General features: G+C 41.8%; 2 protein-coding genes across 3 annotated transcripts; both read left to right on the top strand.

Moving 5' to 3' along the window:
* The first annotated feature begins 483 nt into the window (after positions 1 to 483).
* On the top strand, positions 484 to 8,567 carry pkdc (protein kinase-like domain containing). The gene is made up of 3 exons (XM_084336964.1): positions 484 to 563; positions 5,480 to 5,940; positions 7,670 to 8,567. The coding sequence occupies exons 2-3, from the start codon at positions 5,567 to 5,569 to the stop codon at positions 8,259 to 8,261; spliced, it is 966 nt and encodes a 321-aa protein (XP_084193090.1). The 5' UTR covers positions 484 to 563; positions 5,480 to 5,566; the 3' UTR covers positions 8,262 to 8,567.
* Positions 8,568 to 10,835: 2,268 nt separating this feature from the next.
* Positions 10,836 to 56,395, top strand: herpud2 (HERPUD family member 2). 2 transcript variants are annotated; one of them, XM_084336368.1, is made up of 9 exons: positions 10,836 to 10,914; positions 12,043 to 12,476; positions 16,692 to 16,769; positions 17,584 to 17,697; positions 27,227 to 27,378; positions 28,200 to 28,325; positions 40,293 to 40,640; positions 52,626 to 52,737; positions 55,406 to 56,395. In XM_084336368.1, exons 2-9 carry the CDS (start codon positions 12,330 to 12,332, stop codon positions 55,577 to 55,579), a joined length of 1,251 nt encoding a protein of 416 aa, XP_084192494.1. In that variant the 5' UTR covers positions 10,836 to 10,914; positions 12,043 to 12,329; the 3' UTR covers positions 55,580 to 56,395. The 2 variants fall into 2 exon arrangements, with proteins under 2 accessions (XP_084192494.1, XP_084192495.1); XM_084336369.1 differs by lacking the exon at positions 28,200 to 28,325.
* The last annotated feature ends 4,553 nt before the right edge of the window (positions 56,396 to 60,948 follow it).

Below are 60,948 nucleotides of genomic sequence, written 5' to 3'. Positions count from 1 at the left end.
CAGGACACCAGGGGGGCCTCTACCTGCATCGCCTCCAACTTCTCACCCAGCAGCCCAGGCCTTATGGTATCAAAAGCACTGGAGAAGTCAAAGAACATGACTCTCACAGTGCTCCCCGGCTTGTCTAGGTGAGTGTATACGGCTCGGTTCAGCAGGTAGATGACAGCATCCTCTACGCCCAGTCGGGGCTGGTATAGGCGCACTGGAGTGGGTCTAGGTGGGGTTTGATCACCGGGCAGAGTTGCTCCAGGACTAACCTCTCCATGGTCTTCAATCATGCTTTATATTATCATGTATTATATTTTACAGAGCTGGAAGTAGACCAACGTCTCCCTTTCTCCATGTTTCAGCCTATATGAGCAAAACATTTACATACATATAAAGCATGTCTGTCTTACATACAAGGTGATGAAGCTGTCTCCTCACACTAGTCATACTCCTGTCCAGCAGATGGCAGTGATCAACTCAATTATTTGATGTACACGGAAGCCGCATGTACAATGAAAACATCCTGCTGTCATTGCTCTGGCCATCGTCGTTTGTCATTTCAGTAACACAAAAACGTAAGTGTTCTACCTACATGATTTAATTTCTTAATTAGTACTATTTACTATGCATGTCAGACTTCCATCAGAGGCTGCTATTACAAAGCAAGTCCAAGTATAACATTTTCTGTGCGCGTGCGGCGGGTATCTTTCACATAGCATTCAATTAAATTCAAAGGTTTGCAAACCGAAGTACGCTAGAACATTTTATAACAATTTAATTTTGAAGGAGTGTATAAGGCTTCTGACATAAGCATATATTAATTCATGTTTATCACTGTCATCATTGAGTGTCACTTTTAATGCAAAATGGACATTGTCCTACTCCTAGATGTCTTCTGATTCTCTACATAATATTGTTGCTATTGACTATTGTGTATCAATGACACATAGTGGTATGACTATTGTGTATCAATGACACATAGTGGTATTATTTGTTTTATAACTTCCTATGTCATTAGTGTTACATTAGGTTTATAGTGATTTATGCGTGTCACCACTGCAGCTAAAGTCATGGAAAAAGAATCAGGACAATCAATGTTAAAACAGCATTTGACAGCGTCAATGATCTTAATGAAAAGTCTAAATTCTACCACTGTAGTTGAAGTGAAGGACGATATTCACCATGGCACCTTGATGACAGGCCAGCATTATGTCACAGTCTAATAACTCCAAATTATACCATGATGAATCTCATGAAAGTATCTCAGACAAATATGACTGAATGTAATTAACACATACAACCAAATAGTTTGGTTAGTTAAAAACCTTTGTACAATATTTACTGAATCGCAACAGTCATAAACATTCATTAATCCATGCTTGTTGCACCATGTAGCTTATCTCCAATTTAGCTAATATTTTTGTTTTTACTTGAAAGTTTACCTGGTTCTCTGTTCTGAGTAGGTACTCCAAAGTAGCCTAGGCCTATATCATCAGAAATACATGGGTGTCAATCTGAAAATCATGAATGAATGAATGAAAACTTTATTTAACAGATTGCAGAATGGGTACAATACAGTACGGCTCAATACACACAATTGTTAAGGGGATGCAGACCAGAGAAAGACGTTTGTCTTGTTTACATCAGGGTCCCCCATTTTCAATTCATATTGACATTTATGACATACTCAACTGACATTTATGGCATAGGGACATATAGGTATTTAGTACTGATACATTTGTGACATATGCGGTATCCAAATATACAGTACTGTTACTCATAGATCCTGACAGAGTATATATATATGATGGGGAGGGGACTGTACATTAGGAGGGGGTGGGTGGGTGGGAGAGAAATATACATCCGGTGGTGAGGAGACTGTACATTTGGAGGGGGAGAATATATACATGCGGTGGGGAGGAGACTGTCTTTTAGGAGGGTTGGGGGTGGGGGGGTTGGACATTTACGGTGGCCAGTTTCGAATTGCAGCCTCCCGTAGGTGCTCTTCAAGAGCGGTTTTGAATGTGGGTAGGGATTCACATTCCTTTACAGCTTTGGGTAGGGCGTTCTACATTAATGTGGCATAATTGCGAAACGTGTTTAGTCCCTTGTTTGAGCCGAATCTGGGTTTAACATGATTTGTTGTGCTTCCTCTGGTGTTGTGGTCGTGGTATTCACTGACCTTTGGGAAGTATTTTGAGTTTTTTGACATGTACATGGGTACCTTAGTCGTATAGTGTATCTTGTAGACCAGGCCCATTGCAAGTTGCTGTACTCTGTCGTCTACACTAAGCCATCCTAGGTTGTCAAAGTGTGCAGGGGTGAGGTGTGTTCTAGGGGTAAGGTCAAGTAGTAGTCTGACTAGTTTGTTTTGTGATGTTTGTAATCTTGTTTTTAGCGCCTTTGAGGTGCTTTGGTACCATGAGGTGCAAGCATAGTCGTAGTACCCTTGAATGAGTGCTCCTGCCAGAGTCTTCAGGGTATTCTTGTTTACCAGAGAGGAGATCCGGTACAAGAATCTAGTTCGTTGGTTGACTTTTTTTATTACATCGGATGCCATTTTGTCACAGGAAAGATTTGCCTCTGGGATGGAACCCAGGTAGGTAATTTCATCTTTCCTTGTGACAATATTGTCACCCACTGTAACTGAGAAGCCGTCGGTCTTGCTGAGTTTGTTATTTGAACCAAAGAGAATGGACTCTGTTTTGCCCATGTGTAATGATAGTTTGTTATCAGCGAGCCATATGCAGATTTTGCCTAGTTCCGAGCTGAGGGTTTTTTCAACCTGCAACTTGTTCCTGTCAGAGACCAGCAGGGCTGAGTCATCCACAAACAGGAACAAGTTGCAGTCACAAGCTGACGACATGTCATTTGCATAAATTAGGAACAGTAGCGGTCCTAGTATGCTTCCTTGTGGAACACCACAGCTCACTGTGAGGGGGGGGGGGATAGAGTACCGTTTACCTCCACCATCTGTTCTCTCCCCTCCAGGTAGGATTGCGGTCATGGGTGTCAATCTGAGATACATGGCTGTCAATCTGAGATACATGGCTGTCAATTTGAAATACTTGGCTGTCAATCTGAAATACATGGCTGTCAATTTGAAATACTTGGCTGTCAATCTGAAATACATGGCTGTCAATCTGAAATACATGGATCAACTAGCCTAGGAGTTTTAAGCTAGCTGGTCTATATCCGCTTCCATTCATTTGTGCTAAGCTAGGCTAGCTTGCAGTCGGATAGCTTTCTACCGAGGAAATTGGTATCTATCTTCTTGTCTGACTCTAGAGAAGACGGGTTTCCGTTAAAAAAAATTGTTGCCGGTCTCCGTGACCTGCAAGATTTCAATCTACCGGACAAATGAGATTAATTCCGGTCATAGTTTATTGAGCTTTAAAACAATTGAAAACAATTGATAGGCAGGCTATATAAAGAATGTCATCCTCAAGGCATGTATATTTATAATATTATTACTTAAAACTAGGCTACTTTTGCGTATACAGTCATTAATATATTCCAAATAAAATAAGTCCCTCGATACTCCGTGCTGCTGCTGACTTGAAATAAAATAGACCGCGTATGTGGGCAGTCGGTCCGACACTAAACAGCAGTCTGTTATAATCACATTTTTATGAGCTAACGAATTCCGTTATATTGGACATTTGTATTAATTATATCAAGCGAAGAACTGAGAAATTTTGCAGAGAGAGACGGCAACATTATCGTGGGTTTGCGTGATGTATATCTCCACCTCCCAACGACTTGGTGCTGGTCATAATGTCCGGTGAAAACAACTCCCTCCAAGCACAACTTGACCACCCGAACCGTACCAAAACAGGCCAAAATTAAATAGCCCATGCGACGAACGATTCATTACATTCGTTTCATCGTTGCTCCACCAAGCAGCCGGTCCAACAATGAAAGCTGTTATCAGCGCGAGCCGGCCGCAGTTAGTTTGCAAGAAGCATCCAGCTGCAGACCCGCAGAGCAGCTTTCCAGGTCTGGGGACCGCACTGTGCCAGCAAAGCTGGTGGGTTCTGTGGGTCTGCAGCTGCATGCCTTCCGCAAATCCAGCAGCAAGCTCTCGCTGAGCGAAGCAACGACAACAAACGCAATGATTGTTTCGTTCATCGCATAGGCCACCCAACTCCAGCCCATCCAAATACAATTCAAATAATCAAACTGTGCCCAGAGGGAACTATTTTCACCGGACACTATGACCGGAGAGATTAAATATGTCGGACTTCAACAGATTTTGCCGGTCAAATACCGGTAATTACCGGCTAACGGAAACGCTGGGCTGGGCGATATTTTCCATATCGCGATAACGATATGATAATTTTATTTTATTTCTCGATATCGATAATTATCGAATTGTTATAAGTATAAAAAAAATTTAAAAGAAAAAAAAACAATTTTTTTTTTTTTTTTTTTTTTTTTAACAACAGATGTATGTTTATTTTGCAGCAATTCTTTGTCATTGCCGCCATCTTTAGTGTTACATCCCCTCACACTCCAGTTCTCAGGCTGCATCTGGTTTAAAAGCTAAAGTAAACCGGCTTCTCTGCTGGCTGTGGCTCCAGAGGAGTTGAACAGTTCTGGCTCTGCTAGTTTATTTTCGATCTTTTGGCGCTTTTTTGGTGGACAAACCACTGCACATGTGCACTGTGACTCGTGACTGGAGTCTAGTTCTGCTAGCACACATAGCCTACTGTGTACAGACGGTTTCAAAATGTATTTTAAATTAGAAAGCAAACAAAATAAATGGACAAGAGAAAAAGAAATCTGAATTTGGTCAGTATTGTCATTTGGACAAGCAAAGCCATTACTTTAAGTTGCAGGCAAGAAAGACAAGTCTGTCCACTGTCTCTGGTTTTAAAACTGCCCTGTTGCAGGTAAAAAAAAAAAAAAAAAAAAAAAATCGATTTTTTTTTAATTTCGATATTCGATATCGATTATTAAAATATATCGCGATATTTATCGTTATCGTTATATCGCCCAGCCCGTAAGCGCATTTCATATAATGTTGGTGTGTTCCATTAAATGTAGAATCTGTAATGCTGTCAAACAGAGACATCTAGGCAAAAGAGCCCCGCTTGGTATTGCACTTAAATCCGTTGTGTTTTGGTCTGAAGTGTGGGTTGGAGTTGAGTGGGGAATGGGATAGAGGGAGGGGTTGCTATTGCTGGGTCACACCTCAGGCTCTGCCAAGAGAGGTCAGGAGAAATTCATAATGTGCTAACTTACTAGACTCCAACACGCACACCAGACAAAAACAAGAACATTTAAACAAAGTGCAGTACCAAGCGGAGTCTCTTTTGCCTCGAGTTTGCTCGAGATTTTACCATTAATCTCCCAAATGCATGGTACAGAATCATAACAATCACACAGATGACACACACACAGTTTCCACCCTAAAACCACGCATCTAGTTTTTTCTCATGTGACACTGTATATATTCCATTCTAACTACTTTGTTTCGGCTTTTCAGGACCAGAGGTTAATTTCTTTCATTCCAAAGCTACACGGTGCAGCTTTGATTGACGTGTGTAGCTTGATTTAAACACCCGAGCTGGAAATGAAACAAGAGTACCAGGACCTCATCCTGCAGGCGTGCGGCGCGTCATCCTTGCGCGCCGGCGCCAAAATCCAAACGCTGTGGAGTGGCTACGGGGAGATTGCCAGGGTGCACCTGGAGGGCTGCAGCCGCGCCTCTGTGGTGGTCAAACATGTCAAGTTTCCAGAAGATTCCCAGCAGCACCCTGGGGGCCTGAACACAGACCGCTCGCACAGGCGCAAAGTGAGGTCCTACCAGGTGGAGACCCACTGGTACCAGAACTACTCCACCAACCATGGGTGTCGGACCCCTGTGTGCCTGGCCGCCTGTTCCTATGGAGATGAGATGTTGATGGTGCTGGAGGATCTGGATGTAGCCGGCTTTGACCAGAGAAGGTAATTTAGGCTGTTTATTTTTCACAGTTAACTGTACCGCAGTGGATAAACTAACTGAGGCCCCTGTTTCAAGAGAGTGATGTTTCACGAAATGTTTAGAATGCCCATGTTGGAAGAAATAATGGTTGCTGTGTGCAAAACTACTGCTATGTGTTGATATGAGAAATATATCAACAAAAGTTATTATTGTTGGATCGTGCAAACAAGTCACAGTGAACAATAATGGTTACAGGCAGCCATGTTGGAAGGGAAACGGCTACACAAATGTTCCATGCAAGGCCTTTTGACAGTTACGCTCACAGAATATTGCTTGTGGACATAACCCTCCCATTGGCTAACTGTGGCTGCGAGAGCCGGGTGCAACGGGTTGACGCAAACGTTGGTATTTACTTTGGCAGGCCTGCTGGGTTGAGAGCTTAGACCGCACGCATTGGAGTCTCATCTCACACGGTTCAAAGCACAAATGATGCAGATCACATGCAGCCAAGTCTGACTTTCTGACCTCTATATCATGTTTGCGCTACTCTCAATATGGCCATCATCATGCTGTAGGACCTGAGCAGAATGTTACAATCTTTTTTCCCCCTCAGATTTTCTTTTGAACATGCGCTTTGTTTGGGAGCGGGTAGACACTGGTGCAGAGGCTCTTCATTTCACATGGTGTGCACCACCCCTTGCCACCTCATTACCTGATCACCTGACGGGAGCATTGCCTGGTGCTGGGGTTAAAGAATGCACCCTCTCAGTCTGAATTATCCTCCCCTTCAGCACTATTTCGCAACAGCACTGTCTCTCACACACACACACACACACACACACACACACACACACACACACACACACACACACACACACACACACACACACACACACACACACACACACACACACACACACACACACACACACACACACACACACACACACACACACACACACACACACACACACACACACACACACACACACACACACACACACACACACACACACACACACACACACACACACACACACACACACACACACACACACACACACACACACACACACACACACACACACACACACACACACACACACACACACACACACACACACACACACACACACACACACACACACACACACACACACACACACACACACACACACACACACACACACACACACACACACACACACACACACACACACACACACACACACACACACACACACACACACACACACACACACACACACTGCATTTAAATAGTGATGTTATTTAGCCACATTATGCTATTTTTCATTTTCATTTACATTAATATATTTATATTTTTACATAAGGTAAAAAAATATGTTGATGTCCTTGTGTATTTACTGGTGCCTATATTTCTTTTTCCAGTTGTTTGTTTGATTCTTTTTTGTATTGTTTATTAGGTGAGATACATCTCACCTGCACATTTTGTTTCATTTGATGCTTTGTTATTTTTCTTTTGTTTCATTGTGCAAATTAATAAACCTAAACATATAAACACCGTCTCCCATCCTTTGAGTGTCAGCATAACCCTGGCTGGTCAATAATAATAACCCAAAATGACGAGAACATTTCCCCCCCTGTTCTAGCTATCAATGTTAATGGCTTCTGCCAGAACTTTCGTCTGTTTGGTACATGATGTGATAAATGAATGAATGACTGAGTAAGTAAATAAATGAGTTATAAAATACTTTCGATTTCTTTTTGAAGGTCTGGGGTGAAGGACGGAGAGATAAGGGCATGTCTAAACTGGCTCGCCCACTTCCATGCCCTCTTCTTGGGCATAGCACCTGAAGGGCTGTGGCCTGTTGGCACCTACTGGCACCTGGACACCCGACCGGACGAGCTGGAGGCCATGGATGACGCCCAGCTCAAGGCAGCGGCCGGCAAGATCGACAGGGTTCTCAGCGAATGCCGCTTCAAGACCATCGTGCATGGGGACGCCAAGTTGGCAAACTTTTGCTTCTCCAAAAGTGGACGGGACGTGGCGGCGGTAGACTTCCAGTATGTGGGCGGGGGCTGCGGGATGAAAGACGTTATTTATTTTTTAGGAAGCTGCATGGATGAGAAGGACTGTGAGAAGAGGGTACCTGGCCTGTTGGATTACTACTTCACACAACTGAAGGCATCGGTCGGCAACCAGGTGGACTTTTCTGCCTTAGAGGCAGAGTGGAGGGAGCTGTTTGCTTTCGCCTGGACGGACTTCCACCGTTTCCTGCTAGGATGGATGCCTGGCCACTGGAAGATCAACCGTTACAGCAAGCTCTTGACTAAAGAAGTCCTGCGGAAACTCAAACTGTAGCGCGGGGCTTTTTTTGCCTCCTGAGATACCTGCTGCTGTAGGGATTGAAGTTTTTTTTTTTCTTATATTGATTTAGAAAGTTAGACTCCTTGAAATTATTTCCATTTACTATTCCATTCACTAGGCTAAATAAGGTGTAAAATTGCTTTTCATAAATGCAGTTTTATGTGAACTTGGATACAAAATAATTTGTGACACGTTTATTGGGTGGTTTGCCTGGACATTTTCATAACCATTCAGTTTGAGGAAAGTAAGCATAACAGCTGAAATGTTTACTAAAAATGTTGACAAGATCACAGACGTACTCCTCACTGTTTAGCCTACACAATAAAATATATTTCAATCAGTCTGTCTTCACTCTGGTAACCACAAATATTGACATTTTGAGAAGTTGGACCATTTCAACAACTTTGGGGTAAGTGTTTGACAAAGAAGTGCCACAGATTATATATTTAGGTAATATAAAACGCTTCTGAGTAATTAAAATAAAATGACAAACCCTTGCCCAGGAGATATAAAGTTAATTTCAGTCTATGGTAATTTTCCCGGCTGTGATATGAAGCGAGCAAAGCGTAGTGGTACATTTACAGCCGGGAGCAAGCTCATGAAGTGCATCGCAAAACAAAATACACATTTTCTGAAGATAAGTTAGGGAAACGTAAAGATTGTTTATTTTATTTATTCCTTTTAATTTTGTTTACTAAGTATTCTAGTATATAGGCTGTTACTTACATGTACCTAGCTGATTGAAAATTGATTGATTGAAATTAAAATGTTATTAACAGATTGCAGAATGGGTACAATACAGTACAGATCAATACACACAATTGTTAAGGGGGTGCAGACCAGAGAAAGACTTTCGTCTTGTTTACATCAGGGTTCCCCATTTTCAATTCATCATAACATGACACAGATAGAAGACTGATTGATTGATTGAATTGATTGAAAACTTTATTAACAGATTGCAGAATGGGTACAATACAGTACAGCTCAATACACACAATTGTTAAGGGGATGCAGACCAGAGAGACTTTCGTCTTGTTTACATCAGGGTCCCCCATTTTCAATTCATCAGGACATATATGACATACAGATAGTCAGTACTGCTACATCTATACATTTATGACATACCAGATTTGCAAATACAGTACTGTTTGTGATACAGAAGGAGTCAAGAAAAGGGAGTATATACATTTGACGTAGAAACTGTACATTGGAGGAGGTTGGGTGGGGGGGGGTTGGGTACATTGGGATATTGACAACCATACTGGGTAATTTACATTGGAGGTGGTTGGGGGGGGGGAGACACACTGTATAAACAAGCAAAACTGTACATTGAGGGGGGGGGGGGGGGAGACACTGTACAAACAAACAAAATTGTACATTGGACTATTGACAACCATACTAGGTAAATTACTGTACATTGGAGGGGGTTGGGTTAGGATATTTACAGGGGCCAGTTTTGAATTGCAGTCTCCCGTAGGTGTCCCTTGAGAGAGGTTTTGAAAGTGGGTAGTGATCCACATTCCTTTACAGCTTTGGGTAGGGCGTTCCACATTGATGTGGCATAATTGCGAAACGTGTTTAGTCCCTTATTTGAGCCGAATCTGGGTTTAACATGATTTGTGGAGCTCCCTCTGGTGTTGTGATCGTGGTATTCACTGACCTTTGGGAAGTATTTTGACATGTACATGGGTACCTTGGTCGTGTAGTGTATCTTGTAGACCAGGCCCATTGCAAGTTGCTGTACTCTGTCGTCTACTCTAAGCCATCCTAGGTTGTCAAAGTGGGCAGGGGTGAGGTGGGTTCTGGGGGTAAGGTCAAGCAGTAGTCTGACAGTTTGTTTTGAGATGTTTGTAATTTTGTTTTTAGCGCCTTTGAGGTGCTTTGGTACCATGAGGTGCAAGCATAGTCATAGTACCCCTGAATGAGTGCTCCTGCCAGAGTCTTCAGGGTATTCTTGTTTACCAGAGAGGAGATCCGGTACAAGAATCGAGTTCGTTGGTTGACTTTTTTTATTACATTGGATGCCATTTTGTCACAGGAGAGATTAGCCTCTAGGATGGAAGTTATGGAACCCAGGTAGGTAATTTCATCTTTCCTTGTGACAATAATGTCACCCACTGTAACTGAGAAGCCGTCGGTCTTGCTGAGTTTGTTATTTGAACCGAAGAGAATGGACTCTGTTTTGCCCATGTGTAATGATAGTTTGTTATCAGCGAGCCATATGCAGATTCTGCCTAGTTCCGAGCTGAGGGTTTTTTCAACCTGTAACTTGTTCTTGTCAGAGACCAGCAGGGCTGAGTCGTCCGCAAACAGGAACAAGTTGCAGTCACAAGCTGACGACATGTCACTGCTACACATCTATACATTTATGACATACCAGGTTTACAAATACAGTACTGTTTGATACAAGAATAGTCTAAAAAAGAGAGTATACATTTGACGAAGAAACTGTACATTTCTATAATTTGGCGTCTGACTGTATTCGTCAGCTGTTCGGCGTAGTACAAGCCAGTGCCGTAGAGAGAGAAGCCAAAAGAACGATGACGTGTTTCCGGTAACACGCCCGACATTTACAACAACAATCTGGCCAGTGCCGCCAGTCGATCTGCTGAAACCAGGGACACGAAACTATTGGGATCGGCACCAGGTACCAGCAGCAAGTACTCTACAATAACAGATTAAACAAAACGTGTTGACATGGAACTAAACCTCGCATCCGGATGCTTAAATAGAACACAATATTTGTATTATTTATAGGCTGTCAGTGATCATAATCCCCATGGCAGCGAGATAGTAGTAGACACGAAACTAGCTAACGCTAGTTAGCCACTGGTGCAACGTTAGCGTCTTTCCTATAAACATCAGCAAGTTAGTAGTAGCCCCTGGTCTGCTTGACTATAAGGAACATGCCGACATTATGGGAAATGCGCTTACCGTGTTCTCCAGAGTCATACTAGAAGATACACCAATTTCCCCTCTGTACGTTCAGTAGAAAGTTATCTGTCTGCAAGCTAGCCTAGCTTAGCACAAATGAATGTAAGCGGATACGGACCACTAGCCTATCTTGCAGCTGGATAGCTTTCTACTGAACGCACAGGGTAAGCGCATTTCCCCATCTTTAAATTACTGGTTGTTTTTGACAGCCGTCTATATGAAGATTCACGACAGGTGTTGTGAAGTGAAACTCAAATGACCCTCCACTACTCCACCCCCCTCCCATATTTCTAGGCCAGGGGTCTCGTTTCTTTGTTGATGTTGTTGATAAGCTGTTTGTTACAACTAGCCAAACACAACTGAACTGTGTAATGAATTTCCAGGTGGGCTGAGCAGCTTACAATTTGGTTTGGTTTGCTATCTGCCATGCCTTATCCAAGAATCCACTCTTGTGTTGTGTGAGGACAATTATGATCACCACCCAACTGTAGAATAGCTTTAGGCTAGGAGTTTGGGTAACCAATCAACAGATGTTTGTGTAGTAGATTGACCAATATGTTTTTACTGAAGATACAGACAGTACTTGTGAGCACTGAACCTTCATCAGCCAATTAGCCAGTAGGAACCTGTTGACCTACTGGGAATCGACTCAACAGGTACTTGATCAATATGACCGACATAACCTGTAATAAATTGTTTATTTGAGCGACCTTGCATTCTTCTGTGCGCAATAACTGTTGAACATTTAGTTTTTTGCTTTAATGTTACATGTTTGAGGAAATTCTTGACACCAACAATACCCTGTAAATACACCAAAACCTCTCCCTGTCTGTTTCAACAGCATCCCAATAATTCTGACACGCCATCGCTGCATAACAAGAAGATTCCAAACTGCACCAAAACCGCTACTGGACACTCTACAAACCGATGAACCCACCGATGAGACCGTCATCGTAGAGGGGGAATACCCCTGTCCATCCGCGTTGATTGGCTTTACGTGGTGTGTGGTGAGGTCACCATGGAGAGGATCTGAGAGGGATTCTTGCTCCTCAGGTGAGCCCTGAGTTGTGCCGCTACCCCCTGACAAGCGCCGCAAATTCAGAGCCCTCCACCGTAGTAACATGAGCCATGGACTCTGGAGCAGCTGACAGTCCTGTCACCTTGGTCATCAAGGCCCCCAACCAGAAGTATGACGACCAGACCATCAACTGCTTCCTCAACTGGACAGTGGAGAAGTTGAAGAGGCACATTTCCATCGTGTACCCCAGCAAGCCGGTGAGAGGCTCTCCGTGGTTTACTCTGTTGAACCTCATCCACCTCCAGTTATAGGGCAAACGCCACCCGTTTTAAGAATTCACATAATCCCCCCTGTGCCCCAGGACAGTTCAGTCAGTATTTGTGAACACACACCACTCTCCTGAAGCTAGAGATCCGAGAGAGAACCCTCCAATTGGTGATGTAAATTTGCAGGAATAATATAATTGTTTCTATTTTTCGAGGTTTGTCCCCGAAATCAACATTTTGGAGGCTGACTGTCACTTAGGAGTTTAATTACATTTACATTCAACTGGGTTGCCAGGTTGTGCACAGCTTATTAGCCTTAATCTAGTGGTCTCTCATTCTTATCTGGACTGGCAACACAAATCCCCCATACAAAGATAAAAAGCGGCAAGAGAAAGGGTAAACATAAAAAGCAGGTATGCATTTTCTGTGGTATTCTGCTATCTATGAGCTGTTCTGATTTGACACTTCATGTCTAGGATGGCTGCATGTGGGGCTACTTTACCAGCTAACTTGGTAACTCAGTCTTTGGGGCTTTTGAATATTGTATGTCCAAATACAAAACAAATCAGATATTTGGGGCGAGATGTAAATCATGTTGTGAGCTGACAGGAAAAAAATTTATTTGTTTTGAATTTGAGGTCCATATTGGTATCTTTGTTAGGGATATGAGCTTAATAGACATGTTTACCATAAATGGCTGGAAGATGATGTCCTTGTGAATCCAGGCTACTGCTATACTGCTGGGCATGCTCTCATTTGTGTGTCATGTAAACTAGGCCAGTGTGATCTATCCTAAAATAATGTAATCTAATCTGATGATGGTGTTCGGTACCAGGAGGAAGCGTCACACGTTCAGACTTCACCTCCAGCACTGTGTCAACCAGTTCAGTTCAGACTTTATTGTCCCTCAAGGGGAAATTTGCTTTGCAGCAGTCGTAGAGACAACAACAACAACAACAACAACAACAAATAAGTTAACACAACACAAGAAACATCACATCTTACAGAATCCAACCAGGAAAAAGAAAAGGAAAATGAAAATGCATTACTGTTATTTTAAAGGAAGTTAAGTGCATGTAGTGCCCTGGGGATGTACGGAAATTTAAATCTGTTTCTCTTTAGCCTGGGGAGCCTATATCTCCTGCCAGAGGGGAGGGGGACAAACTTCTCCAAGAGAGGATGGTCAGAGCTGTCTAAGATCGTCTGAGCCTTCTGCAGAATTTGTCTGTTATAAAAGTTCTTGTCTTTCGCAGCTGTAAACAGATGACTAAGCTCCAGTTGTGAAAATATGATTTCAAAATTGAGCCTTAAACCCTTTCACTACCACACTACAGAAGGTTAACCCTTTACTATCACACTACAGATAGTTAACAGTCTGTAGTGTGATAGTAAAGGGTTAACCTTCTGTAGTGTGGTAGTGAAAGGGTTAACCCTTTGTCGTGTGGCAGTGAAAGGGTCAACCTGTGTTGTTTCAGTGAAAGGGTTAACCATTTGGTAGTGCAGCAGTGAAAGGGTTAATTGGTCTCTAATATTCTATGTAAAATGGTTGTTGATACCAACAACTAGGCCTGCCGCAATAAGCAATAAATCGATTAATCGGCGCAATAATTAAAATGAATGCAATGATTTTGACGGGCGCGATTAATTGCTATTTGCGCGTTTGTTTTAATGAGGCGGAACCAGTACCCCTCGTCAGTCACTCTCCGTGTGGGGGGCCGCTGGCCTTACTACAGAGTACAGCACAGGAGCTCCGTGGGGCACTAGCAACGCCACATAGCTTAACTACATTTCTCAATAGTGTTGCTCCTTTTAACCAAGTAGTGTTCTTTGTAGTGTAGCTATTTTTAGACCCAAGTAGTTACTCGCTACTGCCCGGAGAAACTGGACTGCTAAATAAAGATTAAAGATCTAGCGTTGATGCTATCAACATTAGCTAAATAGCTAACAAACGAAATACAACGTATAGCATAGCTAGCTACAACACAGAATAACGTTAATACAATTACATGCATCATTGTTTACAATGAACGGGTGGGGCTAGTCAAAGGACTGGACACGGGGACAAGTTAAACATGAATTAATTTATTATAACAGGTAGTTTCGAGTCGTGCCTACGCACCACAGGGCTACTATTCTATTATATACAGCTTTGGCGCTTCCTCCTCATCGTTGATTGCCTGTAGTAGCTGCATCTAACGTTAGTAGCTAACGGTAAAACTAACCTAAAGTTAGTTGTTCACCAACAATCTCAACATTTGTTTTATCATTAGCTCAAAAACACAGAACCGGACGAGACAAGTTGTCCGCTCAATACGTTCTGCTAGGATAATAACAACAATACTTCCGCTCCGGACCGGTGGGTGGGTTTCAAAATAAAAGTCTAAAACACCGGAAAAGATGTTTATTTTGTACAGCGTTTTCCTCCACGAGTACTCGAGTACATCATGTGATCAATCGATCTGGATTATTTTTGCCCATCCCTAGTTTATCCTGTGCTGAAGTCTCCATTCCAATAGAGATAGTATATATTTTGGTGTTTATTTGATTATTGTTTCACTGCCTTTTTATTTATTACGTTTCCACAGTTTTTTCCTCATACTTTATTAACATTTTGTACATGGTACCGCAAGGTACATTAATAATAAATGTACATGTTAAAAGGATGATACAAAAAGCCAGACAGAGGGCTTGTTTCCAGTTTCAGTTTGTTTTATAATATACAATCAAACTGAGCATTTTTTTTATTTAGGATATTTAAAATATCTTCCAATGTTAAATAAAGGTTTATTGCACTTTGAAACGGCTTCCTTGCATTATTATGCTATTATTATATTAGTAAAAATAAATAAAAAGGGTTAATTGAAAACTTTTGGGAAATACATTTCTCAAAAAAAAAATCTCTCAAAACCGCAATAATATCGCTTATCGCAATATTTTCTGGGACAATTAATCGCCCAGCAAAATGTGTTATCGTGACAGGCCTACCAACAACAATGCCACGGTTATTTGCCAGTGGTCAAAGTCACTTTAAAGGAATGAGGAATATAAAAGTAACTTTAAGGAAAGAACAGATGTGGTTCTTGTATAGTATAGTTTAGATATTGTAAGTATAGCATAATGACTGAGTTAAAATTGTATATTGTATAGTAGTGTACATAGGAACCAGTGCCTTCTCAAGAATTTAGCATGTCTATTTAATCATGCACATCGTATGTCTTCTTATTACCTGTTTTTTATGTCTATTTTATTATTGCACAATCGATGCAGGCATGACCACCCACATTTCACTGTATGCCCTGGTATGTATGTGACAAATAAACCTCTTGAAATTTTGAATCTATCGGCGCAGTGGTTAGGCCTAACAAAATAAATTGTTTGGTTCCTGTTGGTTGTCAGTTAAGGCCATGGGTAGGTATGGAATTTATTTAATTTATTTTTTTATTTAATTTTTTTCCCACTGCGACTATGGATAGGGAATTTCTTTATTTAATTAAAATGTTCACGGCAACATGGATGCATGTACTCTGCCAGCATGTTTAATATCCATAATACTAAAGGTTTGACTAAGATTTGTATGAAACTTTATTGTAAACATTTATTTAAATTGTTTTTCCTTTTTTTTTTTTACTCATAAAATTAATTGGGTTGCACCTAAATCGGCAGGGTCGGTTGGCAACCGGAACCAAACCATTTATTTTGATAAGCCTTAGCACTGTTGCCTCACAGCAAGGAGGTTGTGGGTTCAAACCCCAGCAGTTGTTTGACAAACTGGGGGCCGGCCTTTCTGTGTGGAGTTTGCATGTTCTCCCCTTGTTTGCATGGGTTTCCTCTGGGTAAATTTCACTGAAATTATTTGATAATGAACAGATAAAAAATACACACAGAGAGCAGTGGTTTTCAAACTTCTTTTCAGGCATCCAAATGTTCAGCATTGATTTACTTATCACCCAAAACCGCTTTGGCAGGTTATTGTATTATTAATACAACAACTGTATCCTGCTTTCAGACTGCCAACCTAACCCTGCAGGTATTTTTTTCAACATGTCTTATCTTTCAGGGAATTCTGAGAGGGCTTTGGCTTCATTCCAGAGGGAAAGAAAACGTGGACCCATTTGGATCTTCACAAGACCCTGTGTGTGTGTTTCTGAGGGGGTTAGGATGGGAGGCAATGCCCAGAACTGATGCAATGACCTGTTGTCTTTCTAGTCGTCCAAGGACCAGAGGCTGGTGTACTCTGGGAGACTCCTTCTGGACCACCTGCAGCTCAGAGACGTGCTTAGAAAGGTACGGTTTTTACCCGCTGGAAAGATGAACAAGGAATCTGTAAATTTCTGATTTGGCCCACTTTCATATGTGGTCCTAAATCAGATACAGGTCAGATTTTGTTTAAATGAGCTGGCCTTCACTTTAGTGTCCTTCATGTTTATGTTCCATCATCATTATTGTTCAGTTGTGTATGTGTGTCAGTTCAGAAGTGTGACCGGTTCACACTGGAATCTGATATTGGCACAAAAAAAAAAAAAATATATATATATATATATATATATATATATATATATAAAATAATGTGAACAGCCAAGCAAAAAAATCTGATCTGAGCAATAAATCAGAATTGAGCACTAAATCTTGCAGTGTAAATGTAGCCATAGATGTATTTTGAGTTGAATATTTGTGAAAAGAAAATAATAAATTATATTGAGGGGGGGGGGGGGGGGGGAGAAAGGTAAGGACTTTTGTATACAAGTGGATATTAACAGCCTTAGTGATGTGCATGTGTGTGTGTTGAACATTCAGTCCTTCAGAAGTATGTTGTATGCATCATGTATGTGCGAGGGAGAGGAAACTGAAAGAGACGACAACAGCTGATCGGGTGCAGTTTAGCAACAAAAGTTTGGCATTGTCTCTGGATTCTGGCATGTTCTATGCTAATCCTCCCTTTTCTATCTCTCACTCTTTATCCCCCTTCTGTTTCATTCTCTCTATTTCCCTCTTTGTCACTCTTCTTTGTGGGCTCTGTGATTGTCACACTGTCGCCCCCCACTGTCGCTCTCCTTTCCTCCAATTTTGCCTGTTTCTAAACCCCCCCCCACACACACAGGAGGATGAATACCACATGATGCACCTGGTGTGTGCCTCCCGCAGCCCCCCCAGCTCACCCACGCTGCGCAGCCCCGCCACCACCAGTCCCTCCCATGGTGGCTCAAGCTCCACTGTGAGTAGTAAACACAGACACATCTCACCTTACGGTTATATAGTGGAGGATAAACCCGCTGCAACATAATTTATTGAATTTAACTCACCTTTTCATTCTGGAAGTTGAGTTTATTCCCCTTACTGGCTGGCAATGACACTAACTCGTCTGTGTGTGTGTGTGTGTGTGTGTGTGTGCATGCGTGTTATGTGAACTTAGGGACTTTTTGAGAGCATAAAACCTAATAAAGCTTCTGAAATTGTCATACGTTTTTACTGTACTATTACATTGGCCGTTGTCTAGACTTCATTGTATTTATTTATTTATTTTAGGGATGCCCCGATCACGTTTTTTGCCACCGATACCGATCGTCTTGAGCCATATCGGTCGATACCGATCCGATACCGATCATTTTTGATTGATTAAAAAAATAATATATATATTTTATAATTTTTTTTTTTATATAAAATATATATATTATATAATTATACTTTTACTTGTAGTTGTATTATCTGCGAGACATCGCCACCACGCAACAAGTCAAAATGCTCGCTATCTGCAAACAGCTCCACTGTCTGTGTGTATACTGCTTTGGTCAATTCAGCATGCCCTCAGCGTCCCCAGTCAGAGCGAGTTCAACTTACTAACAGGGTGAAGCATTAGGTTTCCTTTTTTCCCTCCCTCAATGATATTATGTTATTTTCGTTATCATTATGTAAACAAATGCACATATGGATAGTTTGCTGCAACGTTTCTGAATGAATTGAAGCATTAATAAATACGCAGAGAATTTAATTAGATGAACATTTGTTTTTAATTAGCATAGCCTAAATAATATTTATTAACAGGCTGAAAGTTATAATAATAATAATAATAATAATAATAATAATAATAATAATAATAATAATAATAATAATAATAATAATAATAATAATGCAACTGCAACAATTACACATATATAAATATAATATAACGGGCTGCAAAACCAATTTGCCTATTTAATAGGCTAAAACAGTGCAAAAGGCAATATGCCTGGGGGCTATAGGCTTCTAAAACAAGGCCCGAAAGAGACCTTAGCCTAAAGACGCTGCAACAATTACAAATGAATAATAAAATATAATAATATAACGGGCTGCAAAAACAATTAGCCTATTTAGGCAAAACGGTGCAAAAGGCAATATGCCTGGGGGCTATAGTATAGGCTTCTAAAACAAGGCCCGAAAGAGACCTTAGCCTAAAGACGCTGCAACAATTACAAATAATTGCGCAAACACTGCATGGTAGAGCTTGGGTAGGGCAACTTCTGTAAAATATGTGCGACCTGGGACAGTGTAGCGTGGCTCAATGTGAGAGAGTAGCCGTCGGAATCCTATGTTTTCGACTACACTTAATGGCTGGTCGTCGAGCCCTATGAATTCCATGACTTTGCGTGTGATTGCCTTAGCCTTCTGAGTCCCACCGTCATACGCACATGTGCTTACCATGGTGGTCTGCGTTAGCGGGCGCTTTGGTGGCTCCACTGCCTTTTTTTTACTCCCCTCGCTGAACTCTCCATGCTCTGCTGCGTGCTGAGACTTCAAATGTCGTATTAAATTCGTTGTGTTGAAACTCTTGACAATGTTTCTCCCACGAGGTATTTTATTCTGGCATACGTTGCAGATGGCAATTGTTACATCTGTCTCAGACACCGTGAAATAGTTCCACACCACCGTCATGTTTACAGGGGAGAATGTGACAATGGGCATTGCCTCGTGTTTTTCGAGCGGTCAGCAGAGAATTGGCTCGTTTTTCGCGTCATCGATTGGTTTCCGCAATCGGCGAATACGACTCATTATCGGAATTCACCGATCGCATATTTATACTGATTATCGGCCGATAACGATCGGTGGCCGATCGATCGGGGCATCCCTAATTTATTTGTTTATTTAGACGGGACAGAGCATATTACTGGACACTAATAAATGCAGTGTAAATACACCGGATTTAGCAAGGATGCAAATTTTCATCCGCAGTCCCCACACAAAGCATAGAAACGAAACATGCAGGCAGTGAAGCATAACATGCTATGAGACAAGGCATAAAAATATACATACAGAAAAAAGTACAAGGTATAAATTGTGCACTACAATATAATTTGACTATACATGGTCATAGGTTTGGTTGTCGAGTAACAATTTTTTTTAGATTGAATTTAAAAGATTGAAATGATGTACAATCTCGTATGGTCAGTGGTAGATCATTCCAGATTAAACAGCCCTGGACTGAGAGGGTGTTTTTAGCAAAGGCGGTTTGCTGGCCGGGCACTTCACAATCCCCTCTAGTGGTTGCTCTAGTGCTGATTCCTCTGTCAGGCTTCATTTCTATGAATTCCCTCAGAGGGGGCGGGCACAGACCATGTAGGGTCTTGTAAATAACAATAGCCTGTTTAAAAAAAGAAATTATTGGCAAAACTCAAATGTTTACCTCTGAAGAATGTGACAGTGGTGATATGAGTGAGGTTTGTTATCGAATACTTTAAGTGCACTCTTGTATAGCTGTTCTATGGGTTTGAGGATCGTCACACCTGTGCAAGACCAGTTTGTGAAGCAGTACTCAATGTGTGATAGAATCATACAGTGAAGATGGGATCTAGCAGCACTGACTGTCAGGAAGGGTCTAATATGTTTGATGTTTTGAAGGTTGAATTTGATTGTGTTTGTAACTTTCTTCACATGTTTTTTGAAGGTTAAGGTTGAGTCTAGCATGACCCCGATGTACTTGAACTCTGACACAAGTTCAAGTTCCTCCCTGCCCAGAAACACATTTGAGGACTCTAACACAACAGATTTTTTTGAAAAAGCCATGCAGACTGTCTTTTTTGCGTTCAGGAGCAGACATGAGTCTATGAGCCAGTCCTGGACACTGGTCAAGACTAGGGTTGGGCATTGTTTGGATTTGAACGATTCCGGTTCCGATTCTCCATATCGATTCCGGTTCTAAAAGATTCTCGATTCCGATTCTTTGAGGTGCAGGTCAAAACGGGTCACAGCTTATTTCGCAGGAGAATCTTAATTCTTTTCTTCACATTTTCAGTTGACTTGATACAGTTTAATTTGGTTGCTGTACTGTAACTAAGGTATTAATTAACAAAGTAAAAAAAAAAAATATATATATATATATATATATATATATATTTTTTTTTTAAGAATCGAAATGCAAATAATGTTACTTCCGGAAGTTAGGAACCGGTTCCTATTAGAACCGGTTTTCGGTGGCCAACCCTAGTCAAGACAGAGGTTAAGGCCGTTGATACCTCTGCATAGCTTTTGCCATGGGTAAATATAACAGCATCATCTGCATACATTCTGAGGTAGGGCGGACCTCTGCTGGTCGGTCAGCCAATTGATTGATTGGTTGATTCTGTTTTGCCTGGCAAGCACTAGAAGATATTCCAAATCCTAACTGATGTTGAAACAGTGGTATACCCCACACACAACTTCATAATTCACATATTTAAGTAACGCACACATTAGACGATTTTGCCAAAACTGAGCACCAAGCACTTGAAGATTATACTTAGGTCCTGACTCTCTGAACCTAGAATCTTATAAGCACTGCAGGGCTCGACATTAATGCATCACAAATAGATCAATATAGTCCGTATTAAGTGATACGATGCAGGATCATGGTTCTATGGGTAGGATTGGTCCGGTAAAACGTTGGCAGGTAGATGACACTAAATTTAGTTGTACTATCGCTAATCGTTATCTATTCCAATTCATATACATTTGGACTAGGGCTGCAAGTTTAATCATAAAAAATAATAGATCTCGATTCATAGACTTATGCGATCTCATTTCTAAATGACGACGATTCTGATGTATTTGCATTTGTGTCAAAATGGAGATCAGTTGCATTAAAACACTCTCCTATTCCCCTATGCATTCACGTGTTGACTTATTTGCTTCGGAACAATCCCAGTTGCGATATCAATCACACTTACACGATGTAAAGCAAAACACACTATTAATTCAACATTCAATATATTTTCTTACTTTTGTGTTGACTTGTCGCCAGATTCCTGTTTTTGGGTTCCAGATGAGAGGAAGGAGCTGGACAACACAATGGTTCCATAGCCTGAAGTCTTATAGTCATACAGTCCAAAGTTTATGAAAATCCCATGGAAAATTAGTGAACGAATTTTGTAATGCGTGTACCGGTAAAAACAGCGTTATTATCCAAAATGGCCGTCCACTTCATAACATTCTGATGCTAGAGTCGGGACAAAGGTCAGAACCGAAAGTGGTCATTTGACGGAGCGCTTGTAAAATGACGCCCTAACCTAAGCTGACTGACGAGAGCAAAGTCCCGTGCACGGGCGTAAGAGGAAAAGAGACTCGAGTTATTTCGTATGTTACAAGAGACTTTTAAGTTTAAGTCAAAAACTTTCATACATGTTATGTTGTCTGTTTAAGAGAGTGCAATAAATGTTTTTATTGAAAAAAATAAGAATCATGTGAGAGAATCGTGATCTCAATTCTTAGGGAGAAAAATCGTGATTCACATTTTAGTAAGAATCATCCAGCCCTAATTTGGACCATGTCTTTTTTTCATCATCTGAAGAAACTTCAGAAAAAAAAATATATTCAAAGGGGACATGCATTATAAATGGCTTTTTCTGTGTTTAGCCTGTTTTTATAGTAATAGGAGTTAGTATCAATGGGCCTGTGTCTCTAATTATCATATTGACTCATCAGTCTAGTCTCGAGTTCACAAGATCCTCCCTCACAGTTGCAGTTTTATTTTGAAATCTTGGAAATGGAGATAACCTAGACTCTTTATTTATCGGTGGACGACGCCATGACAGAAATGTTTAAATAGCGCGCAAGCATTGTGGGAAATGTAGTAAACTGGCACGAGAAATGTAGGAAATTGGTACACAGTGCTACGCTCGACTATTAGACCGGACATGCAGCGTGGAGTCCGGTCCGCGTACGTTCTGCTCTCTGTGGGAGCCTTAAAGACCCTAACCCTATCAAAACAGCAGCCAAAGTGTATATTTTCACCACTGTGTTTGTTTACCACTGATTTTAAGTGTTATTAGCGAAATATGAGCTTGTAAAAATGTCTGCGCATTGCACCGGAAAACGGCAGATTTAGACACAAGGACAGGAAGTCGTCATGAAATCATTGTAGTCTTAAGAAAGAGGAGGCTTTCGATGGACGTCTAAACTTCATAAAATACACTAGTACCCAGCTCATACCAGCCGCAGACCAACAACGTGATATTACAAATATTGACGTGAATTTCGTGTTTATATCTCACAGGTTGAACAAACCTCAACGTTATTGCCATAAAATACAACATATATTGTTTCTTTACCTTTCTGTGAACAATTGCGAGTAGAATTAGGCCTTTCAGTGCCAAAAAAAAAAAGGTGGCATTTACGGACATTGCTACCTGTAGGACTGCCCTGTCTCTGTTTGGAGCCCCGGAAATATATTTAATAATTTTTGGAAAGAGGAAAAAAAGGTATGTGATTTGGGGTTTTCTCTGCAACCTGTGTAAAGCCGCCCTGGGTGCTCTGTGGCCAGCAAGATCTCCTACATGTTGACACTGGGTGCTCTGTGGCCAGCAAGGTCTCCTACATGTTGACACTGGGTGCTCTGTGGCCAGCAAGGTCTCCTACATGTTGACACTGGGTGCTCTGTGGCCAGCAAGGTCTCCTACATGTTGACACTGGGTGCTCTCTGCTCTGTAACCAGCAAGGTCTCCTACATGTTGACACTGGGTGCTCTGTGGCCAGCAAGGTCTCCTACATGTTGACACTGGGTGCTCTCTGCTCTGTGGCCAGCAAGGTCTCCTACATGTTGACACTGGGTGCTCTCTGCTCTGTGACCAGCAAGGTCTCCTACATGTTGACACTGGGTGCTCTGTGGCCAGCAAGGTCTCCTACATGTTGACACTGGGTGCTCTCTGCTCTGTGGCCAGCAAGGTCTCCTACATGTTGACACTGGGTGCTCTCTGCTCTGTAACCAGCAAGGTCTCCTACATGTTGACACTGGGTGCTCTGTGGCCAGCAAGGTCTCCTACATGTTGACACTGGGTGCTCTCTGCTCTGTGGCCAGCAAGGTCTCCTACATGTTGACACTGGGTGCTCTGTGGCCAGCAAGGTCTCCTACATGTTGACACTGGGTGCTCTCTGCTCTGTGACCAGCAATGTCTCCTCCATGTTGACACTGGGTGCTCTCTGCTCTGTGGCCAGCAAGGTCTCCTACATGTTGACACTGGGTGCTCTCTGCTCTGTGACCAGCACGGTCTCCTACATGTTGACACTGGGTGCTCTCTGCTCTGTGACCAGGGCCCCGTTCCATGTACCTGGATAACTGAGTTAGCCGGATAACTTTAGCTGGATAACTGGGTTAGCCGGACTTTCCGGTTTCATGTACGTGGATTTTCCAGATCACCATGCCAACAGATCCAAAAGTTTGAGCCTGCTCGAAAGCAGAGTTCAAGTTCAAGTTAGCCCGATCACGCAGAGCCACGCCCCCGCAAAGAAGTGACAGCTCGTTTCCTGAAACTATTCCCACAGTCTACGATCTGCATTATACCATTCTGAATTACGTTTTTGTGCTCCATTCTTCCAGAGGGGGCTTTTGAAATGTAAAATAGACTCAAAATGCTGATATTAAATTCACTTTGTCCTAAATAATGCACGTTATATATACCGTGGCGACGGTGGCGCTCGCTCGTGCGATGTACACAAAAATGTGGTTATTTTAATTGTAACTGGGATTAAGATGTCTGATGAGATGCGCTGTTTGACGGATTTGAGAAATTGAATGAGCCGTTGACGTCACATGAATGAATGAGGATAAAGAAATAAAACTTCATTCAAAATAAGGAATATTCTAAACACGGGTCTCTCGTTCATTAATGTATAAACAATGAATGTATCCCATCTGGCACAGTGGCCCAGCGGTAGTGCTCAAGCCTGCCAACCTTGCGACCCGGGTTCAAATCCCGGTGTTTCCAATATGATTTTTTTGAATATAATATTAATGATTATACGCCAAAGTAGCCTGGTTTTAAGTTAAAATATTATAAATCTACATGCATTGAGGATGTCATTCTTTATATAGCTCTCAACGTGCACCAAATTGAATTATTCCTATATTGCAAAAAAAAGGAGACGACTAGGGTCTTGAACCCCGGTCGTCCGTGTGAAAGTCAAAAGAACAACCCGTTAGACCACATTGGAGATAAGTTAAAGATTGACTATACATCAATCAATGGGCAAGAGGGCCGTATCGTAATTCTGTATAACAGTTAACTTATTATTGTCGCTAGCAAGATCTCATTTGATTATTCAATCCAGCAGGCAAGTTTAAAGAAATATAATCTGATTGATTGAGGTAATGAGGGACTTAGAATTAGCCTATAGATAACGCATTTAACTTGTCGGCGAGGCGATTGAGCCGTATTGCAATCTGTCAATAAAGTCTTAAATCAATTAATCAATCAATGCCGTTGAGAATCAGGGTCTCTGCCATCGATACGTGCTGGCTTTTCACCTAAAACGGCCGCGCGCATTTAGCCTGACTCGCAAGTCTGGCTTGAGTTAACGAGACTGAATCCACCTTTGTGAAACAGGAAAATCCCGGCTTCGAACATCGGGTTAACTGAAGCTGGATAATGGACATCTTGATCGACTTAGTTGAACCACGTACATGAAACAGGGCCCAGCAATGTCTCCTCCATGTTGACACTGGGTGCTCTGTGGCCAGCAAGGTCTCCTACATGTTGACACTGGGTGCTCTCTGCTCTGTGACCAGCAAGGTCTCCTCCATGTTGACACTGGGTGCTCTCTGCTCTGTGACCAGCAAGGTCTCCTACATGTTGACACTGGGTGCTCTGCTCTGTGACCAGCAATGTCTCCTCCATGTTGACACTGGGTGCTCTGCTCTGTAACCAGCAAGGTCTCCTACATGTTGACACTGGGTGCTCTCTGCTCTGTGACCAGCAAGGTCTCCTACATGTTGACACTGGGTGCTCTCTGCTCTGTGACCAGCAAGGTCTCCTACATGTTGACACTGGGTGCTCTGTGACCAGCAAGGTCTCCTACATGTTGACACTGGGTGCTCTGCTCTGTAACCAGCAAGGTCTCCTACATGTTGACACTGGGTGCTCTGTGACCAGCAAGGTCTCCTACATGTTGACACTGGGTGCTCTGCTCTGTAACCAGCAAGGTCTCCTACATGTTGACACTGGGTGCTCTGCTCTGTGACCAGCAAGGTCTCCTACATGTTGACACTGGGTGCTCTCTGCTCTGTAACCAGCAAGGTCTCCTACATGTTGACACTGGGTGCTCTGCTCTGTAACCAGCAAGGTCTCCTACATGTTGACACTGGGTGCTCTGCTCTGTAACCAGCAAGGTCTCCTACATGTTGACACTGGGTGCTCTGCTCTGTAACCAGCAAGGTCTCCTACATGTTGACACTGGGTGCTCTGCTCTGTGGCCAGCAAGGTCTCCTACATGTTGACACTGGGTGCTCTGCTCTGTAACCAGCAAGGTCTCCTACATGTTGACACTGGGTGCTCTGCTCTGTAACCAGCAAGGTCTCCTACATGTTGACACTGGGTGCTCTCTGCTCTGTAACCAGCAAGGTCTCCTACATGTTGACACTGGGTGCTCTGCTCTGTAACCAGCAAGGTCTCCTACATGTTGACACTGGGACTGGCTTTCTACCACCCCTGGCCATGACACTCATAACTGTTCAACTCTTTGGTTCTGTTCTGTGGTTGCCCCACACAATACAGGAATTTGTCATATTTAAAAAAGAAAATTATATTGCAGACTGGTTTGTGAGCAGATTGTTCGGATTGAATCTGTCAACACCTTGACTACAGGATAATCAGCAGATTATTATAAATCAGTTCTGACCAGTCTCAAATCGGGATTGTCCCTTTGATTGTTGTGAGAGAATCAGACCTAAAATCATCCCATTCCTCCTCTAGTCTGCATCAGCCTTTAGTCAAACCAAGACGACTTTTTGTTGATTGCTAGGGAAGAAATATGGTGCACAGTCAAATGTAAAAAAAAAAAGAAAATGGTTAAATAAATAACAAGAAAAACCAAACTAGTCCGCTGGTGCTTCCTAGGTCCATGGGAAGCTGTTCCAATGCATCTCATTCACTTAAAAAAAACAATGCTCATTTATTTTGCACATAATCTCTCACACATCCAAAAACTCTAAACAGTTTTGCAGTTATTGAGAGTAAATTAGTTTGAATATGGCCAACAGTGATGTCATCAGGGACATTGAATCCTTGCGTTGTGTTAATTACAGCTCAATGAAAGCAGTCCCTATAAAACAAGGTATTGCTATTTTTTCATCTACATCATTTCATGGTGCTCAACGAGACCCCCTGATAGCAGGTGGTCACAAGAAGTTTTGAAAAATACTTTTGGAAAATAATTATTGTAGCTTTAAAGTGAGCAAACAAAATATATAAACTGTAACGTAATAGTATTATTTTAAAAGGGGACATATTTTCTTTGTGGGTCAGAGTTTAGACGATGCTGGCTCCGCCTCCCTCGCCACAACACCCAATCAGGACAGCCAGCCAGCCTCCTCCTACATACCAGGAAGTTATGATGGAGTGAGGTATCGCGGAGGCTTCCCCCACTACAACCCCACAGCTACCGGTGTCACACAGTGGTGAGTAGGGATTAGATTCTGTCTCCATTTGGAAGGGATCTGTTTGATGTCATGTGGTGCATTAGGTGCCAAGATCAATTTGTCTCGAAAATGTGTCCCTGCTTTAATTCAATCAACAGCAGTTGTCAGGAAAACATCAAATATGTGTGTCTCTCAGAGTTGGGATAATACAATTTTCCCTTTTCAATTTAAAGGGGTATTCCACCTAAATATACTTTTAGGTTGTAAATCTCTCTAAAATCGCATTGACTGACATTTTGAAATATTTTGTTTTGTGTTTAGTACAGTATTGGTTAGCACATGCATGTATTAAAGATCCCATCCACTCAGAAACTCCTCTTGGAGGCTATACAGATTGTTTGTGCAGAACTCATCACCAGAGTGCCTTTTTCACATTCTTCCCCTGGAGAGGGAGAGCTTCTCTGTACTTCCCTGAGATCTGAGTTACATGTGTGATGTCACTAATAGGATGAACCCATCATGATCCAATATGTGGTAACTTGACACCTTTAGCTTCAGCAGACACAGAAAGCTGAGTAGGTAGTGGTACTGACATATCTTGAAAGAATATAAGCTGCCAACTTAGAATTTCTGGTAAATATCAATGGGTGCTTGTTAACAATTTGCATATTCATAGATCCTTGCATTCTCAATGAGGGTAACGGTGTAGAGATGCTGCTAAGCCATAGTTTATTCAACAATTTGGTCGTAAAAAAACATATTTATAGAAATTGTGAAATATTTATATACTGTATATATATATTTTTTTAAGGGTTTCAAATACGAATCATATCATAGCTAACATGTCTCTTTTTCCTCAGGCCGGATGGCACCCAGGTCCCGTTGCAAGGGGGCTTGGCTGCCAACGTGCCCCCCCACCCCATGTACATGCCCATGCAGATGCTGTGGTGGCAGCAGATGTACGCGCGACACTACTACATGCAGTAGTAAGTCATGTGTAGATACTAGTGCTGTCAATCGATTAAAATATTTAACTCGATTAATCGCATGATTGTCCATAGTTAACTTGCGATTAATCGCAAATTAATCGTTTTTTTTCTTTCTACCTTAACACTTTCAGAGCCCAAGCTTAATCTTGATTTACCGCTTGAATGCCCACCATCCACTTCAATGTTAGCGTTAATAACGCCTAATCTATGTTTAAAATTATGGCTATGTGTCTAATCTGCCCGTCGCTTATCAATGACTCGTTTTCCAGTCAACATTGTCGAAGCGGATTGTTTTTTTATCGGTTCATTTTCATTTTATAGCATTTTGAAAAGCCCTCGTTTTCAAGGAAAATATAAATATTCCATGATAATCGCCCTTTACTGGAATATTCTAGAATACACAAAAACGTTGTCCATTTTTCGGCCTATTTATGAATAGTTTTCAAATAAACGCTAGATTATCGATAGTATATGTGTACGTATGCACGCTATATAGGCGATCTGAAAAATCGATTCTCTGATTTCCTCAAAGCGATCGCGCACAAACAGCCACATCACACATAGGGCGAACGCTGAGATCTCAGCGAATACAACTCTGATTATCCCAAGACTTGTAAAATAGATTCCTTACCTCAGATCAGATGTTCTCCAAAAAGATCATTCCAATTCCTGATCGCCATTCCAAAAATCGATCGCTTTTATTGATCCAACGCTACATACTGTACACATGTATTCCGCCCTGTTCTGAGGCTCCACAATGAATCCGATCGGCTCGGGTTACATGCCTGAGAAGTAAAATGTGGATTCCGGATTTTTCTTTTCTCATCCATTTTCATTGAGTCCATTCCAAAAGGGTGCATTACCATCTGGGAGACGATAGGGGGTGGTTTTTTCACATCTGAGCTCCTACAGGGGCTGCATACCAACGGGAGACTCGGTTGATGAAATATGAATTCAGATCGCTAATAAAAAAAGAACACGCTAATTGTCGTGGTGGGCATTCAGGCATTGAGCTGATAACACGTGTTATGTCGTTTTGGGCATTGAAAGTGTTAAACAGATCTTTTACAAGTTCCAAGTTTTAATATTCTTATCAACATGCGAGTCAACAAATGCTTGCTTTATGCAGCCATTTAACACAAAAGGATGACCCTCATGCATTGCAAATTTGCATCAAATTCAAAACGGAGTGATGCACAAAATAACTTAAAAGAAAACGATGAATAAAGTGTGCATGAAATAATAGGGGAAAGTAAACGTTAGGAACTTGTTACATTCACCCACACAAGGGCTGAGTAATCACACATACCCCCTCTCTCTCACACACACTCTCCCAGCTCTCTTTCTCTCTTGCCCCTTCCTCATCTCTCTCACCCCCCTCTCTCTCTATATCTCACACACACACACACACACACACACTTCAGAAACAAACATAGAGCATAGAATGAGAGCATCAATAATACACCTGAGTGAAGTCTAGTAAAAAAAAATATATAATAATAATAATAATAATAATAATAATAATAATAATAATAATAATAATAATAATAATAATAATAATAATAATAATAATAATAATAATAATAATAATAATAATAATAATTGTGAGTTAAAAAAAATAGTGGCGTTAATAGAATCGGGCGATAACGCGTTAATACCGCGTTAACTTTGACAGCCTTAGTAGATACATAGAGATGGTGTACACCAACACTACATGCAGTAGTAAGTCATGTGTAGATACTAAGGCTGTCAATCTTAAAATATTTAATCTGATTAATCGTATGATTGTCCATAGTTAATCGTGATTAATCGCTAAATAATCACATTTTGTATCTGTTCTAAATCTGCCTTAAACAGATCTTTTTCAAGTTTGAATACTCTTATCATCATGAGAGTAGACAAATGCTTGCTTTATGCAAAAACATGCATGTTTATTTATTGCCACAATGAGAAATACTGTCCAGAATCTTCAAGTAACTAAGATGCAAACTGCATTGTAAAACAAAATGCTGAAATCATGAAAAAAATAAACGAAAAGCCCAACAAAAAAATAACAGATGGGCATACCAATTTACTAACTGTAACATTACATAGTAATGATTACTAACACTGTAGTGTGTTGAACTTTAAGCAGCCATTTAACACAAAAGGATGACCCTCATGCATTGCAAATTTGCATCAAATTCAAAACAAACAAAGTGATGCACAAAATAACTTAAAAGAAAATAATCATTTAAAACAATGAATAAAGTGGGCATGAAATGATAGACGAAAGAAAAAGTTAGGAACTTGTTACATTCACCCACACAAGCGCTGAGGACTCACCCCCCCCCCCCCTCTCTCTCTTTCTCACACACACACACACACTAGGGCTGGGCAATATGGCCTAAAAATAAAATCTCTTATTATTTTTTAAATCCGATTTCAGATTTTAATCGATTCTTTTCTCTTGAAAACTAGAAACGCCTAGGAAATCATTCAAATAACCTTTGTTTTTATTTGACACAAATAAATGATCAAACCAAGATGAATTATTTCCCTATTTGAAGTGCTAGCTTTCACCAATCTTCAAAAAAAAAAATATAATGTATATATATATATTTTGTATTTAATTTTTTTATTTTTTAAACAAACATAAACAAACATGACAACATAAAATTAGATATACAAGCATTAATTAACAGTGCACATCCAATGAAATCACTATTTAAATAAATGTCTTATACAAGATATACACCTAATACCTGCTATCTAATACCCTACACCAGTGGTTCTCAAACTTTTTACACCAAGTACCACCTGAGAAGGTAGCTGGCTCTCCAAGTACCACCATATGGCCGACGTTAAAATACAGTCTATTCAGCTATGCACAGTTCACGCAGGAGGCAAATGTATTCCTAATACCATTATTTATTGTTAACTTTTGTCAGACACAATGTACAAAGGGGTAGCACTAGAACTAGCAAACTCTTCCACACAACTCATACAATGCAAGGGGCATTGTATTTCAGCAAATGTACCCAATTCTCTCACTCACTCACTCACTCACTCACTCACTCACTCACTCACTCACTCACACACCGCATGTTGTTGTCCATTGACAACTCACATAAGCAGGGCCGGACTGGGGAAATAATTCAGGCTGGGAAATATAGTGTGAAATATAGCCCCAGTCAGGCCACTTTCTAAGTGGGGGTCCCCCACCAGGAATTATTTTGTTACAAAGACTTAATTTCCTGCATTCTGGTGCAGGATTTTATTTAATTTTTACCCTTTAAAGGGGAGATGAAGCAGTGAGCAATGTGATCCTAGTTTGTTTGTTGTGTACCTTGTGTAAGACAGGGTCCTATAATCAAATGTGAAATCTAGCTTATTTGTCTGAAAAATCAAATATAATATCCCTTTTTTCAACATGGGCGCCGCCATTCTGTTGCTGACGTCATGGGGCTGGTTGGGTCTGGCTCCTAGTATACACCTGTTTGTTAGATGCCTATGGATGGACATGGATTGTCGGGTCAGTCTGTAAATAAAATGTTGCCTACCAAACATCGGGACCGCGGTGGTGCTTTTTGTATTGCTCCCGGCTGTTCGAACGAATTTTACCGCATGAAAGAGAGAGGAACGGTGGTTCATTGCCACAAATTACCAGTGAAAAAAAACACTTTTATTGGTGCGTTGGCTGGCTGCACTGAAGCGGCGCGATCCACCTGTTGGACAGTGGACTAAGATCTGCGGGCAACATTTCATTGCCTCGGATTATGTTGTTGAGGGGGGCTTTGAAGAGGATGGGAGGTTTGTCCAGAAGACCACTAATAAGCTGAAGCGGTTCCCTCGGTCTTCGACAGACAGACCGGCAGTTCAGCATCGGGACCATTTAGCCTGCTGGCTACATAGCTCCACTTCTACCAGCGTCGGGACCATTTAGCCTGCTGGCTACATAGCTCCACTTCTACCAGCGTCGGGACCATTTAGCCTGCGGGCTACATAGCTCCACTTCTACCAGCGTCGGGACCATTTAGCCTGCTGGCTACATAGCTCCAGTTCAACCAGCGTCGGGACCATTTAGCCTGCTGGCTACATAGCTCCAGTTCAACCAGCGTAGGGACCATTTAGCCTGCTGGCTACATAGCTCCAGTTCAACCAGCCGGGTACCGCCGGGAGCGATGGCTAGCTAGTTAGCACCAGCCGGGAGCGATGGCTAGCTAGTTAGCACCAGCCCGGGAGCGATGGCTAGCTAGTTAGCACCAGCCGGGAGCGATGGCTAGCTCCCGGCTGGTGCTAACTAGCTAGCCATCGCTCCCGGCTGGTGCTAACTAGCTAGCCATCGCTCCCGGCTGGTGCATCGCTCCCGGCTGGTGCTAACTAGCTAGCCATCGCTCCCGGCTGGTGCATCGCTCCCGGCTGGTGCTAACTAGCTAGCCATCGCTCCCGGCTGGTGCTAACGCTCCCGGGAGCTAACGCCGGTACCCGGCTGGTAGAAGTGGAGCTATGTAGCCAGCAGGCTAAATGGTCCCGACGCTGAACTGCCGGTCTGTCTGTCGAAGACCGAGGGAACCGCACCAGGCTTCAGCTGATTAGTGGTCTTCTGGACAACAACAACAACATAATCCGAGGCAATGAAGTGTTCGCTGGAGATCTTCATTCCCTGTCCAACAGGCTGATCGCGCCGCCTGAGTGCAGCCAGCCTGAGCCAACGTGCCAACAACACTGTTTTTTTCACTGGTAGTTTGTGGAAATTAACCAACTTTCCTCTCTCTTTCACACGGTAAATTAGTTTGAACAGTCAGGAGCAATACAAAAAGAACCACCGCGGTCCCGTTGTTTGGTAGGCAACATTTGACTGACCCGACAGTCCATGTTTACTATGCAGCTAACCCACAGTGTATACACCAAACCAACACTGTGACGTCAGCAACAAAATGGCGGCGCACATGTTCATAAATGCTACATAAATGGACATTACAAATAGTTTTTTCTTAGAAACGCCTTATTTTTATAATGTGATTTTTTTCTGTGGCTTATCTAAATACTAATGTGATGCTATGAATATGTATTTATCGCTATGCTTCATCTCTACTTTAAATTCCAGTGTTTGTGATGGGCATAAAAAAAACAAAAAAAAACACATTAAATACATTTTTGAATTGTAACCCTTTAAATGCCAGTTTGTGTGATGGCATCACAAATTATTGTAAAAAAAAACACACAATATTTTCAATATATCAAATGCAAAGTACATTTTTCTGGGGGGGATTATTACAGGCTAGGCATGTGTCAATGATTAGCAACAACACAGATTTTGATGCATTTTTTGTAATGTCAGATTTAACAACAACTCTTTTCAGAAAAGTGGGAGTATTTCATTTTTTATCTGACATTACAAAAAATCTAAAAATATAAATGGTTATGATCAGGGCTGAAGTTTAATAAAAGATTTATGACTGTTTAGACTGCATTACTCTGTCACAGTGATCTCCTGGTTGTTCCCCACTTAGGTTATCTAACTATCGCGCCACCACAACTAGAAACACTGGCCTGGCCTGCTTCTAAGTTCAGTGGCCTGACTGCAAAAAAAAAAAAAAAGTTTTTTGTGCTTTTTATAAAAAATGTCAAGTACCACCAAGTACCACTAGTGGTACGCGTACCACAGTTTGAGAACCACTGCCCTACACGCATTATGCTCTCGCTTGCTCCCCCCCCCCCCGGGCCCCCCCTTGGATAATCCACCCATTATCATTCGCTCCTAACCAGGCACTACAATTATATGCTAGCTTTTATTCTCTCCACCACTTCTAACCACTTTGTAATTTTGGATTCACTGAGACCCAAAATTATTGCTGTAGATATTTCTAGATAAATCACATTGAGATATGTGAGAATCCAGACCTTCCGGCACATTTTTTCCGGTTGAAACCATCGTGATGCTATCAGCTTTTTAGCCACTGTGATACCAGATAAAACCAATCTCTTTAGCTGTATAGGTACTGCACACTCAAAAACATCATTCAACAGTAATACAGAGGGGTGTACAGGTATATTCAGAGTTAAGAGATTTGATAATTGCTGGGTCACTTCTTTCCAGAATATCTTGACTGGTGGGCAGTCCCAATACATGTGCATAAATGTACCCTCGTCCCCATTTGTACATAAGGAGCATTTGGAGTCTTGTTTAAGACTCATTCTGTTCAGTCTTATAGGAGTCAAGTATGTCCTATGAATATAGTTAAGATTGATTTGTTGATTTGTGGGTTCCGTGATGCAAGTCGAACATTTGCCCAGGCTTCTTGCCAATCAAAATCTATTTCCAGGTCTGGTATATCCCTCCTCCAGACAGTCTAGGTGGAGGATTTCATACGAGGACGTTAGTAATTGATGATAAAAATCTGATACAAAACCTCTCGATGTCTCTCTTTCATAGAAGAATTTGTGGTATCTGTGGTGTACAATTGGTATCCTTAATGGGACACCGTGAGCCTTCAAACAACAATAACTGTGCGTAGAAATAATATGTGGAACCGGTGAGATAATTTTTTTGTGTATTTCCTCATAACTACAAAAACCCTGTTTGTTGAAAACATCTCCTAATGTGTGTATGCCCTGCTTTTCCCATCTAGGGAATCTTATAGGTCGTTTTCCAATCAGGAGTGCATTGTTATTGAATATTGAATAAGGGAGTATGATTATGCCATTTATGTGGGTTAGAATATTTTTTTTGTGTTTCACGCCATATCCGGATCGCATGAGTAATAATGGGGCCAAATTTCAGTTCGCATTGCTTAATTGTTAATTTGGTGTATACTATGTCCTGCAGTCTATGTGGTGCTACTATATTTACTTCTAAATTTCTCCAGGATACTGATGCTTGGGGATCAAACCAGGTTGTCAGTGGTCTTAAAGTGTACGCCTTAAAATAGTGGAAAAAAATCTGGAAATATATACTCTTGATCAAACAAAGATGAATGTCCCTATTGGGATTAATAGTGCAATAATAGCTTTTTCACCAAACTTCATTTAAAACAAATAAAACGTGCCTCTTGATCATCAAACAAGAATGAATAGCCCTATTGGGTTAATAAAGTGCAAATCTAACTTTCACCAAACATAATTTTTTTTGTCAAATAAAAGGCGAATAAAATATTTTATTTATATATATATATATTTTGTAAAATCGTCCTAGATCATTAATTCGAATTAATCGAAAAATCGATTAATCACCCAGCCCACACACACACTCTCCCAGTTCTCTTTCTCTCTTGCCCCTTCCTCATCTCTCTCGCATCTCTCTCTCTCTCTCTCTCTCTCTCTCTCTCTCTCTCTCTCTCTCACTCTCTCTCTCTCTCTCTCTCTCTCTCACTCTCACTCTCACTCTCACTCTCACTCTCACTCTCACTCTCACACTCTCACTCTCACTCTCACTCTCACTCTCACTCTCTCACTCTCACTCTCTCTCACACTTTGAGTCAGAAACAAACATAGTATCAATGAGAGTATCGAACCTACCCTGGGTATAAAAAAAAAAAGAAAACACCCAATTAATCTCGCTTAAAAAAAATAGTGCCATTAAAAGAATTTTGCGTTAACGTGATAACTTTGACAGCCTTAGTACATACATAGAGATGGTGTACACCAACACTAGATGCAGTAGTAAGTCATGTGTAGATACATAGAGATGGTGTACACCAACATAGTAGTAAGTCATGTGTAGATACATAGAGATGGTGTACACCAACACTACATGCAGTAGTAAGTACACCAACAATAGACTAAGAGTTATGTGATGTAGATACATAGAGAGAGGGTGTACAGCAACAATAGAGCGATGTGTAGATACATAGAGATGGTGTACACCAACAATAGAGTTTTTCCATTTGGGTTGTCCAGATGAAAGCATCAGTCCACACTGGCCATATGAATTGATTGATTGGATTAGCATTTTCCACTCTTAAATTAATTTGAACAAGCTTTTGATGAAGGGACTCCAGGCCACTAGACAGCGTGTGACGTGGCGGGTAGTGTCACATAACTACATGAGTTTATGCCTATTATGTATCAGTATACCTTAGGGCTGACCTTCGATTTTTTTTGGAATTCGACGCTTCGGGGCCGAGATTCGATTTTCGAAGCTTCGAGAAAAAAAAGAAAAAGATTTATAAATCTTTAAATTAAAAAAAAATTAATATTTTTTTTGTTGTGGGACTTGTACAGCACTTTGTTCAACTTTGTCAGTGCTGTAAAGTTTAAACCTTTTTAAATCTTAGACAAACTAAACACTTTGCTTCCATGAAATATTGTAAGCCGTCATTTGAGGCTTTATAAAAGCAGCACAATGAACACAAATCTGTCAGTGCCGAGTCCGACCTCATCTTAAATAACAAACGGCATTGATTGTTGTAATTAACAAAGAGAGGCAGAGTTGATTTTGCAAAAAAAATTATAATAATTTCAATTTCAATTTTTTTTTTTTTTTTTTTTTTACATAATCGAATTTTATTTTCATATTCGATGCCCATCGAACGAAGCTTCGAAGTATTTAAGACAGCCCTAGTATACCTGTTAGAAGTGTCTTTACATTGGTAGTATTATAATCATGAAGCAATATCCCTTTATTCAGTGTGTATATGGATGTACTGTATATCATGTAGTGTATACTATAAATATATACATGTATAGGTATGAATGCAAGTTGCCATGTTTGGTAGAATAATTTCTCATCACAGTCCATGCTGTTACTCATATTAGCTCTGGTCTGGATAGTTAGTAGGGGTGGGGGAAAAAATCGATACGTAGTAGGTAGGGCGGTCCCCGACTAAGGATTTGGATAGTCGACTGTGATTTTTATTTATTTTTTTATCATTCCATTTGGGCTGTGGGGGGTGCTTAATGTCTGAAGGAGTCGACTGAAGGCTTCTTGTCCTCTGCAAAAGCATGCAATTGGTCCACTGATGGATACATCTTGATATTTGTCTAGTCTAGTGTGTTCATTAGATGGGTGAAATCCTCTTTCAGTGCCTCTGTGCCTGTTTTCTTAGGCAGTTAGCCTCTGGTATGCGTGCCATTAGCTCTAGCCACGCTTCTAGGCCTCTTTTCTTTTGGAAAGAATGATATAAAATATTTTTTTATAAATATATATATATTTTTTTGTATTAGACTAAGAGGTTGTCAGTCGCGATACTTTGCGTGGCGATACTGTATCGATACAGGGATGCCAAGTATCGATATTTAATTATTCATAAAAAAAAGATATATATATATATATGTTTTTTTTGTATAAGGAAGTTGCATTGTTCATTTCAATACCTGTAATAGTACAGTAGTCCACACATGTGCATTCAGTTAAGTTGGAATATGACTGTAATACAAACAGTTCAGTTTGTCAGGTACATGCAACACAGATTAGTGTTTACATCTGTCTGCTTGAGAAAATACCATGTTCTGCAATAAAAATGAAAGTGAGATGAACATACTGAACTTTATTTTATTAGATAAAACATGTTGACAAAGTTTTACTTTGCAGTTGAAAAAAGGTAATAAATTAAATTTGATAAAAATAAAAAATAAAATTCCGCAATACTCAGCCTATCGCGATATATTTAGTATTGCGATACTATCGTATCGTGACGCAAGTATCGCGATCGTATCGTGAGGTCTCTGGCGATTCCCACCCCTAATAGTTAGCCAGAAACCAATGCAAAGTCAATGGGGTCGAGCTCCTGTCTGTACAAGCTGACTGAAGTTCACTGAAATCTACTGAAGCTACTGAAATCTACTTTGTGTGCACCGTGGAGTAAACTGCATTGCACCATTTATTGCACAGACAGGATCTTGACCCCATTGACTTGCATTGGTTTGTGGCTAACTTTTCAGAGTAAAGGGCTCTACATGCTCGACCGACAACAACACAACAGCAACACGACATGGACAACGCAACAATGTTGCAAGCACTCTGCATTTATACTTCTGCAACGGCTACACGCAGCCTATGCAACATTGTACACCATATGTAGCTAGGTTCCCTAGCAACATAACGGATTTCCTTTCTCAAACCAAACCATTGATAAAAAAATGATGTTACAGCTGTCCTCGGGTCAAGAGCTGAACCCAGGAGCTGTCCTCACTTCAAGTGCTGAACCCAGTAGTTTCAGCCATCAAGCCTTTTCAGTAATAAGTACGGTGCCAAGTACATCATTGGCACCGTACTTATATGTAAGGTAACCATGAAGGATATTCTCAAGATATATCACTGTCAAATAAATTGTGATGATGACTATCGGCACTAGCCTGCATTGTATCAGTGGTGGAAGAATTGTATTAATGTTACTGTGTGTTGTAGCTATGTTAATACATTCTGAATGACATTAACGTTATTTGGGTATGTTGGCTAGCATGATAGTCCAGACACGCAAAGCTATTTAGTTAGCTTGCTAGCTATCGTTAACGTTCTAGCTAGCTAATGTTGGTAATAAAAAAAGACGTTGGTCATCAAAAGTTGTATTTAACGTTACCTCAGGATAATTGGTCTTCGTCTCCCGGTGTTTAATAAACACTTCTAGCCAGGGCAGCATGATGTAGAAGGTCGGCTTGTTCTGACCTCCACCTGCAGCTCCACTTTTATTTGTTCAATGTCCTCTTAATTTGGACAAACTTGTCATGGATTTTCTTCCATTCCTTCATAGCATCAACCCAGTCCATCCCAATACTTTCGTCTATCTGTTTCCACAAGTTCATGGTCATTTGACTGTCTTTGTAATCACTACATGAGCAGTCATACAACAAGTGTTTGTATTTTCGGAATTTTTCTGACAATCTTTCCTGTAATTGGTTCATGGTAAAAAACAAAAAGTCAATGTAACTTATCGAGCTATTAATTAATAACAGCTATTTTTGGATCTCGAGCCAGCAACACTAGCAATGACAGGCAGCCCCGCCTCCATTCGCTAACCAACCAACCAATGCTACGCAACATCTCTGCGAACGGTTGTGTTGTATGAGGCGCCGATTGTGACAAGCGTGTCAAATACAAGACACCACCTATCCAGTTATCCTGCGTGACCCAGTTGGTACGCGCTAGCCGCCCAGTTGGTGCGCCGATTGGGACAAAAGCCTGTCGAATACAAGACACCTATCCAGTTGGTCCACACACGCCAACCAGTTTTGGTCCGCGAGAGAGGCCCAGATGGGTCCACTGGCCGCCCAGACAGCAGATCAGACACCGGTGTCAATTGTATACGTGACATGTGTCGAACTTCCTCCTCTACTGTTCTTGTAATGTTAGTTGATGATACTGATGATGACGATAGTGCTGCATCTATTGACGTTAATATTTCGTTGTTAAGAATTCTATCAACTATTCTTCTAGCCATTCCCGACATTCTGTGTGGGAAGGCGCGAAAGAATCATTGAACATGCGCAAAGGCTGACTGATCTGATTGCGGAAGTGAAGGATAAGATATTCCTTTATTCACAACAAAATATTAACTTCAATGCAGCACTATTGTTATCGTCATCATCAGTATCAACTAACATTACAAGAACAGTAGAGGAGGAAGTTGGACACATGTCACATATACAATTGACACAGGTGTCTGCTGTCTGGGTGGCCCGCGGACCAATCTGGGCCTCTCTCGCGGACCAAAACTTGTCGGTGCGCGGACCAACTGGATAGGTGGTGTCTTGTATTCGACAGGCTTTTGTCCCAATCGGCGCCTCATAGTGTTGCTGTCGCTAGTTAGGTACGCAACACCCTCTGCGAAGGTTGCAGATGTCGCAGAGCCCATGTTGTGTTGATTATTGTGTTGCTGTTGTGTTGTCGATCGAGCATGTAGAGCCCTTAAGTAGTAAGAGGAACAGCATGGATTGTGCTGAGAAATCAATAACATCATTAAGAAAGAGGACTAGGGTTCCAAAACGAGAACTATCCCTTTATGATTATAAAGAATGTTCCCTTCTCTCCTCCTCTCCTCTCAGCCAAGCAGTGGTGGCAGCCACTCAGCCTTCTCCTGCCACAGTGCCCTCCCCTCCTGCCCCCGCACCTTCTCCCCGTCAGCCCGCCCAGGCCAACGAGGCCGTGCAGCAGCAGCCGCCACTGCAGCCCAATCCCGCCCCCAACCCCTTACCAGAGAACCCGCCGGCCAACCCCAACATCCAGATGAACGCGCAGGGTGGGGCGGTGCTCAACGAGGACGAGCTGAATCGTGACTGGCTGGACTGGCTGTACACGGTGTCGCGCGCTGGCGTCCTGCTCAGCATTGTCTACTTCTACTCCTCCTTCAGCCGCTTTGTCATGGTGGTTGGCGCCATGCTGCTCGTCTACCTGTGAGTCATCTTGACTAGGGCTGCATGATTTTGGGAAATAATCGAATTGCGATTATTCTGACAGATATTGCGATTGCGATTCAATTTGTGCACATCTTTTATTTTTTTAAGCAGCCCAACAGAGGTTTATTGTACATTTCCATTTAGTCATTTAGCTGACACTTTTATCCAAAGCGACTTACAAGTTCTGTACGAAAAGTCATCAGGACGGGCACAACTCTATCAGCTGAGTAACAATGTTCATCAAAGTGTTGAGTGCTACAGTGTAGGTTAGTTTATTAGGACAAGTGCATGACAGTAAGGTTAATTAGGGTTAGATTAAAAAAATTATAATAATAATAATTCAGATAATTGTTGAAGAAGTGCGTCTTTAGTCGACTCAAAAGATTGGATGGGTTTCGGCTGTCCTAACTGGGGTGGGTAGTTCATTGTGGGGCAAGGACTGAGAAAAGGCAGGTTCTCCTTGATGACCCTCCCGGAGCTCGGATAGGAGTGGGTCTGAGACGGCCAGAAGATGCAGAGCGTAGGGGTCTTGAGGGTGTGTAGTTAGAGACCATTGACCGGAGGTAGGCGGGAGCGGTTCCCTTTGCCGCACGGTATGCCAGGTCGGGGGCCTTGAAGTGGATTCGTGCAGCAATGGGGAGCCAGTGCAGGTCCCTAAGAAGTGGGGTGACATGGGCCAGCAAGCAGTGCGTTGCAGTAGTCGAGGTGGGAGATTGTAAAATGCTGCATGAAATGATACTCGCATGAAACGTATATTGGGTTGCTTTAAAGTCAAGTTTCAGTTTAATATTCATCTTGTAATAGATTTAAAACATGTGATGGAGCATTACTAACCTGAATACCCCCAGATGTTTTTTTTCACACAACCATCTAGGAAATCTCCAAAGCACTGAAGCCTTGTCCATTGATTCAGTTCCATAGCTTTGACATTTGATCCATTATCAGTGGTGATGCACGTCTGATCCTCTTCATTCAGACCCCAGTTGGACAATGACTCTCTTAGTCCATGGTGTTAGATTCTGATCAATCAGCCAGTATCACCTCTTCATCTGTTTGGCTTGTGTTATCACCTCTCCATCCGCTGACTTAGGGCTGGGCGATATAACGATAACGATAAATATCGCGATATATTTGAATAATCGATATCGAATATCGAAAAAAAAAATGTTTTACCTGCAACAGGGCAGTTTTAAAACCAGAGACAGTGGACAGACTTGTCTTTCTTTCCTGCAACTTAAAGTAATGGCTTTGCTTGTCCAAATGACAATACTGACTAAATTGAGATTTATTTTTCTCTTGTCCATTTATTTTGTTTGCTTTCTAATTTAAAATACAGTTTGAAACCGTCTGTACACAGTAGGCTATGTGTGCTAGCAGAGCTAGACTCCAGTCACGAGTCACGGTGCACATGTGCGGTGGTTTGTCCACCAAAAAAGTGCCAAAAGATCGAAAATAAACTAGCAGAGCCAGAACTGTTCAACTCCCCTGGAGCCACAGCCAGAGAGAAGCCGGTTTACTTTAGCTTTTAAACCAGCTGCAGCTTGAGAACTGGAGTGTGAGGGGATGTAACACTAAAGATGGCGGCAACAACAAAGAATTGCTGCAAAATAAACATACATCTGTTGTTTAAAAAAAATAAAAAATAAAATTATACAATTTCGATAATTATCGATATCGAGAAATATGATAACATTATCATATCATTATCGCGATATGATTTTTTGCCATATCGCCCAGCCCGGCTGACTCTGCGTTAGGGCTGGGCGATATGACCAAAAACGTCATCGCGATAAAATTATAAAATTATTTTCATATAACTCAATATCGATAATTATCGTCGATATAATGTCTGTCAAGTTTAATTAACTTTTTATGCCCGGCGCCGATGGACGGGCTATTAATAGACTTATTTTTCTGCTGTGAATGTCTCGAGTTGATGTCGTCATCAGTCCGCGCACGTTAGCAGTTAGCCAGAGCGAGCAGTACTGTGTATCCCATGACAATGTACTAGTAAATATCCCTAAAATACTCTGTTCCGCCACAATACATTGCAACGACGTCCACCGTATATCACACACTACTATAACCGTGGCATCAGAATTCTCGCCACACACATACTCGGCACGTAAATATATAAAAACAGCGCTGTGCAAGCTAGTTAACCTAGCCAGCTTCGTTTACAAGCGATGTATTCCATGACAATGTACTAGTAAATATCCCTAAAATACTCTGTTCCGCCACAATACATTGCAACGACGTCCACCGTATATCACACACTACTATAACCGTGGCATCAGAATTCTCGCCACACACATACTCGGCACGTAAATATATAAAAACAGCGCCGTGCAAGCTAGTTAACCTAGCCAGCTTCGTTTACAAGCGATGTATTCCATGACAATGTACTAGTAAATATCCCTAAAATACTCTGTTCCGCCACAATACATTGCAACGACGTCCACCGTATATCACACATTACTATAACCGTGGCATCAGAATTCTCGCCACACACATACTCGGCACGTAAATATATTAAATAGCGCCGTGCAAGCTAAGTATCCTAGCAGCCTTGAGTCCTGAGCTCTGTGGTGCGTAAGGACGCCATCACGTAACGTTGGTTGTTAGTGAGTGTGCTGAGCCGAGGCTGAACGGAGCCAAACTTGGAAAATCGATATATCGAAACTTTGCGACCACGTTTCATGTTTATTTCGAGGAAATGATTTATCGCGATATTTATCGTTATCGTTTTATCGCCCAGCCCTACTCTGCGTTGTGTTTATTTCTTTGACGTCTTCTCATACTGGCTGTATAATCTTTGTCATTCCCCGTTAATGCAATCCGTAACCATAATAATTCACCACCTTCGTAAGAATTCGACACTTGACAGCGTAATACCTTTCTTGGAAAAACGTTGTTTATTCCATAAACAAGAGCCTCAGATCAGATGTTATCAGATTGTATTGTCTTTGGAAGAAAACTAAATTCATTATTCTAATGATCTCTCCTGTCACCCCGCTCGGTGTCGTCGCGGCCTGGTGGTTATTCCAAAAACCTTCTCTGTGGTCGTGCCACGTCAGTCCTCCCCCCTTCCCGTGAGGGGGGGGGGGGGAATCGTTTCAAAGTCTCTGATCAAGCTTCTTCTCTTCTGTGTGGTTCGTATCTCAGTCTGCCCTTACCCGGAAGAAAACTGCTGTTATATGATCTTCGTCATAGCAACAACAGGCCCGCCCCTCTTTCCTCGTTACTATGTGCCGCTGCCATGACAACTGCTTTTAAACCTTTAACACACATTAAAACGTCTGTTTCATTAATGTCAAAACTCTCTCTCTGACCATTGTGCCTGCACTGTTCCCTGTCCTTATCAGTTGTTATGTTTAACAAGCTAAAGGACCTTGAAGCCCTGGGCTCTCTTAGTCTGCTGCTGCAACACCCTCTCTGACTGCCAGCCACTTTTAAACCGCCTCCACCACCACCATGCACATTTCGACCTCTCTGACGTGGCCCCTCTCTGACCTGTCATCTCCCCCAATATACATTACATACATTGAAAAACACCGTTTTCCTTCACTGGGCAATATTCTTTTCCTTGTGGTTGTTACGACCCTGGCTCAGAGGGAAGCAACATTAAGGGATGGAAATAAATGCAGCATACACTTAAGGCCTCTGCATGCTACAGCAAATTCAAAGCAACTTCGACACAACATCGACAAAGCAACGGTGTTGCAGACACTCTACCTTTATGCTTCTGCAAAATCAACGCGCAGCCTATGTAACATTGTACCCCGTATGTAGCTAGGTTCCCTAGATAGATGACGCTTCCCTTCTCAACCAACCCATTGATAAAAGCAGAAAAATAAGCATAATTTTTACTTCCGGGCGGGGGGTTTCAAAATAAAAGAGCGAGTCTAAAAGCACCGTAAATACGTTTATTTTTTACAATATCTAACGTTACACGAACCTAAACGAATCTAAAGTTAGTTTAGGTTCGTGTTAACGTTAGATTATGTACAAAATAAACGTATTTCCGGTGCTTTTAGTCGTCGCTCTTTTATTTTGAAATTCCCCGACCGGAAGTATTATAGTGTCTGTTGCTAGCAGCTTAACCTTTGTCAGCCGGTTCTTTGCTTTTTAACGTAACTTCATTCGTTTCCAATGGAGAGGAGAGAAAGACCGGCTCGCTCACATGCAGCTCAAACTACCTATTGGAATAAATTAATTGATTGATGTTTAACTTGTCCCTGTGTGTGTCCAGTCATTTCGACTAGCAAACGTTGTATTTAACGTTAAAGTTACCTCAGGATACCATTGTATTTAGTTGGTTAGCTATGCAGCTAATGTGGATAGCATTTTGTATAGCACCAATGCTAGCTGGCTGGCTACAGGTTTATTTACTAAATTATGGAGGCTTTTTTATCGTCAAGGTAAGAGAGGATTTGTCATGATCAACTGAAGGCGTATGCTATGGAACAATATGTGCTTGGGTTTTCAGAAAAAGGCCAGCTATGTGACGCTAATTATTTAGCATCAACGCTGGCTGGCTACAACAATGGCGGATGGTATTCTCTGCGATACCTATATTATTCTATGACAGCCCCGCCCCCATTCGCTAACCAACCAATCACTGCTACGCAATATCAACGCAACGGTTGTTTAGGTTCGATTTTGGAGACATGTACGCAGATTCCTCGCAACACAGTCTACAAGACCCTAAACAACAACCGCGCTGAAATCGCGCTGATGTTGTGTTGAAGTTGCTTTGAAGTTGCTGTAGCATGTAGAGGCCTTTACGCTACTCAACACATCCCAACAACCTCACATGCTCTCCTTGAAATACAACCAGCAAACATGGTGAGCAAAGACTCCTTGAGTGCCAATCCCTAACCATATACAATGATGTTTGTATTTGAGCAACCCTGGTTCCCTACCTATTATTGTAACTACCTACAACCTAACCGTCTTCTTTGAGGCGTGCCGGGCTCAAGGCCACTTTAAACGCTGAACTCCATAACCATAAGCCTAGAGACTAAAGGGCTCTACATGCTACAGCAACTGCAACGCAACTGCAACACAACATCAGCGCGACTTCAACGCAACATGGTTGCAGATGTTGCAGAGGGTGTTGTAGACTGTGTTGCGAGCATGTTGCGTACCTCTCACCCAAATCTAATTGAACAACCGTTGAATAGATGTTGCGTAGCATTGATTGGTTGGTTAGCGAATGGGGGCGGGGCTGTCATATAATAATATTGGTCCCGCAGGCAGGAATACTATCCTCGGGTTAACGTAATTTATACAAATGGAAGTATTGATTTTGCCGTAACGAATCATTAAAAAAATATACCGTTAACTGGAATATGTTAGTTTCTTACACATATGTTGGATTATGTAATTGGTTTGTCATGACAAACCAATAAAAAATCGCGAATTAACCGGTGGTTATCCTTTTTTTTTATATTTTTTTTATTATTGCAAAACAAAAAAATTATTAAAAGTCAGTACTCAACACACAATGCATAATGAAACTTTCAGTAAAGGTGGTTATAATATATGCAAGTACAGAAACAGGATAAAACAAAAATAGTCTATAATAACATTTTAGCCGTATACAGTGTATATCCAGCGAAATTACAATTATATAAATGTTAGTATATAATATACCCCTAATACCTATTTTCTAAAACCCTACACACATATGCTCCAGCTCAAACCCCCCCCCTCCCAGACCCCCTCTTGGATAGTACCTCCATTATCCCTCACTCCTAACCAGACACCACCATTATAAGCTAGCTTTTATTCTCTCCACCACTTCTAACCACATTGACATTTTGGATTCATTGAGCCCCAGAATTCTTGCTGTAGATATTTCTTGATATATCACATCAAGATATGTAAGAAACCACACTTTTCGGCAATTTTTTTCCGGTTGAAACCAACGTGATGCGATCAGTTTTTTAGCTACTGTGATACCCGATAAAACCAATCTTTTTAGTTGTGGATTCACTGCAAACTCAAAAACATCATTCAATAGTAATACCGCGGGGTGTACAGGTATATTCCAAAATACGAGTGTTGATAATTGTTGGGATACATCTTTCCAGAATGCCTTAACTGGTGGGCAGTCCCAATACATGTGCATAAATGTTCCTTCGTCCCCATTTGTACATTGGGAGCATTTGGAGTCTTGTATAAGCCCCATTTTGCACAGCCTTATAGGAGTCAAGTATGACCTGTGAATATAGTTCAGATTGATTTGTTGATGATCCGGGTTCCTTGATGTAAGTCGGACATTTGCCCAGGCTCCTTGCCAATCAAAGTCATACTCCAGGTCTGGTATATCCCTCCTCCAGACAGTGTCTATTTGAAGGGTTTCATACGAGGACGTTAGTAATTGATAATAAAAACTTGATACAAAACCTCCCAATGTATCTCTCTCGGTGGTTATCCTATAGCCCTGTACATTTCAACAAAGTGGAGCCGCAGGGGACTTCCATAGCATACGCCTTAAAATCCTCTTACCTTGACGATTAAAAGCCTCCACAATTTAGTAAACAGTATTCCCATGGCTGGTGTTGATATTTTACGATGCCAGCTTGTGAGAATTCGTTGTAGCCAGCCAGCTAACGCTAATGCCATTCAATGCTATCATACCCAACTAACGTTAATGCCATTCAGAATTTATTAACATAGCTACAACAACACAGTAACGTTAATATAATTACATGCATCATTGTTTACAATGAACGGTGGGGCGGCGGTTAGGTGGTCGAGCGGAGATTGCGTTCGTCACCAGCCCCGGAGCTGTGAGCTTGGTTCGCCTGTTCGAATCCAGCTCACAGCTCCGGGGTTGTCACCAGCTTGGCTGGCCGTCTGCACTGATACAATTGGCTGTATCAGAGGGTGGGAGAAGCTGGCGGGGTGGGTCCGGGTCGTTGTAAACAGCGACTCCTACAGTTCGGTCGGGGCGCCTGCTAAGCGCGGATTGGACGTGAGGGGGATAGTGTGGTCCTCCCACACGCTACGCCCTCTCAATGAGAATCCGCGCTGCCAGGTGAAAAGAAGCGGTGACTGGCTGGACGTGTGTCGGAGGAAGCACGTGGTAGCCTCCACTCTCCCAAATGATCTGACTGTGGGGGGTAAAGCGCAGCGACCAGGAAGGGACTGGGAATTGGCATACGACTAACATTGGGATGGGAGAAAATCGGAGGAAAATGGAGGGGGAAAAAGACCAAAAAAAAAAAAAACAATGAACGGTGGGGCTAATCGAAAGGACTGGACACAGACAAGTTAAACAGCAATAAATTAATTTAATATAACGGGTAGTTCGAGCTGCATTTTCATGCCTATACGGCCGCGCCACAGTGATATGCGGCTTTGACGAGCTCTCTCTCTCCTGCCGATTAAATTCAGCAGCTCTTCCTCGACCTCGAGTGCCTGTAGCTGCCTGCATTTGCACAACGGCGTCCATCCCTGCTGCTAGCTAACGTTAAAACTAACCTTAAGTTAGTTGTTCACCAAGAATCTACAGACACCAGACACAGAACCGGACTACACAAGCAGATATCGAAGCATTATAAATACTTCCGGTCGGGGGGTTTCAAAATAAAAGAGCGACGTCTAAAGCACCGGAAATACGTTTATTTTGTACATTATCTAACGTTTAAAACGAACCTAAACTAACGTTACAACTAACCTAAAGTTAGTTTAGGTTTGTGTTAACGTTAGATAATGTACAAAATAAACGTATTTCCGGTGCTTTAGACGTCACTCTTTTATTTTGAAACCCCCCGACTCAAGTTTCTTTAATAGTTGTCATACAGAAGTACAGAATACTTTTATACAAAATGCTTCTTACTGTTACGCTCCAGAGACTCTGCTAGACAAGATAAGTATGAAATAAAATAGTATAGCATGTAATAGAAGTAAAAATAGAAGTCAGTGTTCAGTATAGACATATGTACAATGTTCGATGCAGAATAGAAGTAACTGAGTTACCATACAATATACTATGCAATGTACTAATATACAATACTATATAGTGCAAAGCAGAAATGGGATGAGGTACAATTTAGGTACAATTTACAGTAAGGTGTACGAGTTGTAGTGCAAATCCTTTACCAATAAATATAAAGTGTGTTTAGGTGATCTAAAGTGTGGAGAGTGGGTGCTGCAGTGTGTTGTTTGTTTAAAGTGAGTGTGCACGTGTGGATGTGTGTGCTGTGTGCATTTGATGGTTGTTGCATAGTGTTTATTGTTCGTTGAGCAGCCTGATGGCCTGGGGATAGAAGCTTCTTCTGAGTCTTTCTGTGCTCGCCATGAGACTCCGGTATCGCTTGCCTGACCGCAGCAGTTCAAAGAGGCAGTTGTTTGGGTGGCTGGAGTCCTTGATGATTCTCTTAGCCTTACCCCTGCACCGCTTGTTGTAAATGTTCTGGAGGGTGGGAAGCCCCCCTCCAATTGTGCGTTCGGCTGAACGTGCCACTCTCTGTAGTCTGCTACTGGAAGTATTTATGATTTGTTTTCTGCTTGTTATTAATGGGTTGGTTGAGAAGGGAAGTTTCATCTATCTAGGGAACCTAGCTACATCCGGGGTACAATGTTGCATAGGCTGCGCGTCGATGTTGCAGAAGCATAAAGGCAGAGTGTCTGCAACACTGTTGCGTTGTCGATGTTGTGTTGCAGTTGCTGTAGCATGTAGAGGCCTTAAGGCAGAAGGTCTGGAAGCGTACCCTCGACGGACCAAAGTCTCCACCCAGGATTACCTCAAAACAAAAAAGGCAAAATAACAAAGTAATGGACTGTTGGAAGTATTGATGATTCAATACAGCTGGCCCACTCGGCGCCTAACTTAACCAGGGTTCTCACTAACACTTTCAAACAAATTAATAGCACTCAAAAAAGCCATACTCACCATGTGCTGTATGTCCACAGAGGAGAGGATTCACCACACTACCCAGCCACCACAAAACTAAGGCCAAACAAACTAAAGGCAATAGCCTAATCACAGTCTTATTTATAAAAAATAATAATAATAATAATTGAAGTGGGTGCTGGCATTCAACCACGTTTTACCATGTTAACAAGTGGCAACCAAAAGTGTTAATGGACACCATGTCTTTTGCGAGGTAGTGCGTTATGGCATTTTTTATCTCACGGTGCCTTCGTGAGCCCTTTTCATGCAGCGTAACAGCCCCAAATGACTCTGAAACAATTGTTTGCTTAACGTTAGACTGGGCTTGAGGACTTTCATTTAACTTGTTAATGTTTCTGGCCATGCACTCGTCATATGCTGATACAGGTTTGTGGTGTTGCCTCGCGAAGTAGCGACTGTTCCATGACAAATTGTGCACGATACCTGCTTTTGTTGCACATCTGTCGCCTTGAACCCAAAATACTTCCATACAACCGAAGTGCTACTTTTCTTTGGAACTAAATTGTCCAACGTTGCTTCTGGCTCTGTTGAAGCCAGTCATCCGCACCATGAAAGTTGTTGCTAGCTAGTAGGCAGTAACGTCTTCACACATGGGCGTGTCACGACTGTCACATGCTGTTGTTGTTGGGTGTATACTAGCTACCTTGGGCTAATTCTGATTGGTGAGCAATGGCTGGTACACATAGAGCACATCACTTCTGATTGGTGAGCATGACTGACGGTCACGCAAGAAAAAACATTGAATCAGACTCACCATATACAGTTGCAATCAAAATTATTCAACCGCCATTGCATATTGGGCTTTTTGGCAAACATATTAAATTGTCAGCTGTTTGCAATAAACAAAGTAGACAAGAACAGTTTAAATAGTTAAATTAAATGAAAATTACAATGTTTTTTTTTAATCACTACTGCAGTCATTCAACCCCCTGTCTCAAGATTATTTAACCCCCTATCTCAAGATTATTTAACCCCCTGTCTCAAGATTATTCAACCCCCTGTCTCAAGCACACCTTAGTTCAATTATTAGTTCAAGTGTGCTTGAGATAGAACACATAAATACTTGGACTGGCTAGGGGTTTGTTGAGAGTGATGTTTGATTGCATGTTAGAAATGATGATGGCTAAGTCAAAAGAATTGTCTAAAAGGTTCAGAGAAGAGATAATTGCCTTGCACAAACAAGGAAAAGGATACAAAAAGATAGCAAAAGCACTGAATGTTCCTAGAAATACAGTTGGAAGCATAGTTTGCAAGTTCAAAGTTAAAGGAACAGTGGCTACACTACCTGAACGTGGCAGAAAAAGGAAGCTATCAGTGGCTGATACCAGATTCCTGAAGAGGCAAGTGGTCAAAAACCCTAGAGTGACTGCAAAGGACCTGCAGCAAGACTTGGTGGCAGCAGGCACTGAGGTTTCAGTTTGCACAGTAAGGTGCATACTAAACACTGAAGGGTTCCATGCCCGGACTCCAAGACGTACACCACTACTACTGACCCAAAAGCACAAGAAAAGTCGTCTCAAATATGCTCAAAACAATATAAATAAGCCACAGAGGTTTTGGAGTTCTGTTCTGTGGAGCGATGAAACAAAACTGTAACTCTTTGGGCCTATGGATCAGCGGTATGTCTGGAGGAAGAAGAATGAAGCATATGCTGAAAAGAACACCCTGCCTACAGTGAAGCATGGTGGTGGCTCAGTGATGCTCTGGGGCTGCTTTGCTGCCTCTGGCACTGGAAACCTGCAGCGTGTGGGGGGCATCATGGATTCAGTCAAGTATCAGGAAATCATAGGAGGAAACGTCATGCAGTCTGTGATGAAGCTGAAGCTTGGGCATCATTGGACCTTCCAACAGGACAATGATCCCAAGCATACTTCACCAAGGCTTGGTTTCAGAAGAAGAAATGGAAGATTTTAGAGTGGCCATCACAGTCACCTGACTTGAACCCCATAGAGAATCTCTGGTGGGATTTGAAGAAGGCAGTTGCAAAACGCACACCAAAGACTATCACTGAACTGGAGGCCATTGCCCATGGGGAATGGGCTAAGATTCCTCAGGAACGCTGTCCGAAGCTAGTGTCTAGCTATGCATCACGTTTGCAGCAGGTTATGACAGCAAAAGGGTGCTCTACTGTACTGAAGATGCTTGTCATGAAGCGGTTGAATAATTTTGAGACTGCAGTAGTCATTAAAAGTAGCATTTTGTGTTTTAATTTGGATAACAACCCCTGTAATATTAGTTTCATTAAACAACTTAAGTAGTTCTTGTGTAATTTGTTTATTGTAAACAAAATTGTATATTTTGCCAAAAAGCCCAATATACAATGGGGGTTGAATAATTTTGATTGCAACTGTAACGTCTCCCAAATCGCAGGCTTTGCGATTTGCTAATTGCATCATTTTAAATTGTGATTTTGATTAAAAAACGATTAATCGTTCAGCCCTAATCCTGACACACACTTTGTGTCGCTGAGTGGGTCTTACTGGGTCTCACTTAGTCTCACTGGGTCCCACCAAGTATCACTGGGTCTCACTGTGTCTCACTGGGTCTCACTTAGTCTCACTGTGTGTCACTGTCTCACTGGGTCTCACTGTGTGTCACTTAGTCTCACTGGGTCTCACTTAGTGTCACTGGGTCTCACTTAGTGTCACTGGGTCTCACTTAGTGTCACTGGGTCTCACTGGGTGTCACTGGGTGTATTGTGTATATTAGTGCATTTGTCATAGTCATAATGCAGGACTTAGGACGTCTTTATTTGGCATGCAAACGACGCACACATGCAATGGGCGGCACACACACACAGGAACACACACATGCAATTTTCTTGTGTCGCCTAATGCGATTGAGTCTCTGCACTTGACCCTATAGTCCTTATAGACCGAATGATGTTGCAGGACTGAAGCCAACGTGATTCCTACGACAGGAAGGTGTTGAGTGTCTTTTTTTTTCACCAAATAAATATGTAAATCAATTGAAAACCAAATGTATTTCTCCAGCTTTGCTAGAATACATTTGACCTATTAAGTCTATTTATTTATTGTGTGTGTGTTTTCCAGACACCAGGCCGGCTGGTTTCCCTTCAGGGCAGAGCAACAGAACCCTGGAGGAGAAGAAAGGGGTGGAGCTCCTCTGGAGGACGCGGACAGACAGCAGGATATACAGGAAATGGTGAGCTAATACTGTTTGCAGTAATACACAACTATACGCTAATAATCTACCATACTGTCTGCAGTAATACACAACTATACACTAATGTACCATACTGTCTGCAGTAATACACAACTATACACTAATAATCTACCATACTGTCTGCAGTAATGCCCGAAAACGGGAAAATTAAAAACCGAGAAATCCGAAAACAGGAAAATTCATATCCGAAAACAGGAAAAGATAAAAACGGATTTCATAGGGCCCTAGTTAAGGTAAATTAATAAATTCACTCTGAAAATCTGCTCCGCTCTGATAAACGGACTCTTTGGTCAGAGCGTCCAGTGTGCACTCAGAATCTCAGAACAACTTGAGTGTGCTCGCTCTGACACTGGTTGTAAATAGTTATGAGTGTTGTATGTGCCTCCCTCAGTGTTTCCCATTAATTACCTAGACTGATACATTGCCAATAGGGATGTATCAGTAGTATTGGCAGTGGTAGTAGTCGTAATAGTAATCCAGTATATTTTTATATTTTCTAAAAAAAATAAACCAGTTCAACACAGGTAACCACTTTTGCTTCATTTCTTTAATGGCTCAAATGTATGCTCTAGTAGTCGATTTTGTGTTTTGAGCACAAAGTTCATCATAGATCTGGCCTCTTTATTTTGCTCTCAAAGTGCACCAGATTGATGCGTTTAACTTTAAAATGTACACCAAAAAAATAACAATTCCGGGGGAGCATGCCCCCGGACCCCCCTCGAGGGTCCGAGGTTCACCCACCACAGTCTCACAAAATCCTGTGGGAAACACTATCCCTGTATTGTAAATAGTTCATATGTGTGTTGTCATTACTGTATGTATAATTGTAAATAAGTTAATTTATGTGTTGTAAATAAATATTGTTAATATTTATTTACCTAATTTATGAGCAATAGTTTCATTTCAGCTCAGTGTAGAGAAATGCACCAAATACTTTACTGCGCATGTCTATGACGACACTGTTGACACCACGTATCCGTGACACGCGTGCCCCGCGACAACACTAGTCGTTTCTGAAAAAAATCCTAGGGGAAACACTGCTGTCTGCAGTAATACATGACTGTACACTAATACTGTACCATACTGTCTGCAGTAATACACAACTATACACTAATACTGTACCATACTGTCTGCAGTAATACACAACTATACACTAATACTGTACTATACGGTCTGCAGTAATACACAACTATACACTAATAATTTTACTATACTGTCTGCAGTAATACATGACTGTACACTACTAATGTACCATACAGTCTGCAGTAATACACAACTATTCACTAATAATGTACTATAATTTCTGCAGTAATAGAATAGAATAGAATAGAAATTAGGGATGTTCGATATTGGCTTTTTTACCAATATCCGATATACCGATATTGTCCAACTCTTAATTTCCAATACCGATATCAACCAATACCGATATATGCGCGGTTTCCCCCCCAATAATAATAATTTCAGGTAATTAACATTACATATCTCTTGTTGTGGAATTAACACAACATTATGCATACTTTTGACAATTAATAAAATAAGAATTGTTCTTACTTGCTTGCCTGGGTAAATAAAGGTTAAATAAATGTAAAAAAATTAAAAATGTCCGATATTACATTTAAAATAAAATAATTTAATCCTCTTTTCCTCCGCCTGATTTTCTATTTTTCTCCCCATCCCAATTTAGTCGTTATGCCAATTCCCCCCTCCCCTACCTTGTTGTTGTGCGCATGTTCCTCCTACTGGTCGGTACAAGGGAACCCTGAAGTACCACACGCTTCCTCCGACACATGTGGAGACAGCCAGTGGCTCTTTTTTCACCTGGCAGCGAGGGCTCTCATTGGTGAAGTGTAACGCATGGGAGGTCACGCTGCCTTCACCATTTCCTGCCTTTCGCTGAGCAGGCGCCCAGACCTGACCTGTAGGCGTTGCTGTCCACAACGCCAGATTACCACCCTCGACTTCCCTCCCGCTAACTCAGCCAAACAAGTTAGTATGACGATCGGCCCAAGCCGCAGGCAATGCTGACTCCGGGAGTCGAGACCGCAGCCTCTTGCATTGGTGACGAGCGCAATCTCCGCTACGCCATCCGACCGCCCCGATATTACATTTGAATGCCAATATCGGTAGGCCGATAATATCTGACAATTTCATACATAAAGAAATACTTTAATCATCCCGAGGGAAATTTGGCATAATACACAACTATACACTAATAATGTACAATACTGTCTGCAGTAATACACGACTATACACTAATGTACTATACTGTCTGCAGTAATACACTAATAATGTACCATACTGTCTGCAGTAATACACAACTATACACTAATCTACCATACTGTCTGCAGTAATACACAACTATACACTAATCTACCATACTGTCTGCAGTAATACACAACTATACGCTAATAATCTACCATACTGTGCAGTAAGAGAGATATGAGATAGACTATGAAGTCAAATACCAGTTGGCCTTTTGTAGGACAGTCTTGACCAACCAGCTTATTTATTCTAGTTGCTTTTCGTAGCTAAAAACAACGTGACTAGAGTAGGCAGCTCATTCCGTGAAGAAAAGAACCAAGCTTTCTCTCTCACACCTCCTTGCTCTCTACCTCCCACCCATGTGTCTGAACCGTGTCTGGTACAGGAGCGGCTCATGGACGAGGGGCTGGAGGACGAGGACAGCGGGGAAGAAGGAGGCGGCCCTGAGGACCAGGCAGTCGCCCTCCACCAGACAGGCTTCCTGGCTACCGCCTGGTCCTTCATCAGCACCTTCTTCACCTCGCTCATCCCCGAGGGGCGGCCTCACCCCGCCAACTAGACCCCCCCCCCCCCCACACACACACACACACACTCACACTCACACTCTCTCACACTCACACTCCCTTCCCCAAAAACACCTCTACCCACTGCTTCCAACCATCTCCATGTACCATAAATCCCCCCCCCCCCCCCCTGCAGCCCCAGCCACCCAACTAAAAGCCCCCCCCAAATGCTGCCAACTAAAGATACTTTTATTAACACGCTTCCCTGGGGTTGTAGTGGAGATGTGGTGCAGACACTGTGTGTGTGTGTGTGTGTGTGTGTGTGTGTGTGTGTGTGTGTGTGTGTGTGTGTGTGTGTGTGTGTGTGTGTGTGTGTGTGTGTGTGTGTGTGTGTGTGTGTGTGTGTGTGTGTGTGTGTGTGTGTGTGTGTGTGTGTGTGTGTGTGTGTGTGTGTGTGTGTGTGTGTAAATTAACAAAGATCGAACACATGCTCTGCGATGTTGATTGATGGGGATGACGCTTCAGCAACAAGAGACTCTTTTCATCGAGCGCGTGAATGTTTGCAGGTTTGAGAGTAGTGACGGAGCACGGAGATTGTGCCGTCTTCCATTATAAGCAGCGATAGAGTCACGGTGTGTGTGAACCTAATGAGATGGGATTAAAGGAACGTAGATACAACGGTATGTAAGAGTAAGGTAACAAAAAGGATGTCACGTTGCACGCTGAAGAGGTTCATATATGGATATCGCAGCGAGTGAAGCATGTAATGATTTCCCCTCTGTATTTGAGCATTATCTATTTACATATGTAAGTATATGCATCTTTAAATTCCTGACTATGCTTTTTGGAATAAAAGCCTTGTTGCGGTTTCATTCACGACTGCTTTCTTTCGTCCTGTTTGGTTCTGCAGATCATCTGGTGTCCTGCAGGTGGTGCCATTGGTTTATAGATTTGTTATTGAGGATTTGAGTACTTTGAAGTTAGGGTTGATTTTACTCTATAGGGCATATTTTTGGTCTCCACAATGCTCGATGAGCAAGTTTGTATGTACTAAACAAGTTTACAGTTTTCATATAATGAGACACTGCTGCTGTTGTTACAGATGGCACTAGATAAACTACAAACTATGTATATGTTAAGAAGACTTTGCATTCACACACCGTATTAAGCTACATATCATTTCAGCTTTGCATTAGAACCCCTTTCATTGTACAGCCATTTACAATTTGAATGCTTGCATGTGAAATCATGCAGTTCTTAGTGTATGACCTTCACAGGGTTCGCACAAGGTCCTTGCTTAACTCATTCAGAGCCGCGGGCCTAGAGCATCTTTGTTCCTACTGTGCCACCGCTCTAAGAGATAGGAATGCGTGGCGGTGTTTGCAGGGCTATATCTATATTCTATATTATAGCTATGGATACAATACTATGGCTCATTTGACATCAACTATCCATTGTTCAATATGTGAAAAAATAAATGTTTTCATGTATACGTTCGCATGTTATACCGTGGTGAATATAAGTATAGTTTCAGAGTGATCCTGGCTAATTCCTTAAAACGGTGCTATGGAGGAATACGTGAATTTTACTAAAAGCGTTGGCGTTGCTCGCCTTGACACGCTACTATTTCCAAATCAAATGTATATAATAGGTATTATGTTTTATCCTGAATGCATGAAAGGGGGGGGGGGGGGTCGTTTTTTTATGCTTTGATCGTCACACGTTCTGGAGTACGTTACACATGGTCGTTGCGATCGATGTGAAATCATGGTTGGATCAAAGCAGGATTGATGTCATATAGTCCTTACCTTCACTAGGAGGTACCCCAAAAAGAATATTCCAATTGTCTGATCGCGATTTCCAGTATTGGTGTCCATCATGTTGCCAACATAATCCACCACAACACATGCATCGGGGGCATTGGACGCGTTTCAATGCCATCGAGTGAACCACTAGACTCGCCTGACCAAAAAAACTGCACCCGGAGTGAATTAAACATAACACCGGGTGTGAAAAAAAGGTTTTGAAGGGTGGGAGATACTGCCACCTATCAGGATGCGGCCGGTATTGCACTCTAGCGATATCAGAGTGGTTCCCTATGGTAACCCAGAGGTCCGTGTGAGAGAAATGAATACAAATATTGAATAAAAGAAATAACGATGAAAACCCGACTATACTCTGGTCTGGTGCTGAACGGTTGGCGAGTTAACCCGACTTTACTCGGGTCTGGCGCTGATTTTGTAAAAAAAAATTAAAAGTCAAGGCCTGGAATTCCTTGAAAACAGGACACAGTGCTTAAAACGTCCTTGAAATTCAAATCAACCATTCGCATTGAATGTTTTGTTCATCCACGATCAAATTGTTCGGAATCAAGAAATCGTTTTTTGTTTGTTTGTCGCTGTCTCACGCACTCCAACTGCTTTCCTCTTTTCTTCACATGTGATGCTCTAGCTTGCTCTAGCTGGCAAGCAGGCCAAGAAGATGCTTAAAAAAACTGCATTTAAAAGTCAATTGTATCCTTCGAGTGACATCCTTGAAAATGAAAAATAGTGCTTGGAAAAGTACTTAAAGACCTTGAATTAAATTTTGCAATGTCTGGGAACCCTCCCTTCAGTCAAATGAATATGCCTCATCTACAGTTAGGGCCATACATATATGGACATTGATGCACCTTTCACAAATTTGGCTCTGTACACCACCACAATGGACTTTAAATTAAACAATCAAGATGGATTTACATCCAATATCAGTGTAGGAATTACAACAGTTTATACATACGTTTTTGTCAGCAGCCACATCAATAAATACAGGGGAACCATTGGCAGAATAGAATAGAAATACTTTAATCATCCCGAGGGAAATTTGGCACTACAAATCGCTCGCAGTAAACATTTAGGTAGACAGAACAATTGCCTAAGATTAAAGAATAAAATAAGCCTAAGAATAAGATAATAATTATAAAGTACGGTCCGGGATTCACATTTCGTATGTTATGTATATACATTCTAGTATAAAATATACAGTAAAAATATACAGAAGTCTACAGTAAGTGTACACTAAGTGTAATATTGAACAATGTTGTTTTAAAAGTCCAGCAAGATGGTAGCCATACATGCCCACGCCATAACACAACAACATGCCTCACTGATGAGGTGGTATGCTTTGGATCATGAGCAGTTCCTTTCCTTTTCCATATTCTTTATCTTCCCATCATTCTGGTACAAGTTGATATTTGTCTCATCTATCCATTGGATGTTCCAGAAGTGTACAGGATATTTTTTTTGGCAAACCTCCTGTTTTTGCGGGTCACCAATGGTTTGTTTACATCTTGTGGAGAACCCTCTGTATTCCCTCTGGTGAAGTCTTCTCTTGATTGTTGACTTTGACACAGGTATGCCTACCTCCTGGAGAGTGTTCTTGATCTTGATTCTTTTTTTCACCATGGAAATAATTCTTCTGTCATCCACCACAGTTGTTTTCCATGGTCTTCCGGGTCTTTTGGTGTTGCTGAGATCACCAGTGTGTTCTTTCTTTTTAACCCATTTACGTGCCAATCATGATGATAGTCGGGTTAACTCGCTGTTACGGACTGTGTCCTTATGTGTATATATATAGGAGTAATGTATGTTATCTGTTGTGTATATAGGCATGTTTTGTTTGTTTTTGTCTTGTCTCCCTCTTGTGTCTACATATCCCCAGGTTCCCAGTTGCAGCAGCAGCTGGTCAATCACCCACTCACCCCGGTGCAGCGGCAGCTGAGACTCGTTCTGCAATCAACATCCACTCCCTTCATAATACCCTTTGTGTTTCAGTGTTAGTTAGCTCCCTGGTTCGTTTGGTCTGTGTTGGTGGTAACTATGGCTCTAGTGTGTTGGTGCTTTTGTAGGTAGAGCTCTCTGGTTCATTGATGTGGTAAAGTAGAGCTCTTGGTGTCTTTGTACACACTCTTTGTTACACACTCTTTTGTGGCTTTTGGTAATAGAGCTGAGGCTCTTAGGGTACATTTGTGTCAGAGCTGGTAAAAGCTTAATTGAAGCTAATTCTGTGTGAGAGCTAATCAAAGCTCTGTGTGAGCTCATTTTGTGTGAGAGCTAGTCAAAGCTCTGTGTGAGCTCATTGTGTGTGAGAGCTGGTCAAAGCTCTAGTTATTTGGTCTATATAGCATTGTATCTTTTTGTGTTGTACATTTCTGTACTAATCCTTTGTATATTTGTTTGTCACCCAGCCTATGGTGATTGTGTTGTTATTAATCTTTTGTTTCGCACACAGGGACATTGAGGGCAGCAAGATACCCTGGGGTCTACATCTGCATCACGTAGGAGAACTACTGTTAAAGACACCAGCTTAGAGTGAGCACCACCTCCTGTACTTTGGGGCGTCCGCGCCTGTAAAGGGGGGGGGGGCTTTTGTTTCATTTTGATATTATTTGGTGCTCACTGGTAGGTCCTCTTTGCTCTCTGTGTTGCTGATCTCATTTGTGTAAAATAAATATTGTTATTTTACAATCTGTCTATGGTGTTTTGTGTCACTGCATCCTCACCTATCCTGTCTGTGGCCTAGTGTTGCGTCTCCCCACGGGGGCACGTAACACTCGCCATCGCTTGTGTGCCAATCACGGGTAGGCTATAGTCGGGTTTTTATCGTTATTTCTTTTATTAGCGATATCCATTCATTTTCATCCATCCAACCTGATGTTATCGTTGGGAATGGGTCTGAGCTTGCAAAAGGGCAAATACCGCCGCCTATCGTCTCCCGGATGGTATTGCACATCATTGGATTGGATTGGCTGGGACTGCATCAGAAAAAACAACTCCGGTCCGGGTTTCCCTTCTCGGGCATGCAGTATCGTGTTACCACATTGACTGGGGAGGCTGGGAGCAGCGTGGATTATGTGTTTTGGACTATAACGTTGGATCAATGGACGTGATCGATATTTGGAATGGCGATCAGGAATTGGATTAATCTTTTTGCAGAACATCTGATGTGATGTAAGGACTCTATGTTACCAGTCTTGGGTTAATCAGATGTTCCTTTCACCACCATCGGAGCGTGTGTGCGTGCCGTTGGCGCGGAGCAAGACACGGATAATCGATTTTTCGGCCCACTTCTCTAGCGTGCATAAGGACACATGTACTATCGATAATCTAGAGTTTATTTGAAAACGATTAATAAATCAGCCAAAAAATTACAACGTGTTGTGTATTCCACTAAAGGGCTATTATCGCATCTTTCTCTGGAATTACTAGAAATCTCAAACTATACTTGTATATAAAACGGAAATGTACCGATGAAAAAACTGTTTCGTACATGTTGACTGCAAGCAAGTCATTGATGAGCGACGGGTGTATTAGACCCATAGCCATAATTTAAGATATAGTTTAAGCGTTCGCAAATATCCCCGTCCTCCCATTGATTAAAGCGCTGG

The sequence above is a fragment of the Notolepis coatsorum genome (genome assembly GCF_963971535.1).
Source record: "Notolepis coatsorum genome assembly, chromosome: 19".
NCBI lineage: Eukaryota > Metazoa > Chordata > Actinopteri > Aulopiformes > Paralepididae > Notolepis > Notolepis coatsorum.
The sequence above is the reverse complement of the archived record's forward strand: the minus strand, read 5'-3'. Positions and strand labels throughout refer to the sequence as shown.

Excerpts from the sequence above, each read along its gene's own strand:
- herpud2 (XM_084336368.1), top strand. The coding sequence starts at position 12,330 with ATGGACTCTGGAGCAGCTGACAGTCCTGTCACCTTGGTCATCAAGGCC. Across the intron at positions 40,641-52,625 it reads GCCATGCTGCTCGTCTACCT|ACACCAGGCCGGCTGGTTTC; the intron begins GTGAGTCATCTT and ends TGTGTTTTCCAG. Across the intron at positions 52,738-55,405 it reads AGCAGGATATACAGGAAATG|GAGCGGCTCATGGACGAGGG; the intron begins GTGAGCTAATAC and ends TGTCTGGTACAG.
- pkdc (XM_084336964.1), top strand. The coding sequence starts at position 5,567 with ATGAAACAAGAGTACCAGGACCTCATCCTGCAGGCGTGCGGCGCGTCA. Across the intron at positions 5,941-7,669 it reads GCCGGCTTTGACCAGAGAAG|GTCTGGGGTGAAGGACGGAG; the intron begins GTAATTTAGGCT and ends TTCTTTTTGAAG.